General features: G+C 38.9%; 2 protein-coding genes and 1 long non-coding RNA gene across 5 annotated transcripts; 2 read left to right on the top strand and 1 right to left on the bottom strand.

Moving 5' to 3' along the window:
* Positions 1-19,576: 19,576 nt before the first annotated feature.
* Positions 19,577-59,889, bottom strand: LOC142827241 (uncharacterized). Of its 3 annotated transcripts, none has more exons than XR_012901839.1 (4): positions 59,570-59,889; positions 35,555-35,628; positions 26,207-26,455; positions 19,577-23,185 (listed from the first exon to the last, which is right to left on the bottom strand). It is a non-coding gene; the product is annotated as an uncharacterized LOC142827241 (long non-coding RNA). The 3 variants fall into 3 exon arrangements; XR_012901840.1 differs by having other exon boundaries at positions 26,259-26,455; XR_012901838.1 differs by lacking the exon at positions 19,577-23,185 and having other exon boundaries at positions 24,832-26,455.
* LOC102457522 (putative protein FAM10A4) lies at positions 37,402-38,578 on the top strand. The gene has a single exon (XM_006119380.3). The coding sequence runs from the start codon at positions 37,589-37,591 to the stop codon at positions 38,495-38,497; it is 909 nt and encodes a 302-aa protein (XP_006119442.1). The 5' UTR covers positions 37,402-37,588; the 3' UTR covers positions 38,498-38,578.
* LOC102457782 (putative protein FAM10A4) lies at positions 42,652-43,583 on the top strand. Its single transcript, XM_014571661.2, is given in 2 exon segments — positions 42,652-43,333; positions 43,336-43,583. Coding segments are annotated over 2 exon segments (930 nt in total).
* Positions 59,890-72,089: the final 12,200 nt, after the last annotated feature.

Raw genomic sequence — 72,089 nt, 5'->3', positions numbered from 1 at the left:
CAGCACAAGTCCTACTTGTGTTACAATCCAAATGACTAAGAAAAAATGGTTAAACAAGAGAAGAGGGAAAATAGTCATGATTCAAAGGTAAATAATGCTCACAACTACCATTTCATATTTTATCATGATTGCTAAGCTGCATTTATGCCTGAGTGGCTATTGACGTCAATATTATAAATTGATAAGTGGGTTTTTTTCCATAAAAGACATAGGGATATGCCCTGAAGAATGTGTTGCTAAACATAAAATGACTTACTCTGAAAAGTCTCAGCAGAGAAGCCATTAATGTGTGAATATGAGGCTCAGTTTGCAATTATTTTCTGCCTTGCTTGATGAAGGTGACTTTCATGAGTCTCTTCTATCTTCTCACCATGCCTCAATTCAGCCATTATAATATGTTTCCATGTAGAAAATGAAATGAGTTTTCAACTGAAGGCATATGTAATCACTATGATTTAAGAGCATCTTAGTACAATGTTATATCAATGGACTCCCAAAAAACAGAACAGCTACCAATGGACAAAGCATGCTTCACATTTAATTATTTATGAATCTGCACTATGTTTGGAGAAAAAGGCTCATATATTTGTGTGCTCAAACCTTAATATGTAACATGTCTGGAAACATAATTTTTTTGGTGTGGGGGAGTGGAAGGAAGAGACCAACAAATGTAACTTAAAATATCTTACATTTTTCTATTGAAATACATGCACATATGTGTGTGTGAATTTCATACTTAACTGCAGGCTTAATGAGCAATTTACATGGCGGAGTCAGGATACAGATTACCCATCAATCTGATTGCATGGTGTAAATGGTTTAAATGGTTTTAGAGGTGAGAATCATAGTTTCAGTCCTGGAAGTTGAAATTATTCTTGACTTCTTACCAGGAATACCATAACGGTCAGAAACTTTCAACCAATACCCTTACGATACAGGGTAGCTGATTTATAGGATGATGATAGGAGTTCAGAACCTAGTATGGCGTTATTTTAGATTGACAGACATATAGATAGATAGGAAAGTTTTAAAAAACTAGGAAAAGGAGCAAAATTATTTTCAGACAGTGAATGACATCTTGGGATCCCATATTTTTTTACAAACTCACCATTCAGAGTGGCATGTTCAAAGCTCACTTGAGATGGCTCAATATGGTTAGGATCTGGTGTACGTTAAAAAATTTAAGGCGCTAAAATGCACATTCAATTAATTGTGTGGTTTTTTAGGTAAAACAAACTACTTACAGGGCACACTAAGGCTACGGCTACACTGTAGCCTTCTTCCAGAAAAAATATGCAAATTAAGTGTGGAATATCACAGTGCTTCATTTGCATAATTAATTAGCAGCCACTTTTGCACAAGAGGCTTTTGCACAAAAACGAGCTGTGTAGATGGTTCCTTTTTGCGCAAAAAACCCCTTTTGCGCAAGAGCAGTCCTTTCTCATTTTTTCAGGAATAATAGCTCTTGCACAAGAGGAGGGTTTAGCGCAAAAAGAAGCCATCTACATTGCTCAGTTTTGTGCAAAGGCCTCTTGTGCAAAAACAGCTGCTCATTACTTATGCAGATGTAGCCCAGCAATATTCCATGCCGCATTTCATTTGCATATGCTTTTCCACAAGAAGGATACAGTATAAATGTAGCCTAAGAGTCCAAAGTCAAGCTTCAAGTTAGGAAATGCCAGTGTTAAGATTGCCTGTATGACTGTAATTTGCTTTCTCCTTCCACACCCACAGCCAGGCCCGCCAACAGGGATGGGAGAGGGACAATAGGAACAATTGCACCACAGCCCAGCAACACTAAAAGGCCCAGAACTCCTGGTTGCTGTAGCTGTTACCAGGGCCGGCTCTAGGCACCAGCAAAACAAGCAGGTGCTTGGGGCGGCACATTGCCAGGGGAAGCATTCTGGCCCGTAGGAGGAGCAGGGCGGTTGGGAGCCTCATGGAGGCCACCCCGAGCTGGGAGCCCCACGCCCGGCTGCTCAGAGCCTGAGCCTAGCCCTGGGGTGCTGGGAGCTCTGCGTGGGCAGCCCCGAGGAGCGGTCCCTTCTGGGAGGGCAGCTGCAGCTGGTGAGGATGAGCCCGGCAGCCTCTTCTTTGCCTTCGTGAGTGCGGGCCCCCTTGCCTGTGTGCCCCCCCGTCCAGTCACTCCTCCTCCCATGTGTCCTCTCCACAATGTCCCTGGCTCCCCTGCCTGTGTTCTCTGCCCCGCAACTCCCTGATTATGAAACCCCCTTGCTCAGCTGTCCCCCTCCTGTGTGCCCTTGCCCACTGTCCCACGACCCCCCGCTACCCTCCCCACTACCACCCCATCTCTTCGACTCCTCTGGCTCTGCCTCTGCCCAGCAACCCCGTCTCCTCTTCTCCCCCCCTCCCCCCCCATGCCTCCCACCTGGATCCCCATCTCCTGTCTGGCTCTCTAAACAATCATCCCTCCCACTATTCTCTGGGCCCTGAACCCTCCCCACCACACACACACCTGCCCAGGAACCAAGCCCCCTTGTGCTGTGTCCTGACAACCTCACCCCTCTGGGACCCAGGTGACTTTCCCTATCCCGTTGTCTGAGGAAGGGGAACTCTGGTGTTCCCAGTGCTCGTGTCCGCAAGTCCCTTCCTGTCTGGGAACAAAATTGGAACAAAAAACAGGACTATGTAGCACTTTAAAGACTAACAAGATTGTTTATTAGGTGATGAGCTTTCGTGGGCCAGACCCACTTCCTCAGATCAAATAGTGGAAGAAAATTGGCATGACCCTGTATACCAAAATTGGTCATGCCAATTTTCTTCCACTATTTGATCTGAGGAAGTGGGTCTGGCCCCTGAAAGCTCATCACCCAATAAACCATCTTGTTAGTCTTTAAAGTGCTACATAGTCCTGTTATTTGTTTCAGCGGATCAGACTAACATGGCTACATTTCTATCATTATTAAAATTGGAATTGTGATCCCATTTAAATAGGCTTTGTTTTAAATAATATACCTTTAAAATTAAATTAAAAATTGTTATGGCCTAAATTTATCATAACCTATTTAAATAACTTATAAATTAAATTTAAAAATGAAATAGAACATGTCTCCTGTTAACTTTTAAAGAAATTCTACCAATTCACTAGAGTAAGTGCCCAGAACCAGTGTTTACATCAGCAGTAGCTTCTTCTGCAGGTGAAGAGAGAATGTTTTTATCACTTTGGTTTATTTAGCTAGTTCAGTCCAATGATTAGTTCATTTATCGTTTCAAAACCGAGAGCTAACGAAGCAGAAAAACTTGTTTTCCTCTTGTCTCAGAAAAAAACTGGTTATTAGAGCGTTCTAACATCTTGAAGAACATAATGACTAGATTCGATCTGTTAAATTCACTATGGATATTTCCTTTGTTTAATAAATGAATTTTAGCTGCATAATATGTTTGGATACTTTTGTGTTATGTGTCCTTCACATTTAAGGTAGTTTTATTTCATACAAAAATTAAATGCTGGTTTTGATTATTTTAAATAGAATTTCCATCCAGACAGAAGTAGATGCAAAGCATATGTTTAAAAAAAGTAGCCACCACTTAGCAAATAATAAATGGGGTAAAACCTGTCTCTTAAGTGTTCCTATTACACACCATTTTGTAATAGAATAAAAATGTAAACATTAAGAATCTGATTATATCTAAATTACACAATTATTTGGGCATTTATTTAGTTGGTAGCTATAGTGAGTGTATTCTCCTGGTTAGTAAACAGAAGCACCAAATTTGGCATAAAGGTTATATTTAATTGTAAATCAACCTGTTTTAAAGGTAGCTGATCAATAAGACTCAACCATCCTTTAGGAAAATATTTTAAAAGTATAATTTAAATGATTAATTGCTCATTTAAACCTAGAGATTTTAATCAAAGCTATTTAAATCAATCCACCCTGCTTTAGAGGCTGTTTGGTCTGTCCCTGAAGGAGAATGCACAGGGCTGCATTCATGGAATAGTCCTAGGCTAGTGGGGTTTTGTTGTCTGGTGCCTGTCTTTTTATGGACAGTTGAGCTGGGGAGTTGAAACAAAAGTTCTCTTAATTCCTTTGAACTGTTTCATTGTATAGTGAGGCTGATTCTTGTCCATGGACACCAAGAGTTGGAAAGCTTATGTATTGGGTTTGGATTCTGAGTGATTATAAGGCTTCTAATAATAAAATCCCTTTGCAGAGTGAAGAGTGGGACTGGGACTCTAGCACTAGGTGTTGTGAACAGCTACATGTTTTGGAAGTCTTTAATTGGCTTGCTGTAGATGAAACTGCCCTCCCATTCTCCTCACGTGGGGAGTCCCTGGCACTCTCCTAGGAGATAAAAATGTCCCAGGGCTTGGGCTCCCCCTGAAGCATGCACCCCATCCCCGAGGAAGCTGCACAAGATGCATTTGTGTGTGCACCCCCAGCAAGCCGTGCAAGCTGCATTTGCACACGGACCCTCCCCAAACCAAAAAGGTGGGGGATGGCCCAAAATTTTTTTTCTTGGGACAGCAGAAAACCTAGAGCCGGCCTTGGATGTTACTTCAATAACAGTGGTGGCTAGAGCCCTGGGCCCCTTACAGTCATGCTGGAGAGCGTACATCCTATTCCCATGCTGCATATTTTGGTAGGTCCTAAGGGTTGATGGAGGGGTACCATTCCATCTGGGTGATACTGTGGACTGTCTGCCAGGGCCCCTCCCCTTCTTCCTAAGGCCCACCTCTTCCAGGAATGCAGAGTCAGCCTCCCCCCACATACTGCCAAGGGGCCCAGAAATCCTGTCACCTCCCTGGCTGCAGCATATGCATTATATTAATGTGTGTAATTAAAGACTATTTTTTCAGATGATCGAAATTTCTATTTAATGGCATTCATTGTAAATACTCTCTTATCCTATCACCCTAGCTCATAAAATGAGATGAGACCAAAAAAAAATCAAGCCCCCCAAATAAATGAGTACAAAATTATGAGAAATGAAACTGCTAGAACAGTTATTTTTAATCTCATTCATTGCATCAAATTTTCACACAATCATAAACACCTAATAAAATATTCAGAATACTACTTTACACTAGAGTACCAGCCACAAAAAATGTAGTAATATTGCAAACTGGATCTTGGCCACTTGAATACTACATTATTTTTATAATGGTCAGATGATTCATATTTTAGCTTCAGAACTAAGATACATTTCCTGCATGGTGTTTAGAACTATATGCAAAAAGCTGATTTACACACGTTATATAGTGTAAATACAAAGTAGTGAGTAATGTCACTTTCCATAATCATGCACAGAAACTCTAGTTTGAAAATGCATGCCTGTTAAAATAAGCTCCTATTCACAGAGTTAAATATTCACCGCTCTCCTGAATGGTTGTCAAATAAACAATGGTAATGACCATTCCATTGTTTTCACTGTACAAGAAAGATAATTCAACATTAGAGTAAAAGGGCATAATCCCTGTCCTATTTAAGTCACATAGGGTATGTCTACACTACCCTCCTAATTCGAACTAGGAGGGTAATGTAGGCATACCGCACTTGCAAATGAAGCCCGGGATGTGAATTTCCCGGGCTTCATTTGCATGAAGCCGGCCGGCGCCATTTTTAAATGCCGGCAGTTCGAACCCCGTGCCGCGCGGCTACACGCGGCACGGAGTAGCTAGTTCGGATTAGGCTTCCTAATCCGAACTAGCTGTACTCCTCATTCCACGAGGAGTACAGCTAGTTCGGATTAGGAAGCCTAATCCGAACTAGCTACTCCGTGCCGCGTGTAGCCGCGCGGCACGGGGTTCGAACTGCCGGCATTTAAAAATGGCGCCGGCCGGCTTCATGCAAATGAAGCCCGGGAAATTCAAATCCCGGGCTTCATTTGCAAGTGCGGTATGCCTATATTACCCTCCTAGTTCGAATTAGGAGGGTAGTATAGACATACCCTGACAGAACTAGCATTTACTTCCATAGGAATAGAGCTTCACTCAAAGAGTACTGAAGGGAAGATAAAATATAAAATACCAGAAATTAAAAAGGATGTAATAATCACGGAGAAGAAAACAAAATAACAGGGAGAATAACATTTAGCAAGAGAGCTGAGGCAAAGACCAAAGGCCTTTTCTTGAGACAAAATAAGATATTTAAACAATAAAACTCAGCAACCATTATGTTGTTCTAAAGTTCAATATTCTTGAGGCAGTTGTCAATGAGCCTCATGAGTCCATCCATCCAAGAAGTTCTGACATCTATGCACATTTATACTACTTTTATTTCTCCTTTAATTCATCAGATAAACCCTCTATTTTGATAGTGGTAACATGCTAATTAAAGGCATAGGTGAAAAGCTCATTGAAAACCACTTAAGTTCCTCTATTCTGCGTCCTTCTCAATGCTGCAGAACTGGAGAGCGTCTTCAAAAGCAAAGAGAATTACATGCAGACACAAATTCATAGAGTAGCATCCCAACATTGAGTTGCAGTATTTGCGTCATGGCATTTTACTGAAGTGCAACAGCGGCTCAAAACAGTGCCATGCAATCCAAGAGTTTGTGTTTGTCATTATTTCTTTCCTTCAGCGTCTTTCCTGCTTCTGGTGTTTGGTAAGGAATATGTGGTACTTTTCATCTACTTCGCTGTTAGCTTCTTAAGTAGGTAGGTAGGAATCTTGACAGTTTTGCTTTGTTTCCTCAAATTGTTTTTTGTGCTGACTTGTGCACCAAAAACATATGGAGAATTGTGACAGTTCCCCACTCATCATGCTTGACCTTATCTACAATAGGATATTTTTTTATAATCTCCCACCATTTTATTAAAACCATTTCAAGCTTCTCCATGAGTCTCATGGGTGAGAGCATAGGTATAAACAGGCTAACTGCATTTCAACCCTGTGCTTTCTGGACAATGAGGCGACGTCTAGACTTCATGCCTTTTTCGACAGAGGCTTTGTCAACAGATACTGTCGACAAAGCCTCTGTCGAAAAAAGAGCTTCTAGACTATGATCAGTGTTGTCAAAAAAGCAAGCTGCTTTTTCGAAAGAGTCTAGACTCTCTCTTTCGAAAAAACACAGTTTCCATGCAATAGCGTTTTTTTCGAAGGAGTACTTTCGAAAGAGTACTTTCGAAAAAAGGCATTATTCCTCATAAAATGACGTTTACTGCTGTCGACAAAACTGCCGCATTCTGTTGACTTACCGTCGACAGAATGCGGCGGTAGTGTAGACACAGGTATAGTTTTGTCGACAAAAGCTAACTTTTGTTGAAAAAAACCCTGTAGTCTTTACACAACCTGGTAGTAAGCTTAAAAGTTAGTGTCGATATAGTTCATATCTGTACATCTTTGGAGCCATAAACTGAGCCAATGGTTAATAAGAGACATCTAGCAGACCTGAATCAAGTATAAGATAAATGTAGGGAGAGAAGCACTTTTACAAAAATATTCAACCAAATCCATAACATTTACTTTGTGAATCAGTTTGCTCTGTTGCAAGACACAAGAATATTAATTCAGGGATTAGGCGAACTAGCCAAACCATGCCATTCCAATGAGAAATTTAAGTGGCTAGCATGTGTTGACCTATCAGATTTTACAATTTTTCAAAGCCTATTTACAAATATTTTCCAAGATTATTATGGAAGTTGTCATCAAATACAGACAAGAGGGGTTAGACATATGGCATTTGAAGAACACATGAATATGGAAGCCTCATTGAAACAAAATCGTTATGGATTTAGAAAATGATGCTTTTCTTTCTTATCGTTATGTTTTTATGAGAAACTTTTCAGAAAGAATGTGTTTAGCAAAAACAACATAGCTTGGCATCATTCTTAGTTATAAACATCAGTTCTTTCAAAATGTCAAGGTTAGTAAAACAATTGTGTAAACAATTTAACTGATGTAAATAGAAAATAAAATGTGTGCATCTTGATTTGTCCCATCTTTTCAAAAGGATTGCATGTAAAACAGTTAATACCTGTTTCTACAAATGAAACAAATCCTGTTTACTGTCTAAAGGTCCTTAAAACTGGGAAAAAAACCCAGGGGCTGCTGGGATTCTTTATGGTTAAAAATATCTTTGCATATATTTCCTCTGTTACTGCTTTTCTTTGCTTTAAATCATGGCAACCAATCTTTGCCTCTTTTGATACACTGTAACCTCCACGTTGGACATTATTAACATATCCCCTTTAATGAGAAAGATGAATCTCTGATGAAACATAATATATCTTACAGTGCAAGTATGAAACAAATATCTAAGAATCTGATTAAGAGAGCTATTGTTTGACTTCTGCTGAAAGCAAGGCCAAAGGAGACCAGAAAAATATTTAAGTAAATAATCACATACTATTTTAAAGCGAGGTTTAGTCATTAATGTACTGGTGAAAGAGATAGCTGGGTCTTTGGGTGTTTCATACTTTAGCAAATGAGAATGACTAGTAATGTTGTATCAGAAAACTAGATATAATGGTCTAGATCATTAGCTGTTGTGCACTTTGATGTTTTGTCCCATCTGAGAATCTACGCCCCAAATTTTAATTTCATGAAAATAAATTAAAAGAGAATGTAGATCAAGGGTTGAATCCTGGCTCTATTTAACTCACTGGCAAAACGCCTATAGACTTCAGTGTTACAGGAATTTCACCAGAGTGTTGGAAGTCCAGAACCAAGAATAAATAAGGGAAGGAGGGAGGAGATGAGGGAGAGGAAAAACACTGAAGGGAGGGGAAAGAGGACATTGGGTAGATAAGTTTCAAAGGGACAGCCAAGCCAGTCTGTAACAGAAAAAACTTAAAAAACAACAAATAGTCTATTAGTACCTCAAAGACTAAATAGTTAAAAGCAGCCTGTAATCCATCTTCATGTGGAATGTTGGTGTAAAGGGCTTCTATGTCCATAGTGGCCAGGATGGTATTTTAATCTAGATTACTGATGTTTTGTAGTTTCCTCAGGAAGTAAGTGGTGTTGTGGAGGCAGCTAGGAGTGCTGGTAGCATAGAGTCTGAGGAGGGAGTCAATATAGCCAGATAATCCTGTTGTAAGTGTGCCAATGCTTGAGATGATGGGTCGTCTGGGATTTCCAGGTTTGTGTACTTTGGGTAGCAGATAGAAAACTCCTGGTAGGAGTTTGGGAGGGGGGAGCATTAGTGTAAATTTGGTCCTGAGTAGCATCAGGGAGCTTCATGAGCAGTTGTCTCAGGTTTTGGGTTTTTTTTGGTATTCTTTAGTGGGATCACAGGAGAGAGGCTTGTAGAATCTGGTATTGGTGAGTTGTCTGGTTGCCTCCTGTTCATAATCTGTTCTGTTCATGATGACTACAGCGTCTCATTTGTCAGCCTCTTTGATTATGATATTAGAATTGCTTTTGAGTCTGTGTATAGCATTGCGTTCTGCATAACTGAGTTTATATGTTATATGTTGTTTGCTGACAATGTCAGCTCGAGCACATTTGTGGAAGTAGTCGATGTATAAATCAAGACTTTCATTATGACTGTTAGTAGGGGTCTACATAAAACCCTTTCTCTTGTGAGATTGGCGGGAAGGACCAGCAAGGTCAGTGTGCTGTACATCGGTATGTTGGAAATATTCTTTCAGGCAGAGGTGGCGAAAATAGGGTTAATGGGGGCAGAAGGTGAGTCCTCAAGATAGGATAGATTCCTCCGCTGGGCTAAGTGGTTTGATAGGTTGTCAATGTTGCTATGTGAGTTGAAAGTATCTAGAATGAGAGATCCTGGGGCATGAAGCGGACCCAACCACATCAGCCACCAAATCAGAGACTCATTTAACTGCACAGCCAGTAATGTGATCTATGCCATCAAATGCCAGCAATGCCCTACTGAGACATATATTGGACCAACTGGACAGTCACCACGGGAAAGAATTAATGGACACAAATCAGATATCTGAAAAGGCAACACACAAAAACCTATTGGGGAACCCTTTAACCTCCCTAGACACTCATTAAGGGATCTACAAGTTTCTGTTTTGTTTCAGACCAATTCCACAAGCCAAATACACAGAGGAGGTTTGGAACTTAACTTCATTCACAAGTTTAATTCTTATGCAAATGGTATGAATTGGGATATGGGACGGCTTGCACATTATCAACCAACCAAACAATGAAGGTGGTAATGGTTCTTAATGTCTGTGTAGAATCTGGTGTTGGTCATCTTCCTATCCAAGTGCAAACTAATTATTTTTATCAGCCTCTTGTAACTATTTAGTCTTTGAGGTGCTAATAGACTATGTGTTGTTTTTATGTTTTTCCAGTTACAGATTGGCTCAGCTATCCCTTTGAAAGTTATCTACCTAATGTCCTTCCACCTCCCCTCCCTCCCAACCCGTCCTTCCCTTATTTATTCTTGGTTCTTGACTACAAACCTTCTGGTCATCTGAAGAAGGTGTGCTGTGCCCACAAAAGCTCATGATACCATCTACATGTTTTGTTAATTTTTTCACTGTCATCCTTGTAACGATCATTATGTATTTGAAAAGTGTTATGTCCACCCTCAATCTTCTCTTCTCCAAACTACACAAACTTATTATTTTCAATCTTTCCTCAGAGCTTGTTTTCTAGGTCTTAAATAATTTTTGTTGTTCTCTACACTTTTTCATGGGACTTTCTTGTCCACATCTTTCCTGAAATAGTGCCCAGAACTTGACACTATATTCCAGATGATCAGAGTAGAATTAAATAATTACTTCAGTGTCCTGCATACAACACTTCTATTAGTATATGTTTCAGGGCGGCCCCGCCCCGCACCCAAGCCCAGGGAAACCACCTGGCGCAGGGTGCAGAGAGGGCCCCACCCATGCAGCCCTACTGGGCATGCGCCCAGAGGAGCCCAAGTACAAAAAGCTGCAGGCCTGCTCAGCAGGGGCAGACGACAGTCAGAGATGGAGCTAGCACCCACCCGCCCGGGGTGCCGACCGGACCACCAGAGAGGAAGTCGCCAGGCCCACTGATTGCGCTGCTGCCAGGCCCAAGCTGGGCTTGACCCCAATGGCGAAGCCGCCAGCCAACCCCCCGTGACCCAGGCGTCGGACCGACCACCGTGGACCCTGCTGACTTGGGAAGTGCCATGCCAGCCACCGCTATGAGCCAAAGGGAAGAGGGTAGGTACCCAGGGCAGAGAGCTGGAACAGCCCCTGAGGGCTCGGCGCATTGCGGGGAGAAACCGCCACCAAGCCAGTGGTGGGAGCCGCCCACCACTGATAGGGCCCTGGGTCAGGGTCCAGTGGAGAGGGTGGTCCCAAGCCCCCCTACCCCACCTGCCCTGAACCCCAGAGAGTGGGGACTCGGCTAAAGGACTAGGCTGGGAGACCGTATTTCCCCCAATACTGGGGCAGGATACTTTGGGACTAGGCTTCTGAGCCTGCGGACATTGGAGTAGGCCAGTGGGCCGTATTTCCCCTAATAGAGGGGTGTTACACAAGGGGACTAGGCCCGATAGGTCGGAATGATGTCCCTGACAGAGGCGGCAGCCCCAAACAAGAGGGGAGCCCCCCGACAGTACATAAAAGATTTTTTTTTTTTTTTGGAGCAGTGTTCACTGTTGGCTCATACTTATTGTGTGGTGCATTGTGTCCTCTGATCTCTTTCTACAGTATTCCTTCATGTGCAATCATTTCCCATTTTGTTTTTGTGCAATTGATCATTCCTTCCAGAGTGGAATGCTTTGCATTTGTCCTTATTGAATTTCATCCTCTTTATTTCATACCATTTCTCTAGTTTGCTCTTATGATTTTCAATTTTAATTCTTTCTTGCCAAAGCAATTGAAATCCTGCCAGCTTGCTATTCGCCACAAACTTTATAAATGTACTTCCTATGTCATAAGGTAAATCACAGATGAAAATATTGAGCAGAACCAGACCCAGGGCTGATCTTTGTGGGACCCCATTCACAATGCTCTTCCAGCTTGCCTCTGAGCCACTGATAACTATTCTTTCAGAGTGGTTATCCAACCAGTTGCATACCCACCTTACAGTAGTTCCATGTAGGCTTTATTTCTGTAGTGTATGATAAGGTCATGGAAAACATATCATAAACCTTATTAAATTCAAGGTAAACCAAATCTACCACTCCCCCCTTAGCCACAATGCTTTTTACACAATCAAAAAAGCTTGTAGTTAGGTTTGACATGATTTGTTCTTAAATCTATATTGACTGTTTCTTATCATTTTATTGTCTTCTTGATGTTTGCAAATAGATTGCTTGTTTATTTACTCCATTATCTTTCTGGATACTGAAGTTAAGATGATTGGTCTACAGTTCCACAAAGTTCTCTTTATTTATGATCTTAATCATAGTAAACAGAAAGACTATTAATCCTCCGCTAACTGTTGTATGGCACTTTTTGTGATTTCTCAGAAATAGCAGCAATTAGAACTAGTTGGGGAAAAAACAATAAAACAGTTTTCAGTAGGAAAATCAAAATGTATCATGGAAAGTATTTACTTTGTTGAAATTTTTAATAGGAAATTATTTCAACATTTATTCTAAGATTAAAGCATTTTATTTTGATTTTTTTCTTTTTATAATCTCAGATTTTAAAAGTTGAAATATTTGAAAGTTGTACTGTTAAAACGAGTTAATAATATTAAAACAATGTTTGCTGTATAATTTATTTTGCGAAAAAAAACAGAGTGATTCTTTCAGCTCAAGTAAAGATTAAACCGTTTTTTTTTTAAATCTTGGCATTTCCAATGGGTTGGAAATCCTGTTTTAGCCAACTATTGTATCAATAACATCGCTATTTTTCAGAGTAGGTCCCTCATTGAAAGATGTATTTTTAAGTAACATTATTTGTATAAATACATTAATAAAATAGTATAGTTAATTTTAAAAAATCAGCAGAGAAAAAATATGGAATAATTGTTGATACCCACTTTGACTCTGCATTTTCCCTCACTGTTTTGCTGATAGCCACTATATTTGTGGCCAAACCACAAGGCTGGTAAGCAGAAGATAGTAGCCAAGCATTTCAGAAAAGGCACGCCTGAATATAGGCTTCTAAGGCTAGATTTTGAAAAGAGCTCAGCAACCAGTAAAAATGCTTTACAACAATGGGATCCACTCCAGGACCTTGTGAAAAAGACATGTCCTGTCAGAAACTAGGGTATGAGTGGTCATTCCCAGTGGTTAGAGCTGTAGGTGGTTAGATCTCAGAGATGAAGCCAGAGTTGGTAGCCAAGATCCCGAGTCAAGGGTCATGCCACAGTCAGTAGTCAGTGGTCAGAACCACGTCAGTATGGATCCGGTAGCAAGCAACAAGAGATCATGGCAAGAGGCAGGAACCAGGAACAAGGCCATGGAGCATGAACGAGTAGAGAAAGCCTTACACAGACAACATCCTGGCACTCCCTCCAGTCTTAAATAGTAGGTTTGGATTAATCAGAAGTAACAGGAGGGAATAATTTCTATCATGGGCAGCACATCCCACAGTGATGGTTCTCCTAGGATATGTGCCACTGTATCAAGAGTGACTTGCACAATGGCTCACACAAAGTCTGCATTAAAGCCAGAATGTATATCTTCAACTGTAGAGACAGCAGACAGCACACTGGTGGCAAGCTCTCTCAAATATTTCCCTTTTTCTAGCAGTAAAATCTGATTTTCTAGGGAACCAGACATCATTATGCTGAGCTTGACCAAATACCAGGATAACATCAAAGTCATACTGTGTTATGAAAGACAGATGGAGTTGTGTGTCGTATGCACATTGGCAACTGAGCTCACAGAAATCTCACATTCCTTTTCATTGCTGAATATGGCAAGAGAATCTGTGAACCATGAAGTGGGAAGAGAGGGAATATTGGCTTTGGTTATGTACCTGAGGCTTTGTCAACATTACTGTTGAAGGCCTCTGTAGCAATAAACTTGGGGAATTTGTCACCACAGCTAGCTGGAAACTGAAATTCTGACATTTGAAAAGCTTTCCAATCTGGATCAAAAAGCCTAAACTTCCTGCAAAATTTTAATTTGGAACTAAACTGTCATTTTGTTTTAATAATGTCAAATAATTTCATTTTGATATTATATTAAATCAAAAAATTTTCCATAAAAAAAAAGACTAATTGTATTCAGCATTATCACAAAAAGCATCAGAGTCTCCTGAAACCTTTGGTTTTTGTGTAAGTGAATAAAAAGTAGGGTTGTCAATTGACCTGCATTAACACCTGTGATTAAGGCAGGATAGGATTAACACATTCATTTTTAATGCGATAATCACAAGTATTAATGCTACACTGCCCCTTTGAAGTGCTGCTCCCACATTTCAAAGAGGCAGTGCAATTGGAGCCGGGGATCAGCTGGAGTCCCCAGCTCATCTCAGGCTCCTAATGTGCTGCCCCTCGGAAACACTTCCGCAGTGCTTCCAAGGGGCAGTGCTGCATGGAGCCTGGGGTCAGCTGGGGACTTCAGCCGGTCCTGGGGTCCATGGAGTGCTGCCCCATTGAAATACCACCTCGGCATTTTAAAGGGGAGGTGCACGTGATTAATTGTGCTATTAATCACGATTCAAATTTTTAGTCACGTGATTAATTGCAATTAAATTTTTTAATCATTTCACAGCCCGAAAAAAAGTACATGTTGACTTTTGCTCTGGATTTACATCCTCAAATTATGGCTTAAGTGGGACATAAATTGCACATAATCATTTGCACAAAGGTTGAGTTTCACACTTAGCAATGTTAATGGTTATCAGCCTAGCAAAAATCTATGCATATTGCACACTTATTCCTACACTTCCCTTGCCATTTATCCAAACAATCCTCAAATCCCAGGGGATCAATTGTAAGAGGTGCTAGGCAACTTTTTTTTCTCCCTTGCTCTTAATTATGTCATGTACTGTTCAGCATTTCATATTTCAAATTGAAAGTATTTATCTGTAAGAATGGAACTATGGGTTTCTAATACATTCTACCTTGGTCTTACATGGATTCTTGTGCAAAATATATTCAGTTAGGCTATGTGTACACTGCACGCTTATTTTTAAATAACTTATTATTTTGAAATAACAGAGTACACATGTACACAGAAAGCCCATTATTTCCTTCGACTTCCTGCTACGTAGACAGTGCCAAAAGTTGAGTTAAGGTATGTCAACTTCAGCTTCGCAATGAACGTAGCTGCATATCGTAACTCAACTTTAGCCTGCAGTGTAGATGTACTCTTATTGACTTTGTGAGTTTCTAATATGAGTTTCTAGTTTTCCGAACATAGTTATGCTAGTTTCAGGCATGTAGTATTCCTCCTATTGGGTCTATATTCCAAACACTGTTCAAGAGCTCTCCATCAGGTTCATTGCTGTATGTTTTACTGTATAATGTAAAGTGCTCTGAGGTTCAATGTGTAACGGTCACTATATAAGCTAAATATTTTGATAGACAATATGAAATTAATGTTTGAAGAAGCAAGACAGAGTTACAAACATAGGGAAATAATAAGTAATCTGAGGTGATTGTGAATTTTTATGGGAGCGGAGACAATATAGAAAACTGAAGTGATGAAAAGTTGTAGCTTTGGTTGCTAAATATGCATTTTTGTAGGGGATATGATTGACAACATAAATATTATATTATGCTATTCAAAAATGTGTTAAGTGTTCCCAAGGGGACTCTGAAAGCACAATAATCCAGAGCATGTTGAAAATTTATACATCAGGTAAAGTGTAAAGCTTGCAAAAATATTGAAATATTCAGCAGCTAATACTCCTTTGAGGTGGAACAGAGTCCTCACAAGTTTACTCTTAGAAATAAAAAAGCAATTCCAAAAGATACAGTATTGCCCAATCTGTACCCGACAGCTGCTAAGTCAAGGCAGAAAAATGTCTCTAATTATCTTTAAAGATGGATCCTGTCAAAGGCTACTGCTGCATTACATGGATGAATCTTTCCCAGGAAATCAGTAAAAAGATAATTTAAGTGACAAGCAAAATTATCCACATCTAAGAGATTTGGGTTTTTTAGGTCAGAATTAATGCCATTTCTAAGTTAGCACTTGCATAAAATCACTGATTGACATGATAATTTTCCCACTATAAGGAGCATTCACATACCATATGATGTTCTCAAACTAAAAATGTTGGATAGTGATATAGATGCAGCCGTGTTAGTCTGGTGTAGCTGAAACAAAAGACAGAACTATGTAGCAGTTTAAAGAATAACAAGATGGTTTAGTAGGTGATGAGCTTTCGTGGGCCAGACCCACTTCCTCAGATATGATATTGATCACATATTGATCTGAGGAAGTGGGTCTGGCCCACGAAAGCTCATCACCTAATAAACCATCTTGTTAGTCTTTGAAGTGCTACATAGTTCTGTCTTTTGTTTTAAAAATGTTAGGGCAGCTTTCAATTTCCCCATAGTTGTGATAGAATTTATGGTGTCATAAAAAGGCTGTGAAAAAGGCCCAAAAAACCCACTGTGAATTCCCCCACAACAGATACAGCAGTCCTACACTGTCCTTTCTGAAAGCTCTGGCCTATGATGTACTCCAGTGATGAACCATAGGTAGCCTGGGAATAGTTGACATAAGTTAGAGAAACGGGTTCTAGGGAGGGATAAAAAGCATAAGACCAAAACACAAAAGATACTTAAATTCTTACCTGGTTGTAGTCTGAGTGAAAAACAAAATTATTTGAGAATAGATTAGATTATTTGACTATACTAGTTTCAGGAGACTTTGAAAGAAATGTCTGCATTTCTTGTAAACTCTTCTAAATAATATTGCAATTTAAAATAGAACAATGTAAAATTACTTTGAGAAATTATTAAATGGATTAAAAATGGCTAACTGCTAGGTCTCCAAATGTAACAGTGAATGGGAAATTGTCCTCAAGCAGGGGTGTTTCCATTTGGATCTAACAAGGAACAATCCTTGGCCCTAAAGTTTTTAACATATTTATTAGGGATCAAAAAGAAAACGAAATTATCACTATTACATTTGCAGATTACACCAAAATGGGAGGAAAGGGAAATGATAAATAAGGAGGAGCACAGGTTCAGAGCAATCTGGAATTCTGGTTAGCTGGGGGAAAGCAAACTGTGTGTTTTAGTACAGGTGAACGTGTGCCTACAGGAACAAAGAAGGCAAGTCATGTACTTATGAACAGGGCTCGACAAATACACTTATCTACTAGCCCGAGGCGAGTAGATTTCAGCTGGTCGCCCCATTCACCGGCAGTCCACGCATGTGCAGTGTGGGTCTTGCGCATGCACGGTGCAGGGCTGGTGAGTGATTTTTGCCGTGATCGTCAAGCCCTGCTTATGAACTTACGTAACCCTCTGCCAGATAGCTTCAGCAGCACCCCGGAGTGCCTCTGAGAGACAATGCTTCCCCACTCACAAGCATAGAGTCTGAGGTGATTGTGAATTTTTCTGAAGAAAGGAAATTGTTAATAAAAGGGGAGGGATGTAACATGGCATTAATTTGGGAAACACCACAGAGTTCATGACCAAAACCACAAATAAATGTCCCAGCTCATTTAGGTTGGGCAATGTCCTTTTCCTTCCAGAATCTCAAGTCCAGCAATGTAAATGTCCCCTTCATATGCCCAATCCTTCTGTGAACCCAACTCATAGTCAATGCCCTAGGTCAGGGTAGACCAGAGTTCAGAGGTGCACCTGCAGAATTTACCTCTCATCCTGAGTGGGGAGGTAGATAAGAGGCATTTCACTCTGCTGGTCACTCACCATCCACCTGCTCACTGCTCTCTGGCACCACACTGCTGGCCATTTCTCGTCCCTCACTGCCACCACTCTGTTGGCTTCTCCTCATGCTTCTCCAGCAGGTGCCCCTCACTGCTGTCACTCTACTGGCTGTTCCTCACACCTCTCCCTCACTGCCCTGTTGGCTGCTAATGGTGCTTCTCACATCTGCTGCTGGCTTGGGGTGGATCTGACTCTGAGCCAAACCTAGTGATCCTAGCTTATTGATTCAGCTCTTGGCCCAAAGAACAGTCCAGCCACAAGAGATTCCAACAGCCACTGGAGTACATTTACATATAAAAAAGACTCCTTATGGAGCCTTTCTTTAACTCTATCATTGAAAGAGTGTGTGTGGGGGGGGCTGAACCAGTCTTGCAACTCATGCCTAGAAAGCATGTAGCCCACTGACTCACCTCCCTCCCCATCTTCATCTATAAGGCTCTGGAAGTCGAGCCTCTGTTAATCCAATGTGCTTTACACTGACAGTTTCTCTCCTTTGAATTGAGTTAAACACAATCTGATTTTTCTACATTCCCAGTAACTGAAAGCATTGGTGAACATATCTTACAATTCCTGCATTTAGGTTTAACACAGTAACCACACAACAGCCAAACTGGTTACAATGGGCAAAATACTATTCTAACAGTTGAATATCTAGGAAGCCTATGCAAACTGAGTGAACTTTATTTACATAACCACACCCAGGATTTCTTTCCCATTACAGATGGCTGTAATGAAAGCATTGATTCAGACCTGCTTACACTTACAGTAAGGGGGACTCAACCATGAGAAGCAGTGAGTGAAAAAAGATTTGAAAGTTGTGGTGGATAATCAGGAGAACATGAGCGCCACTGTGGCTCAATGAGCTATTGCAATTCCAGGCCGCATAAACAGGAGAATCTTGGGTAGGCAGGTTATTCTACCTTTGTATTTAGCACTGATACAACCACTGCTAAAATACTGTGTTCAGTTTCAGTGTCCAACATTCATGAAAGTTGTTGATAAATTAGAGCAGAGTCATGAGAAGGTGTGTCTACACAGCAACATTATTTTGAAATAACTTAGTCTGTGTCTACAAAACAGGCAGTTATTTCAAACTAATGTTGAAATACTGTCAAGCTGGAGAATTTACTCCAACTCCTGGAACCCTCATTGTATGAGGAATAAAGAAAGTTGGAGGATGAGTGCTCTATTTCAAAATAAGTGCTGTGTAGATGCTCCCAAATTTGAAATAAGATATTTCAAAATAAGATACACAATTGATGTAGCTCAATTTGTGTAGCTTATTTCGAGTTAAGCTCTGCTGTGTAGACACACCCAGAGTGATTAAGGGATTAGAAAGCATACCTTATAGTGAAAGCCTCAAAGAGCACAATCTGTCCAATTTAACAAAGAGAAGCTAAAGGAATGACTTGATTAGTATGTATGGGTATGTCTACACTACCCCCCTAGTTCGAACTAGGGGGGTAATGTATGCATACCGAACTTGCTAATGAAGCCCGGGATTTGAATTTCCCGGGCTTCATTAGCATAAAGCCGGCTCCGCCATTTTTAAAAGCCGGCTTGTTCGAACCCCGTGCCGCGCGACTACACGCGGCACGGGCTAGATAGTTCGAACTATGTAATTATTCCGAACTATCTGTACACCTCGTAGAACGAGGTGTACAGATAGATCGGAATGGCTACATAGTTCGAACTATCTAGCCCGTGCCGCGTGTAGTCGCGCGGCACGGGGTTCGAACAAGCCGGCTTTTAAAAATGGCGGAGCCGGCTTTATGCTAATGAAGCCCGGGAAATTCAAATCCCGGGCTTCATTAGCAAGTTCGGTATGCATACATTACCCCCCTAGTTCAAACTAGGGGGGTAGTGTAGACATACCCTATATGTCTACATGGAAATAAATATTTAAAATTGGTCTCTTCAGTCTAACAGAGAAAAGTATACAGCCTCTCTCTGAGTTCCGAATGAGTTACGGGCCAAACACTTGGACGTAACTTGAGCTGTTCGTAACTCGGACCCCACTGAGTTACACGCGACCACACTGTTCATAAGTGCGGGTCGCGTTCGTATCTTGGGGACCGCTTTTACGACCGCTCCATGGGAGCTTTGGTCATAAGTGTGAACGGTCGTAACTTGACCGTTCGCAACTCGGGGAGCAGCTGTAATACAATCCACTAGCTGGAAGTTGAATCTAGACAAATTCTGACTGGAAATATAGCTTGAATTTTTAACAGTGAGGGTAATTGATCTTTGAAGGTGAATTCTTTACCACTGACAATTTTAAACTGGGATTGGATTTTTTTCTCTAAAAGATCTGCTCTAGGAATTATTTGGGGGCAAGTTCTATGGCCCAGGCTATGCAGGAGATCAGATCAGATGATCACAATGGTCCCTTCTGGCTGTGGAGTCTATAAGTAAATCACTACCCCCGTCACATTATCTGACAGAACATGAAAAAGATTTTTATTCGTACTTCTCCCTCAAACACTCCCATTGGTATAAGTTTTATCTACTCATTAAATCCCCTATTAAAATACAGCTGCTGAAGTTTTATGACAAAAAATCACTAGTTGTCTCTTGGCAATGAATTTAAAATACACTAACTGTCATTAACTGAAAGTGCTAATGTGTCAGCTAATGTAACATTCAGCACAGTGCACAATAAGTATCTTATGTTGCAATGAAACACTTGCAGCTGGTCAACGCTAGGACTCAGGCTTATGGGCCTTGGGCTATGGACTATATGGGCTATATTTTGGGGCTATCAAATTCCCTGCTCCTTTTGTGGAGTCCCATTGCCATGGCTCCAGTCCAAGCCTGAATGTGCTTTTGGGGTGTAAAATTGCAGTGTAAACAATTTAGCTGACATAAGCCAGCCATAGGTGTAATTATAACAGTGTACTCTCACTCTAAAATTTTTTTTCAGTCTAGAAGAACAGTGTTCTTTAAGGACATTTTGACTTGATTTTCCCCCTCTATTTTCTGCACCCTGTGTTCATTGACAAGTTCTGCAAGAACTATTTCGCAAGCGTTTTGTTTAAATTCCTATCCAATTGCCACTGCTATATAGGAAGTCAAACTAGATGATCACTGTGGTCCATTCTGGCCTTAGAATCTATGAATTATAATAATGTTTATATTTCTCTGGTATTCTCCAGTGTGCTTTACGAATTAATATGATGAAAGAAAGCTACTCTGATTCCTGGCTCTTGGAAGGCCTGAATAAATAACTAGAAATTACAAAAGTTGAAGGAAGAAAAATACAAAGAAATCAACAGGCGTGACAAAATAGAGAACATTTAGAGTATGTCTCCAGTGCAACGCTATTTTGAAATAACTAGCACTATTCTGAAATAACTTAGTCTGCATCTACACAGCAGGCGGTTATTTCGAAACAGTGTCAAAATACTGTCAAGCTGGAAAAATTCTTACTCCAACTCCTGTTACCCTCATTGTATGAGGAGTAAGGGAAGTCAGAAGAAGAGTGCTCTATTTCAAAATAAATGCTGTGTAGATGCTCCCTATTTTGAAATAAGCTATGCAATTCACATAGCTCAGTTTTCATAGCTTATTTCAAGTTATGCGTAGACGCACCCTTAGAGTAGGGTTTTTAAAAGTGCTAAACAAAAACATAACTTTGTTCCAATTGAAGTGAAAGGGAGAGCTGGGAAAGGAAAGGAAAAAATAATCTCTTTGTAGATATAAATACTTCAGTGCAGGAGAGTATTCAAGCATATACTTAACTTTAAAATACTTCACTTTAAGCCTGTGCTCAAGTGCTTTCCTGAATTGGGGACTTACAGAATATTATTGGAAAACACATAGCTTCATATGCATAATGTTTCAATTGCTGATGCTAGCAATGCAGTACTGGTCACGAATAATAAATTCCTTGAAAACTGAGAATACATTTTTAATAAAAAATAAAACATTGTGGACAGTTGTGCATGTTTGCTTTCAGGCAGCATATTTCAGCTTATGAAATCCAGAGCAAATTACATATAAAATGCTAATCTCTTACCTATTGAGTTACAAGAGAATACCAGCTGAACTCTGTGATCTTACTACTGCAGGAAATGAGGAGGAAGAAAACACTATGATCTTAACATAACCAGAACACTCAGAGAAACACATACACTAATACTGTCATGATTGCTTATGGTTACCTTCAGCTACATAATTTGAGTTGTGTATTTGGTTAACTACAGAGAAACCTATGTTTTGGATTCTGGAATCATATTGCAGGGAGTCCATTCAGAAAGATCATTTTGGCCAATGAATATGGCCTATATTTTTTATGACAATGCTGTACAAAAGCAAAATTGAGGTAAAATTAAAGAGTTAAGTCCAAAATGGGTGTAAATACAAAATGTTGCACACTCCCATATTAAAAATGTATATGAAAAGTGAAAATATTAATAAATATAATTGTATGCCACCTTCATCTAAACATTTCAACTAATCTTTGAATTCTTTAATAATCTTTACAACACCATCCACAGAAAGTATGGTATTATGAAAACTGGAATAATGAGTAAACTGAGACACAAAGGTTTCAGATTTTGCACATGATGGCACTCTATGTAATGGGAAAGCCAGAAGAGCAACCCTAGACTAACAGCAATTTGACATTCTAGTAGCCATTAAGCCATTTTCTTAAATGGCTACTAGAGTGTCAATACTTAAGGAGCAGACCTCCTTTTGAAAGTCAGTGGGATTTGTGCTTCTTTCTCATTCAGGATCCTACAAAAATACCATCCTAAGTCATTGTGCAATCATCTGAGGGATTGCTGCTTATGCGAATTCTCATTTGCCTGACAAACGAAAGATTTGTTGGCACTAAAGGTAAAATATTTTAAAACTTGAAATATGAAAGGCAAGCACTGCAGAGGCCATTGGTGGGACTTTTGTTTCTCAGCTTTTATAATATATTTGCACATATAAATTAACGCTACTATTTTCACTCTCTTAATAAGCATGCTTTTCTTATATACATTAAAGGGAGTTGCACATGTTTTTGGAGAGGTGAGAAAGATTTACATAAATAATCCCATGAAAACAAGGCAATTGAAAGTTATGCTGTAAATGAAATTTTATCTTTAATACATTCTATTGTGTATAGATTTAGCAGCACAGATGGTTCAGTACTTTAGATCAATTCTCTTCTGGTATCATCTAAAATACTGAATCAAATTTAAATTTGGGGGAAAAGAGACAATCTGTTTGTGATTTTAATTTTTTAATTATGTAAAGTATTTTAAGGATGAGTTTCATAGTTAATGTTTTTGATAATTAACAAAGGCAGCTGTTATGAATATACTACAACTTTGATTCAACAATATTAGTTAGAACTTGTGTTATATAGTGCATATTATGAGTTTACATCATATTTATATTGTCTTTAAAATTTGTAAAGTTTGTAGTTCATTGGATTAAAATAATACAGGAAATCTATTTGAAAGTCGTGAAGAATCTGGAACGCTGAAGATATCCGTCACTATAAACAGTACCTGAGGATAGAAAAAGACTGATTAATTTTATTTTGTGTACTTTTTATAAAATGCTGACAGAAAACTCACAAAACTCAGATTGATTTCAATGGGGCTGACATTTCACCCTGTCTACAATTCCCATTCCCTCTCATTTCAATATTTTACTCAGTGGAGGGAATGAAAAAATGTGACACACATGAATAAGGAATAGAATACCACCAAAAAAAAAAGAGTTTTTATATCTTCTTTTAGCACAATCTCAAACAATTAAGCATCGAATATCTTTTAGGAAAGAGTGATCTTTTGAGCTATATAGGTTCAGTATTTGCGAATGTTTATAGGAACCAAATTTCCAAATGTCTAGTATTTTCCCAGAGTGAAGAAGAACCCCAAAGGTCTGATCTTCTTCAGTATTTCACCAAATTTCTATTTGGTCTATAAATTGAATTTGAAATCTCACTAGTAAGAATTTCATGAGATTTCTTAATGCATTTTTTTCTTGTTAGATTTCAGTATAATGTAGCAATAACTTATAGAATAATAGAAAAGTAGGACTGAAAATACCTTGAGAATTAGCTAAGTCCATCTACATGTGCTAATGTAAGATCAAGTAAATGTGGACAATTATTTAAAATGGCCAGGGATGGGATTCCATAGCTACTTTTGGAAGCCTATTCCAGATCGTGTTTCTTCTACTCTGCTTCTTAAGAGTTGAAATCACTGAAAACTGAAATCATTTGATACTAACGGGTACAAGTCACAGCCAAGAAGTAGATGGCAGAAGACAGTGACTGAGACACAGCAGGGTAGGGGCAGAAACATGCAACAAGCAACCATAAGAGTGGCAATCGCAGGAAAATCGGCCAGCAGGGTGGCACCAGAGAGGCATAATGAGTGGCTAGTAGGATGACAGCTGAGAACAGTGAGCAGCTGGATGGCGAGTGACCATAAGAGAGACCATCATTCTTTACCTCCTCCCACTCAGAATGGACGGTGGACTCTGTGGATTCACCCCTAAACTTTTGGTCTGCCCTGACTCAGGGCAGCCACTGTGAGTGAGGTGCAGAGATGGGCTGGGCATGTGAAGGGGACTTTCAGATTGCTGTACTGAAAGAATCTGAAATAAAAAGGACATTCCCCAACTTACACAAGAATGTCCATACTGAGTCAGACCAAAGGTCCTTCTAGCCCAGTATCCTGTCTGCTGACAGTGGCCAATGCCAGGTGCCCCAAAGGGAGTGAACGGAACAGATAATCATCCAGGCTACGTCTACACTGGCCCCTTTTCCGGAAGGGGCATGTAAATTTCACCAGTCGTCGTAGGGAAATCCGCGGGGGATTTAAATATCCCCCGCGGCATTTAAATAAAAATGTCCACCGCTTTTTTCCGGCTTTTAAAAAAGCCGGAAAAGAGCGTCTAGACTGGTCCCGATCTTCCGGAAAAAGTGCCCTTTTCCGGAGGGTCGTATTCCTACTTCAAAGGAATAAGAGCCTCCGGAAAAGGACACTTTTTCCGGAGGATCGGGGCCAGTGTAGACGCTCTTTTCCGGCTTTTTTAAAAGCCGGAAAAAAGCGGCGGACATTTTTATTTAAATGCCGCGGGGATATTTAAATCCACCGCGGATTTCCCTACGACGACTGCTGAAATTTACATGCCCCTTCCAGAAAAGGGGCCAGTGTAGACGTAGCCCCAGTGTTCCTTCTCCTGTCACTCATTTCCAGCCTCTGACAAATTGGGCTAGGGACACCACCCCTGGCTAATAAGCATTGATGTACCCAACCCAGCTGGGGGAGGGAAGGAATTTTGCTCACGGTACTGTGTATGAACTCTGCTTGTGATATTTTGCCAAATTAATGCCAAGTTACATCCTTCCCATTGATTAAAAGTCTCTTTTCTATTATCAGTCTCTGTGTTTGCAGGCGGGGAAGCATTGTCTCTCAGAGGCCTCCTGGGATGGTATGTGAATTGTCTAGGTTACTGGGTGGGGGCTCAAGCTAGTCCTGTATTGGATGGATGGAGAAGGACCTCTATATATTGAAACTAGATGCTGCTTAGTCCACATGGCAGAAATGTTACATTCTTTAACCTGTACTTTTCCTTATTCCTTCCCCCTTCATTGTTAGTATTAATTGTGCAGAATATCAGGTAATTTTGAAGACTGAGCAACAAACTTTGGTCATTTCAGCTTTCTTAATATCATCAGTTAACTCTTTTTCCCCTCCCATGAAGCTGAGGACTTACACTTTTCTCCATCTTTCTCTAGTTCTAATCTATTTAATAACCTTTCTGTATTCAATATTCCTTGCTACATCTAACTTATTTTGTCTCCACCTTCCTGTGCTATTATTTTATACTCCTCCTTAACAATTTATCTGTGTTTTCACTCTTTGTAGGACTCCTTTTTGAAATTCAGTTAAAGAGCTCCTGATGGAGTCATATTGGCCTTCAAATATTTTTTGTACCTTTTTTTTTCTTCAGCAAAGTAGTTTGCTGTTGTGCCTTCAATATTATATTCTTCCAGCTTTCCTGAACTCTATTTTTCTTTAGATTTTCTTTCCCTATGACTTCCCTAAGAGGCCTCATCCACCTTTTCTTCCTGATTTGGTTGTCTATAGTAAACCTCTACCATGACATTACCCCTATTATTTAAGCCCTTTTATCTTTTACCTGGAGACTTTCAGTTGGTCCACTTCTCACCTCCTTATCGACCTCAGAACAAGTGTATATAGTCTGGATGTATAAAACAACACCTCTTCCCTTTTTCTCCTGACAGTCCTTCCTGAACCAGCTATACCACTCTATACCAATATTTCAGTCATCAGATTTATCCCAGAAAGTCTCTGTGACTCCAATTATCATAATTTAGCGTAAGTACTAATACTTCTAGTTCTTTCTGTTTATTCATGATGCTTTGTGCATTTTGTATAGAGATTTAAAATGGTGAAGAGATTCCTTTACTGTTTTCACTCTCGTTCCTAATGTAATTTTCCATGCCCATCCCATATTCAAAATCTAGCACCATGTTAAGGTTACCATACTTTTCTGCTTATCTGTGGTCACAAGTCTTTCATGTTTAACTGTGGGCTTTACTTGTCTGTCCTCTTAGAATCTAGTTTAAAGCGCTCGTTCCCCTGTGGATGATTCTGTGCACAAAAATGTTCTTCCCTTTCTTGGTCAGGAGGACCCATCTCAAGTCAGCAGTTCTTCTTCCAGAAACAGCACCGTATGTTTAGGAAGGCTCCAATATCCTTATCAAAAGTGGGTGCAATAGTCTTTCATTTCTGACCCTGGTAAAACAGTAGAAAAATGAAACTTGCTTAAATATTGATAAAGCTATAGGAGTTGGTTGTGATCTTAGAAAAACAAAAACTGAAAAATGTCAGAAATTTGAGAGTGTTTTCATTACACAGACTTTGAAATTGACTGATTTTTTTTGTTTTGCACCAAAAGCAGGATTTTTTTCAACAAAATAGTTTTACAACAATTTGAATAAAAATATGAATTTCAAATATTGAGAATCTAATTTTGTGAATTTTTTCATTTAGGTAAAAACTTCTAGTACAGCTTGTACTGTATGCTTACAAACTAGATGATCCGCAATCTTAGAAATATGATGATCTTTAGTTCTTTGGAGAGAATAATTATTTAATATACTGCATATTTGGCTTGTGAAATTTATCCTCATGTTCTTGTTAGACTTTGACACAATCATTTTAATTTTTTTTTTGCCTTTTGGCTGGGTGATTTCATCAATAAACACTTGTCCTAAATTAGCACCATTAGCTGCCTTTTACTGACAGGTAGAGATTATGCTTTAAGAACTGTGCACAAATAAGACCATAGTTTTTTGCTATGCACACAATGTAACAAAATACAGCTGAAGTGAAACAAAAAAGTTACTGGTTTATATGTCAGAATTCACTAATAAATATGTCATAAAAGTCAGTGGAACCTCAGAGGAATTTCTTGTGCATTTCAGTGAAGAAATTATAGATGTAATTCCAGCAGTGAAAAGATAATTATCCCTAGTTTAGAGACCTTCTGCAGCACTTATCTCTGAGTCAATTATTAAAGTCAATGGTTATCTCCTTGTGATAGCCTATTGTATTTTAATTGAATTCAGAATATTTTTTCTAATTATTAGGCTCTTTCAGAACTCATGTTCATACAATCAACAGTAAGCTCAATATAAGCCATAAGGAACTTATCAAAATGCTAGTGTCACAAAGAGGAAGTACAGCTCTTCATGTGTGATTGGATGTGTGAATTCCATCTAAAACAATGACAAACTAATTCCATCTACCTTTTATTTTCTGAAAATGTTAGCCTTTACTATCAGGGTTTCATGTTTAGAGGTTAGGAATTAATAATTACATTAAATAAATAAAATGGGTCTCCTCCAAAACTTCTCTCAGTTTCTGGAATGGAACTTGCATGAAACTTTGAGATGCTTTTGAATTTTTCAAATACATTTTTTTTGTTTTTATGCTGTTTCCTGAAATTTCTAGAGGTGTTGATAAAAAGAGGTGGCCTCATGATTTTCTGTTATGTGAGAAATCTTAGAAATATGATGATCTTTAGTTCTTTGGGGATTTCTAACCTATTTTTGCAGACTGTAGAACTTTAGGATTTTGGTTCTGTGACTACTCTGATCCTAGAGTCGGGAGAAACTTTGGATCTACATCTCAGTTCTTGTCTGCTTTTCCAAACCAAACTTCAAACCTTTTAAGCTTGTTCATTAATAGTAAAAATGAAGCACTATTTATAAAAAAACTATTGTATTTAATAGCATAATACATTTATAGATACGTTGAATAATATTGTTACTTCCATTTTCTGAAACATCAGATTTCTAGATTTTTTACTTTCTAAGCTGCCCTCTGAAAATTTTTTAAAATGTACCTTAATGCACCACAGGTAATGTTTCAAAACCAATGAGCAGTGGCCTAACTTGAATCCTATGGAGCCCATACTGAATACTTTAAAACACCCATCTGCAGGTGTTTGTTATTAGAGTTAATGTGTTTCTCTTCAATAGACTGTATACCCCTCCCCACATATTCTTTAAAAAAAACAAACTTGTGAACCCAACCAGGGTTCCACGATTACTTTGTTCTTTTGAATCATGCTCTGTGATTTCAAAGTTAATTCCAGTGGAGAACAAATGAGCTCCATGAAATGAGCAAGATAATACAAGGGGAAGGAGTCCTTATGATATGCTGTATTCATTCAGTCATGTAAACAATTATATGTTCCAATTGACAATTGCTCAGTATGTGTATCTTAAAGCTGCATATCCATTCTGATTTATTCAGTCTTCTGCCCTCTTTCTATCAAATGCAAAAACAATGAACTGAAAGCAAAAGAAAGCTTTCACATCTGAAAGTTGTATGTTCCTGAGCAAAATCAGAACTTTACCTCATGAAATTAACATCTCTGTGTTAGTAGACTTGTGAGAATAAATCACATTCAGCCAGTTGTTCCATTTATGAGTATATTATTTCAAAGGGAAAACATGATTTGCAAGCAAAGGGCAAACGAGATTTTTGAGATAATTGAGATAATGACACTGCCAACTACGTATAAGAGAAGGAAAAGAAGCCTTGCAAAACTTCATTTAATCTTGTCTTGCTTCCAGAACAGGTAATTTACCTTATGTTTCTCTTTCTTTTGTCAGCATGAATCAGAACTTTTATTGACATCCTGTGATCCTCATAAATACTATTATGTAATGGAAATAATTGTATCCACCAGTTTTAAATTCCTTGTGAATAATAACAAAAACTATTTGGCAAAACTATATTAAGAGTGAGAAACGGAAAGATATACAGAGTGTGCCACTGAGAGGGGACATGATAGCAGTTTTCAAGTATCTAAAAAGGTGTTACTGGGGGAGGAGGGAATTGTTCTCCTTGGGCTCTGAAAATAGGATAAGAAGAACTGGGCTTAAATTGCAGCAATGGGGGTTTAGGTTGGACATTAGAAAAAACTTCCTAACTGTCAGGGTAGTTAAACATTGGAATTAATTGCCTTGGGAGGTTGTGGAATCTCCATCACTGGAGATATTTAAGAGCAGGTTAAATAGACATCTATCAGAAATGATCTAGATGATGCTTGCTCCTGCCGTGAGGGCTGGGAACGGCACTTGATGATCTCTCAAGGTCCCTTTCAGTGTTCTATGTGCTCTATGATTCTATGACAGTAGAAAATTAAAAGACAAACTTTCCTAAATAACTGTAAATTATCCCAGCTGTATACAGCTGGCAACCTTAATCATACTACTTAATTTTTTTAAATTTGGGGTATAAAATGGAATTGTCAAGCACAGCTGTGCAAAAACCAAAACAAACGTCTCCCTCCCCACTCACCAAATTCATACCACTGAAAACATCAGAATACTAAACTCATATATATGAAGTGACATATTTTTCATGACAATTATATTGCTGCTGGAAAATTACTTTATATATGAATGCTTAGAGAGATCCAAATTCTGATCCTATTGAAACGGATGGCAAAACTCCCATTTACTTTATAGGCACCGAAATGTGGGCCAGAGCTAAATTCACAAATTTCTGTGCAATATGGACAGATTTTTCTAAATTAGGAATGAGAGCATGCATTTTCATGGAATAGTGTAAAGGTATAACTGGGAACAAAATTCTTCAAGTTGAAATCCCATGTTTCCTTAGGACAGGATTCTACAACTGAACCCACGTGGGTTGAACTTGGTGCACTCACAGGACACAACCCATGCAGAATTAGCTGTAGGAAAAGGAAGATGTCTGCTGGGGTGGGCAATAATTTTTTGCCAGGGGCCACTTCGCATACTCCTCCACCCCCAAGTCAAGCAGGGTTTGGGAGTGGAGGAGCATGTGAAGTCTCCCCCCATGGCACTTCCCTAGCAGGGTGAAGGAAACTTTGTGTGCTTCCCCAAGTGCCTAATTGGTCTGGGAGTGGGAGAGAGGCAGGGCCTCCCCAGGCTGGATCAACCTACCTGGCCTGCGGAGGCCCTTTTGCCCACCCTTGGTTTCAGCACTATGACTTTAGATTTTGTCACGTTGTTATTTTTTAAAGTTTAGGAAACATTTACTTTTTTGAAAGACAAAAAAACAAATCAGCATTTTGACCTCCTGGAACTAAATATCGTCAGGTCTTATACACTGTTCCACTTCCCCATAGTTATATCTAGGAGTACAAATTTAAACAAGATATGCACAATTCTGGGTCTCACTTGGACAGAAATACGTGAAAACTAAATTATAATCTACTTGGGTGAACCGTTAAAGGTTTGGTTCTATTTGGAGAGCCAGTTAAAAATTCTTAAATAAGCAATCCGAAATGAGAATCTTACAAAGTCATAGTTTCTGGCACTTCAGGTTCTGATCTTAACAGGAAGAAAATAGTGCAAATGCAAACATAAATAAAGGGAACTAAAAATAGAAACTGCACATACACCTACTGAAATAAATTTGGGTTCTGTCTCTGGTGTGCCATCTGCTTGTGCACTGAACTCCAGTTAAGATAAACACAAAAAGCACAGTGTCACTTGTGACCAGAGACATGATTTCAACGTATACTCCCCATTATTACATACTTGCCTCCCGTCCTGTAAATACAAAATCTGATGTATATTCATAGGACTCACACCACAGATTGAAAGAAGCTTCTGACTTTTAGACCTCAAGGATTTTGAGGAACCATCTCCAGCTAATCATTTATCTGCAAAACATTTTTAAAGTTTCTTTTTCTCTCTCTACATTTTTTTTTCTCAAGCCTTCAGTTATTTTGTTAGTTTATTCTTAGCAATTTCATTTCAAAATATGTAACATCATTTCTCATTCCACACTGTTTAAATTATTCCCATAAGAGTGAAGTATTGAATTGCAAGAAAAACATTATTTTCAGGGAAAGTAAAGACCCCTATTAACAATAAATTGGACTGCATTTCATTTTCATAAGCCTTGATTTATGGTGATTATTCAGTTATAGTGGATGTAAATGTTTTCTTCCTGGATTATTATTGGATTCCTCCCCTCCCCAGCTCATACTCAAAGAACAGTATGGCTAGTAAATTATAGATGCATTATAAACTGCTTGTTTCCAATGAATATGTTCAGTTCATATGATTACTAATAAGAATATAAGATGCCTATTAGTTTAAATAATTTAATTAATTACTTTTGGGGACAGCATTTTCTTTGAATAGATTCTTGTGCTATCCATTTGAATGCTACACACTGTAATACATGCATGAATTATAAATAAATAGCACAATTGCTAGTGTACTAAAAAGACAAAACCCCTGATTTCTTGCATGTTCTGTTTCGTGAGTACATTGCGGAGGACATATAGAATGACCTTAACATTTAAAACAAGATATTATTTCCCATCTACACAATCTCCAAATAAAGTCTTACCTATTTCCATATGTTCTTATGTTACAAAAGGAAGCTAAAATAATGTATCGAAAAGCATTCACTGAAACATTAGACATCAGAAAATATTTTAAGCACAAAAGACATGTTGCCCTTATATATGTAATTGCATTTCTCATGGGGCATTAAGGACCAGATCCTCAAAAAGTATTTAAGTGATTATCTCCTACTGAAGTCTCCCACTGAAGGCAGCCTAAATACTTTTGAGATTTTGGGCCTAAAAACCTTCAACTCTTAGCTGAGAGCTCCACAACTCCAAGAGGTAACATCTATCGAATTGGGACTGCATGTAACAGTCAGAACCAATTAACTTCCAGTGGTTCTTTTTTTTCCTCTTTATTGTTGTATTAATCAATTATTAGCCATACAAAGAAATATAATAGTGATAGAAATGTAGCCATGTTAGTCTGGTGTAGCTGAAACAAAGTCTTTAAAGTGCTACATAATCCTGTTTTTTGTTAAAGAAATATAAAGCATGAGAATACTAAATGGGCACTTTCAAAGTAACTATTTAAGCATCAAAGAGGACTTATGCTGCAGACACTCATGCATATATCCTTAGCAATGTTTGGTTCCAATGGGATCATAAGATTACTCACAGGAATGCATTTGGAAGAATGGGTCTTGAGAGGGGAGGAGGAAAAAGCAACATATGAATGTAGACCCTGGAGAACATTTTCTAATGAGTGCTTTTTCTTTTCCTGAGCATAGAAAGGAGAGTCAAAAGAGGTCAAAATATGAAGTGAATCCCTCAAGAATTCATTCCAGAGCTTTGTAAGCATCAAAGAAGTTTGAAAAGCAGAAGAGTATGGATTGAGTTGCAAATCTTTTCCCCATTCTTTTCTTTTCCTTACCTGTTTACATATGACCAGTTGGAGAAGGAATGATATATGAATTTGTGGGCTCAGAACAAACATTTATGTTGTAATTTATTTTTGCTTTAAGTGCCTCACTAGAGCAACTTACTTCAGAGCCTTATGTTGGTGTTAATAGTGGACACAACTCCCATTGAGCTCAATCAGAGACTAGGGGCAACCAGAGCATGGAGCTGAATCAAAGCTGAGAGAGGGGAATCTAAAGAGAAATAACTGTATCTGTGAGCTGCAGAAACTATGTAGCCTGACCAAAACAATATTTAGGGTGTGAAATTATTATTTTAACCTATTTCTTGAGTGTATTAAACTTAGTTTGTGTGTTTTGTTTTATTTGCTCCATACTTTGCTTTGTTCTGTTTGCTATCCCTTCTAATTACTTAAAGTTTACCTTATGTAGTTCATAGACTTATTTTGTTTATTCCAAAACCAAGTTTGTGCCGGCAAGAGTAAGTCTCAGGTCTGACACTGGGTTCTCAAAGTACAAAGACATGCTACACAGGTATCTATCAAACAGAAGCAGTTTATTTTCTGACAGCTATCAGCTGCGCCCCTTAACTAAAAGAACAACATGATAAGAAAAGTGGTGTTCTTACATCCCTTCTGCAAGCCGGGAACCCCATTTCGGCTGCAGATGAAGTGGGAGCTTCTGAGGCACTGGTACCAAAGCACATAGGTGAGGTTCAAATTGCTGTGCTCTGGCGCAGCATTAAATACAGTGTCTCTACTTTGTTTGTGGCAGTTTGGAAATTTCTGGGGTTTACTCATTGCTTCTTACAGTGTGGCTCAGCTGTACTGCTTGTCCTTTGACTTTGTTTACATGATCAGTACATTTGGGTAAACAGGATTGTTATGTGCCTGCCCTTATCTACAATTCATTCTTTCTACAATGGCGTATGTTCCTAGAGGCTTGCTTCTGGCTCATTTGTAGTAGGGAAGAGGAGAGGGAGGAAATGGGGAAGGTGAGGGAATGCAGGCCTCACCACCCTATACGTCATATGTACAGAGTTCTTCTGAATTGACCCCTACTCCTATCTGGAAGAGGGAGGCAAAATAATAAGCAAGTCTCTCTCCACCTTGAGGGAGAGGGTAATTTTTATGAGCTTGTGCTGTGCAGATCACTCTATAAGGCTCAAAACATTATTATTTTGGATTTACACCCAAAAGGAGATGTGCACATCAGTGCTAGATAAACCCCTGAACTGAACGCTCTCACAAAGCTAATTTTAGTCTATGTCTGAAGGTGGGTGTGGCCTGACCCGTATGTGTGCTAAAGAAGGCTTGAGGGTGAAGGCCATTAAGGACAGGGTAAGGAAGCCAAAGCTGGTAAAACAGGTATGCTTAGTTGGACCCCCCCATATCAGATCGCATCCTGCATGGGGGGCAAGTCTACCTGTCACAAACCTATGATAGTATTTAGACTTCTAGCATTTGTGTATAAAAATGATCACATGATCACACCCATTAGCATAAAGTAAAATTCCTTATGAGAATGAGAGAGGAAAGTTTCTGACTTGATTAAACGTTGCACCATCCAATAAACAGATTTCAAACTCATCACAGACCAGGAAAAATAACGACAATTGACACCTGTAGAAAAGACTGATATTTGTAAATACGAAAATTGTCCAATTGAAAATTGCAGAAGTTAAACAGTAACTTATAAGAACCACATGGTAGAAGGTAGCAAACGTATCAGTGTTTCTTGTTTCTGACTGAACCAGAAATACAAGTAAAATCACCAAAAATTGAGATGTGCTTGAATGTGAAAACTTAAAGGAAAGAAGGATTAAAATATTTTAGAAAAAAGTTTGCTTTGAGATCACATGTAACAATCAGCAAATATAGGGTTAATTTTTTCCCTAAAATGGTTTTGCCCTGACAGCATGTGTTAGAAGGTTTAAGAAATTACTAAATTCCATTCAATCTAATGAGCTATTGTAAACTTCCATTTGTAAATGTTCCATTGTGTACTGATGCCAATTAGTTGTTCCTTTAATAAAGCAATATTTCAGCTTAAATAATCTTGCCTTGATAGCAATTATACAGCTATGATGATTTTCTATAGGGTAAATGTATTTGATGATATATATCCTGTTTTTTCTCTCCATTGCTTTTCATTATACTATCACTTCATTGATCATTTAAAACTCTGGAGACTTTTTAGTATTTGCATTTTTCACTTACAATAGATCTGTCATTCATGATTACCACTGTTTTTACAGTCTTCCTCTAATGAAGATACCACTTGGTAATACTAATTTCTTACTCTATCATCTAGTTGATAAATATGCATTTGTTCTGTATCTAAAACCCCTGCTGATTAGAGTTACAGTTTGGGGTGAACAAAGAAGGCATTATCAAGTCCATAATTTCAAAGGTGTTTCTGAAATTGTATTCATATGGGATTATCTGTAAAATATAAATTATATGTGCAATATAGACTTTTCACATATCTTTGTCTTCATTAATCATTTTTCCTGTCACTGGGAGACCCGAAACAAAGTCCTAAGTTTTCAGTAATTACTAGTGATTTTGGATACCTCAGGTTTTGAGTGCCCAACTTGAGACCCCATAAAGGGGCATAGTTTTTTAATGGATTGATGTTGATTTAGTGATTTGAGAGCTAAAGTTTTATTTTGAGGAGTGACTTAGGTACGTAGAAGACTAAATCTAATTCCAAGTGTATTAGATTAGGAGCTTAATTACTTAGTGCTTCTATAAATCCCTTAGTCACCTATATAGATGTTATAGGCTAACCATTGACCTTGCATTTAGGCTAGCTATAAAGCCTGGTCTACAGTAGGACCATAGGTCTGCAGTAGGACTATAATCTGAAATAACTGTCGCCTCAAGTTTGAATTTGTAAGTAGTGCATCCGCACTATCAAGGCTGTTATTCTAGAATAAGGGGCCATGAAATTCAAATTCTGTTCTCCTGCTTGTCATGAGGAATAATGCTACTTCTGAACTTGTAAGTCCAAAATAACAGTGTGGATGCTCCAGTGCTGCAAATTCAAACTAATTGGCCTCCAGAGGCTTCCTGCGGCTGTCATCTCTGACCTCTCTGTTCATACCTGGGATCTCCACTTCTCTCCTCCTCCCATGGAACTGGAGACGGGCCTGTCCCATATGGCTGGCTTCGTGACATCTGTGAGAGCAAACAGCACACCACACCATGAGCATCATCAGTGTCCCCATACTCCAATGGCTGCCAACACTCCTGCTTCCATAACCTCCACAGTCCAATGACGAAGAAGAGCTCCAGCCTCTGCTTCTAGGGGGATCCTGGACCTCATCAAGGTGGGATGAATCTAACTTTCAGTAACTCCGGACCAGGAGTAGAACATAAGAAAAGCCATACTGTGTTAGACCAAAGCTCCATCTAGCCCAATATCTTGTCTGCTGACAGTGGCCAATACCAGATGCTCCAGAGAAAGGGAACAAAAGAGGTAATCATCGTGTGATCCCACTCCTGCCATCCATTTCCAGACAAATAGAGGCTAAGGACACCATTCCTACCAATCCTGGCTAATAGCTATTTATGGACCTAACCTCATTTAATCCATCTAGCTCTTTTTTGAACCCTGTTACAGTCCTAATCTTCATATTATCCTCTGGCAAGGAGTTCCACAGGTTGATGGTACACTGAGTGAAGACAAGCTTCCTTTTTTTGTTTTAAACCCACTGCCTATTAATATAATCTGATGACCCCTCGTTCTTATAATGTGGGAATAAGTAAATAACTTTTTCTTATTCACTTTTTCTAACCAGTCATGATTTTATAGACCGTTATCATATCCCCCCCTTAGTCTCTTCTTTCCTAAACTGAAAAGTTCCAGTGTTTTTAATCTCTCTTCATATGGGACCCATTCTAAACCCTAATAATTTCTGTTGCCCTTTTCTGAATCTTTTCCAATGCCAATATATCTTTTTTGAGATGAGGCGATCATATCTGTATGCAATATTCAAGATGTGGGCTTATGGTGGCACATTTTTGGTTCTCTTATGAGGAATACTGTCATCTATGACAGGATGCCACCAGCCTGGCAGAGAAAGGGAAAGGTCACAGCAGGAATTTGGAGCAAGGCAGGCTCAAAATAAAAAAGCTGTGCCAGGCTGTGATTGAAAGAGAAATAAGTTAATCTGGCACAAACATGCAGGCCCAGTGCAGGGTGTTTTTTGTTTGTTTGTTTTTTGTGGATGTTTGTATAAAAATTCCCTCTTCTTATTAACCAGATAGACCAAGTGAAGATTATAGATCATGATTCAGAGTTGCTCAATATTGACTCTGTCACTGCAGAGAAGAGCTCAGTAGCCTATAACATATTGTTTTGGGTTAAACTATAATACCTAATTATGTTCACGCCTTACACAAAATGCACTTGAAACAATAGGAATTTTAACTGAGTGAGGACTGCAGGATTAGACTAAATCTGCCTTCTATTTGAAAGTCAATGGGAGTTGGGCACTTCTCTTACCCTCTTCACCAACACCAAGTGCAAGAGAGAACCAGGAATTCCTCTTTTTTACTCTCAACCATACAGTTAGGACAATCTTATCTTCCCACTAGAGCAAGGCAGTTTGAAGGTCTATTACGTAAGAATTTTTTAATCCAGAAAAAAACCCCGCATCTTGGGAACTAGACAATAATAATGTTATTTAAATAAGAAATCTAGTTTAACTGTACAGATAATATAGTACCAGTGTTAAAACATGAAACATACTATAGGAGCTACATGTGGCATCTGTGTAGTGTTTTATTGTATTCAGTCCCAGGAATTTATATAGTTATATATAAAACATTTGAAAAAATATCAAAAATATTAAGATGATAAATACAGTTAGGCTTTTAGGATATTGTACTAGAATGGATTACATCTTCAGAACTTGCATGCATTATGACATCATTAATCCACAGAGTTGGAATCACCACTTTTTAATCACCATCAGCATCTGTAATAGTGTGGGAAAGCTCTAGTTTATTTTGTTCTATTGCAACACCATAGTGATTTATTTGTCTGAGGAGCTGGTAATTTAATTTGTCTCTCTTTGCTTACAAGCAGAACAGCAGCCTGCCAGATCTTCTATAGAGTGCAGGTCCGGATGTCATGGATTTTAGAAGAGTGTATAAACTGCAGGCCCTAGTGCATCTAGACAGGCAGGCTCTAACCCCCCAGAGGGCCAAGCAGCTAAGTTTACTGCACAACCATGTGAAGATCATAGGAGATATCATATCATTTCTTCAATGCAATGTCTTTGCAGAAAAGAAAACCAAGGAGGAAGGGTCACCAGAGGCAGCAGAGATCAAGGAGAGTGATTTGGAAATTGATGGTGATGTTGAACCAGATCTGGATGGTTCCCAAGAAATAGGAGATGAACATTTGGTAGTAACAAATGAATTGATAGACTCTGCCAACAGAAAAAGGAAAGAGGCCTTTTCCTCTCTAGAGAAAGGTGACCTTCAGAAAGCTATGGATTTGTTCACAGATGCTATCAAGCTGAATCCTCACTTCCACCTCTCATATGTTAATCGAGCCAGTGTCTTTTTGAAACTACAGAAGCCAAATGCTGCCATTAGAGACTGTGACAGAGCCTGTGAGCTTAACCCCAATTCAGCACAGTCTTACAAGTGGAGAGGGCAAGCACACATGCTCCTGGGATGCTGGGAAAAGGCAGCTCAGGACTTGACCTTGGCATGTCAACTGGATTATGATGAAAACACTTATACCAGGCTAAAAAAGGTGCTAATGGCTGAGAAGATTGCTGCACATCAGGCAGAGTATGAGCAAAAATGTGCATTAAGGGAGATACAGGAAAGGCTGGAAAGGGTGAAACTGGCCTTGGAGGAGGAAGAAAGAATCCAGAGGGGGGGAAATTACTGGCAGGACATGGTTAGAAAAACTCACAGACAGCTGAAATTTTTAATAACCTCACTAGATCCAGGAGTTCTGATCACTTTTTTGGATGTAGTCTGGAACCCAGAAAACATTTACAAATACTGTGACATACAAAAGTAAAGTTTACCTGAAAAAGAGGACTGATCATTGTCAACCAGAAATGATTTCTTATTCCAATTAAAACCACCATCTCTGATGTGATATGTGCATTTCCTTTCTTGACTGGTATTTGCTTCAGCTTTATTTGTAATGAGGCATCTCACATATTTTCTGTGAGCCACAAGAAAATCCTGCTATGGGAAAATAGCAAAGTAACCCTCATTCTCTTAAACATGCAGGCTGCATCTAGACTGGCATGATTTTCCACAACTGTTTTTAACAGAAAAGTTTTTCCGTTAAAAGCATTTGCGGAAAAGAGCGTCTAGATTGGCACAGACACTTTTGCACAAAAGCAATTTTTGCAGAAAAGCGTCCGTGCCAATCTAGATGCGGTTTTGCGCAAGAAAGCCCCGATCCCCATTTTCGCCATCGGGGCTTTTTTGCGCAAAACAATTTTTAGCTGTCTACACTGGCCCTCTTGCACAAATACATTTGCGCAAGAGGGCTTTTTCCTGAACGAGAGCAGCATAGTATTTGCGCAAGAACACTGACAATCTTACATTCGATTGTCAGTGTTCTTGCACAAATTCAAGCGGCCAATGTAGACAGCTGGCAAGTTTTTCCACAAAAGTGACTGCTTTTGCAGAAAAACTTGCCAGTCTAGGCACAGCCACACTGTTGCAAGACCACAGTATCTTCACCTTCAAATGGGTTTCTGTGTGGGAGAGCAATCATGTGAAATAGCAACTGAATGTACAAGACAATGAATTTTAATGCTCCATATTATAATAAAACTAGTGAAACTACTGGCAGGTAAATGGGAGCCAAGAATGAAATTCATGAAGATATGAGTTGAATATTTAAGATGTTTCATCTAAGTTTGAATATGTTAACACTTTATGATATTCTTTACATGAACAAACAAGGATGGCTGGAAAGGAGTTCAAACTGCCTTTTATTCATACCTTCCTGGGGAAAGGAAGTGTGCAGGTGAGGATTTAAAAGGAAATACCAAAAAAAGCAAAAAAGTTGACACAAACATTAGAGACTTGCCAGTTGACTTCCGGGGAGAATAGGCTCTCGTATGGCTTGATTTTGTAACGATTAACTTAATAGTAATATTTAATTACAGTCCTATTTACAATTATGTTTATATTATAAAAAGCCAGTGAACACAAGATTCCAGCAAACATTTCTATGTAACTCTGCCCTTGAACTTGCTCATAATAAAATGCAGTAACAGAACTGCTGTCATTGAATTGTATATTTGTGTCTTCTGGCACTCTGCTAGCACAGCATTTTAAGCACATAACTTTTCTTTAACTCCGAGAGTCTCCTCATTGGCTTCAGTTAGGGTGCTTAACACTTTACTCATGATTATGTGCTCTGATGGACTGCTGCCTTTTGGAATCATGATACTAAAGGAATCTGCATAGTGAAAGTGCAGATCTGCTTGAATTTGGGGAGTACTCTTCATAATGCTGAATGGAAACCTGAACTCACTCAATATTAATTGAGGAAACAAGAATGCAAGTTGATTTCTTTGAGAGTCTCCAGATACCTCACGTAAGCAGTCATGCCATGGACAGACCTTAAAAATGAAATAATTCTGAAATGAACAAGATATAACATTTTAAACAAGTGGGAGGAGGCCTGGTCCTCTTCTAATTTTTTTTTATCGGATATACTGGACTAGTGCTAACATGAGGCTCTAGGCAGAAAAGCTCATCTTGAAGAGATTCACTGTCTGACTAAAAATTTATCCTAAAGGGTATGACTGAACTTCATTTGAGAATGGTCTTTGTTAAAAATGATTGGGCAAAGCTCACTCAGGTGAGGGCATGGAAGTGTCCGTATACAATCCTAACTTCTAGTAATATAGTTTCTCTGCTTCAGGTTTCAGAGAGCATAGACTAATTTAGTTAAATATATTTAACTGTAGTGGATGGTACTCAAAATAAAAGAGGTTTAGGCTGAGGTGATATTTAGGTACACCATTTTCTTCAACAGTACATTCTGGGCTCCCTGTCTCTACAGGCACACATACAATCTATTTTTCATCTTCCAAAGAATGTCAGCTACCATATCTGTGGTGCTTCTGTGCATCCCAGAAAACTCCTTTACTTCATTTCCTTTCTGAAAATGAGTGCAGCCTCCATCTGCACTGCTCCCTTCTTCACCTTTGCTATCTTCAATATACCCAAAGCCTCTAGCTCATGAGCGTATCTTCGTCAGCTCCTTGCCAAACGCCCCTCCACTTTCACTCCAGGCAAGCTTGGTCTAAAAACTCAGCCATGTCCCTCCTTCCCATGTAGTTGTTTCCATTAAGCTGTTGAAGGGAAGAGAGCCATGTGTGTCAAGATGTTTTGTTAAGAAAATAAAAGAGGTAATTAAAATAGATGAGTCTTAGCCTCATTTATTTTTTATTATCACGCAATTGCTGTGGTAGCCACAAGGATGTTACAGGGAAAGGAGATGATCCATATGATTCATGTGGGAGGGCACGCTTCTCCTTTATAATTATGAGCTAGAAAGCACTGATTTTAAGGCTGATTATTACTTACTTGAATGACACACTAATGCCATTGTAACTATAGTGTAATCATTCAAAAGAACAGTTAAGGAATAAAGTATTTAACTATGTAACATTTCAATTTTTCAATTATTTGTATCAGTGGAATATTTATTGAAAAGCAAGTGTGCAGCACTAGTCATTCTTTAGAAAACATCAGGAGGTTACTGTTCTGAATCCAAAATAGGTGCCTATTTCACAGTGGAGTCTTGATTATCTAAATAGCAGTAGTGAGAAACTGTGTTTTTTCTAAAGAGGATAAAATTTCCCACTGACAATTTCCTTTATTATCCAAAATTATTCTTTCCTCTGTTACAGTTTACTTTGAATTATCCACTGTAAACTGTCTCTTTTTTAAACCTATTTAGAGGTAAGGAAAATGCATAAAGAATCTCAAGTCAGAATGATCTATTAGGGTACGTCTAAACTACATGGCTCCGTCGACGGAGCCATGTAGATTTGTTGTTTTGGCAAAGACAAATGAAGCCACGATTTAAATGATTGCGGCTTCATTTAAATTTACATGGCTGCCACGCTGAGCCGACAAACAGCTCATCAGCTGTTTGTCCGCTCAGCGCGCTAGTCTGGACGCTCCCCTGCCGACATCAAAGCCCTTTGTCGGCAGCCCCGGTAAACCTCATCCCACGAGGAATAACGGGGCTGCCGACAAAGGGCTTTGATGTTGGCAGGGGAGCGTCCAGACTACCACACTGAGCGGACAAACAGCTGATCAGCTGTTTGTCGGCTCAGCGCGGCAGCCATGTAAATTTAAATGAAGCAGCGATCATTTAAATCGTGGCTTCATTTGCCTTTGCTTATGTGTCTAATCTACATGCCTCTGATGACAGAGGCATGTAGTCTAGACACAGCCTTAGTTAAAAAAAATTACTAGAAAGATATTACTTAAAATTAAGGAAAAATCTTCATCCCTTGGTCCATTTTGATCCAGAGGTAACTAATAATAATAAATGATAGGAGACTTTAGTGGAAATGGTGATAGAGACTGACGATAGTGCCTTAAATCTGGTACTATTGTTATTACAGTAGTGATAATAAAGCGATCAGAGGTAAAAAATTCTATAGTCACAAAATGACTATCTATGAATGTTTTATTACCCTGTATATAGCAGTTCAAGATCTTATGTTCTTGAAAAAAAAATAAAGGGATCAAACTAATCTTGTTATATTTATATATATATATATATATATATATATAACAAAAGGTGACTACAATTACAGTAAGAGCAATAACACAATAACATAAAAATACAGGGGAATGATCAATTGTTTCCCATTCCTCTATCCTATAATATATGTAGTTCAGTGAATGCATGCTTGGTGAATAAATAGCTAAACATCAGAAGTTGTGACATAACCAGTGCTGTAATAGATACTTACACCTTGAAAAAAAGCCACAGCTGAGTTTGCAAACTGCAGTATAAAAACAACAGTCAGAAGGAAACATGCAAATCTAGTTAGTTCCTCAATGGTTCACGTGCATTGAGTTAGTAGAGAAAACAACCGCTAAAGGATTTATATTATATATTTTTTCCTCTGCCCCAGCAAAATCTGTGTTACCCAGCTCTATTTTGGTGAAGGCACCATGGATCCAAAAAACTTTACTGAACTTCAGGTCTTGCTGGAACTTTACCAACAGGATCCAACGCTTTTGAGGGCTAAGCAATTGAGTTTCCTGAGGGACTCTGTAGAGATCATGGGAGATACTTTATTATATTCAAAGAAACATGCCTCTCAGGAGAAGAGATTCAAGGAGCAAGGGAAACAACCAGAAGCAGCAGAAAGTGGGAAGAGTGACTCCGAATTTGGTGATGATGGTGTTATCAAACCAGACCTGGATGGTCCCCAAGAAATAGGAGATGAACATCTGGAAATAACACCTGAGATGATAGGCCAGTCCAATGAAAGGAGGGAAGAGGCCTTTGCTGCTCTCGATGAAGGTGATCTTCAGAAAGCTATTGACTTATTCACAGACTCTATCAAGTTGAATCCTCACTTCCACCTCTCATATGTCTTTTTGAAACTCCAGAAGCCAAATGCTGCCATTAGAGACTGTGACAGAGCCTGCGAGCTTAACTCAAAATCAGCACAACCTTACAAGTGTAGAGGGCAAGCATACATGCTCCTGGGTCAGTGGGAGGAAGCAGCCCAGGACTTTACCTTTGCATGTCAACTGGATTATGATGAAGATACCAATGCCATGCTAATGAATGTACAACTAAGGGCTGAGAACACTGTTAACCATCGGCAGAAGTTTGAGCATAAGTGTGATTAAAGGCAATCCATGAGACTCTGGAAAGGGTAAATTTGGCCTTGAAAGAACAAGAGAGAGCTCAGAAAGAGGAAAATACCTGGCAATGGATGATTACAAGCTGGTGGAAGTACTTTAACTTTTTTACAACTATTCTGGATCCAAGGATAATAATAGCATGGATGGATGTGACCTGGAACCCAAATAACATTTGCAAATACTGCAGCAACCACAAATTCATGAAGTTCACCAGGCAGCATGATTGAACTGTGAGGTCAACCTCAAATGGCCTCTCATTTAAATAAATTAAAGGCTTATGGCAAAGCATGATTTTTCCTTTATAATGTATCTTTAAGGCTTGGCCTAATATAATTTTAGTACCAGAAGTGTTATTTCACAGAGGGGTATGATTTTATTTTGAAACCAAAACAGTGATGGCTAGTATGTTGACAGAATTTGATTTTCTTAGAATTTCAATGGATCATTTTCATGTTCATTTTAAACTTGTTTTTAAATTTTTATCTGTTTAAATTTTGGTGGGGAGGAGGTCAGACAATAGGTAAAGACAGACATATAGATTCAAGGAAAAGTAAACTTTATTACCATTAACATAATAAGTGTCTATCACATGTAAAAAAAAGTAAATATCTGTAAATCAAACTCTAAATTCTAAAGCATATTACTTCCTTTGCATATACGTACATGTTATCACTATCAACTGAAATATGTTTTATAGATGTGTGAAAATTAAAATCAATTTTATCAACTTACTGATAAAAATCATATCCTTTGAAGCCTAAATGAAAGGCACTTTATATTCATATAGCATATTCCTTTTCCATTTTGGAACTAACTATACTGGTACAAAGCATCTTTGGAATTTTCTAAAGTGCTCAATATGGGCCAAAGTGTGCTCCCATTGAAATCAATTTAAGAATTCACATTGACTTCAGTGGAAACAGAGGTATGCCAAAACTGACTGCCTTTAAAAACTGAACAAATAAAGTCCTCTGCTATAATATATAATTCAGAATCTAGACATGGGGAGGAGGGGGAAATATAGCCTTCATGAAAAGATATCATTTAACACCTTTATATTTTAAATGCTGCAAATCCGAATTTCCCTTGGTTCTCCAGTATTGCCACTTAGAATTTTACCACACTTTCTCCACCACTTTGTAACCAAATAATTTATTTTTGGAAACTCTGTTACATTTTCATTCAAATATATTTCCTAAATGAATTTCCAGGAGTAAAATTCCATCTCAGCAAAAATTTCTAATAGTAACAGAAACGATCTTTCTTCACGGAATTTAACTTTTCTCCATCAATACCAGTGATACTTTCAAAATTGTTTATTCCATCAAAATATCAATACAAGCCATTCTTTTGCTTAAAATATATAGCAGAAGCATGAACCTCTTGTAGAAATTTCAGTATATCCAATATCACTTACAAAGTTTTTAACATTTGTCAGAAGTTCCCCTTCACTCATCACCTCTGCCTTTCTCTGGGAAGATAAGTGAAACTACGTCAAATAATGAAGACATGTATTGAATATTGCCCAACTTTCATAGAGATTAGTGATATCCTGATCTTATCAATCACACAATGAAACTCCACTTCTATAAATTTGTTCCACAGAGGATGACAAATAATCCTGGATATGAAATTTCAGCAGCAAGGTTAATTAAAACTTTCTAGCAAACTTCAAGGCTGCGTCTAGACTGGCATGATTTTGCACAAATAATTTTAATGGAAAAGATTTTCCGTTAAAAGTATTTGTGCAAGAGAGCCTCTATACTGGCAAGTGCCTTTGCGCAAAAGATTTGCTTTCCCGCAAAAGCATCCGTGCCAGTGTAGACGCTCTCTTGCGCAAGAAAGCTCCGATGGCCATTTTAAACATCGGGCTTTCTTGCGCAAGAAATTAATGTTGCTGTCTAAACTGGCCCTCTTGCGCAAGAATACTTACGCAAGAGGGATTATCCCTGAGCGGGAGCGTCAGAGTATTTGCACAAGAACCACTGATTTTGTACATTACAAAGTCAGTGTTCTTGCACAAATACTCGCAGCAAGTGTAGACAGGCGGCAAGATTTTGCGCAAAAGTGGCTGCTTTTGTGCAAAATCATGCCAGTCTAGACGCAGCCCAAAAGTAAAAGAACGGTGCATCTTCAAGACAGCATTCAAGGAGATTGAAAAGGAAATGTGGACCGCATATATTTTACAGTGTTGGTTCTAGGTTCTTCTGTCATTCAAAAGCATAACAGAGGTTTAGCTGTTCTGTCTTTTATTTTTTAACACAGATAAACAGTTTCCAAAGTTAAAAATATTCTACATTACAATAAAGATATTCCTAGAGTATCATCACATCAGCACAAAATAAGACAAGTCAGAAGAGAACGATAGCACAGCAACAGCACTAAAGGCACCAGCAGACAGATTCTGCCACTTCCTCACAGGGGCCTTGTTGATGAAGAGGTTTAAGCTGGATGGTCATAATGATTTCTTGTGGCCTTAACATCAGTGAATTGCTGAGTACTTAATTGCATATGATATGAAGGCTCGTTGAAGTCAGCGGGACTTCTCAAGAAACTAAATGCTAATCAGTGGGAGTAAAAGGCTGCTCCATCTAGCCCTAATAGATTTTAAAATGAACTGCTTTTTCCATTGATGCAGCCAGAGCACACTATGTTTTTGCATAAATAGATAAAGCAATTTTGCAGAATATTTGGGAAAAGGAAATGGAGACTGATGGACAGACTTTAGAGATTAAAAACCTAAGAACAACAATATCGGGTCACTCCAAAGGTCAATCTAGCCCAGTATCCTGTCTTCCGACAGTGGCCAATGCCAGATGCCCCAGAGGGAGTAAACAGAACAGGGAATCATCAAACAATCCCTCTCCCGTCACCCATTCCCAGACTCTGACACCATTCCTACCCATCCTGGCTAACAGTCATTGATGGATATAACATCTATGAATTTATCTAGTTCTTTCTTGAACCCTGTTAATGTCCTGGTCTTCACAACCTCATCTGGCAAAGAGTTCCACAAACCAACCATGCGCTGTGCAAAGAAAAACTTCCTTTTGTTTGTTTTAAACCTGATATCTATTAATTTTACTTGGTAACCACTAGTTCTTAGGTTATGGGAACAAGTAAACAAATTTTCCTTATTTACTTTTTCCACACCAGTCATGACTGTATAGACCTCTCTCATATCCCCCCTTAGTATCCTCTTTTCAAAGCTGAAAAGTCCCAGTCATTTTAATTGTTCTTCATATGGGACCGGTTCCAACACCCTAATCATTTTTGTTGCCCTTTTCTGAACTTTTTCTGATGCCAAAATATCTTTTTGAGATGAGGTGACCACATCTGTATGCATTTCCGGAAAATCATGCCAGTGTAGATGTAGCCAAAGAGAAAGAAAACTTGTGATAGCAAGACCAAATGCTCTAACAACAAATCACAGGCAGTAAAAGGAAACTGAGGAGGATCAGAAGGAGTGTTCCAGCAAGGTAATAGAGGGTACATGTGCAGCCCTAATGGATAACTGAGGGAAAATTTTGATGAAGAAAAATCGAATTTACTTTTGAAGTATACATTATTTACAATTCTATGGACACTAGTCGGCAAATAACGACTAGTTATTATAATAATGGCAAGTTGGTTACATCTCCTCAGTTTCCATAAACTTTTGCTAAATAGTATGCAATGTCACATTTTTAATAAGACTAAATGTAAACAGGAAGTAATTCTTCACCTAACCATTTCTGACTAAACAGTATTTTTAAATGTAGAAAAAAATGTTGACATGCACTCTGAAAGTAAGCCTATTTCCATTTTTTTGCACCAAATTGCACATTTGGGCCAGCTATTTTCTATTTAGCATGAAAGACTGGATACCATGTGTTTACTCTCATTTAGAATTGGTATTTACCTTATTTTGAACAACAACAACAAGAACTAAATGAACAGCCACCAATTTTCTGGTAATGTCCTTTTTTCTTTTAAATTAGCATTTCTGCCTCCACTGCAATAAGAAATGATTTCTTATCAGCCTCAGACTTCTGTATTTTATTCTTATTTAATAAGAAATACAAAGTACTAATTTAGAGTCTATTATATTGCATTCTAAACCTGCTGTTATACTTTTTGGAATTCAGTGATTGTGTGATAACACAGTTTGTCAAAAGAGACAATAAATAATGACATAAAAATGGAGTCACTATAATGTTGTTTTGCTTTGTTTTATTTTAACTGCAAATCAGGTGTTGTACACAGAATCTACATGGAAAGACTTGTAAAGCTCAGATCTAATCCAAATCCTATTATACAGTAGCACCAAGAATACCAAATCATAGCGTTTGGAAAAGGAATATGTGTACGGCCCTCTCCTTACAGATTTTCTAAAGCAAATTCCATCTTGCTTTTGTCACCAGGCAGTTAGAGTGAGAAGCAGCAGACAGTTAATCAATCCCAAAATGTCCTTCAGGAATTATAACTGCTGTGGCCAGCACCAGTAAACTCATCCAGAAAAAAAGTAAACTGGCAACTGTACTGTACTTCCATGTTGTTATTTCCTTGCCATGTTACTATGAAATTGCCAGTCTGCAAGCATTTCTTAAACTTTGAACTGTTCAGGATTAACTCAGCTAATTACTGTTATACTATAATTGTATAGTACTACAATATACCATCTACATATAACAACAAAAAAAACCTATTTATTAGTGGTGGTCTATTTGAAAATAATTACATTGAAATATCCCAGATTAAATACAGTGTACATTCTTTGAATTGCTGATAATGTCCTGGCAGACAATAAACCTAGCAAATATTTTCTTGTCTCAAACCGCTTGCTCAGCAATGCCTCCCAAATATTTATTTAACCTTTGTAGTTTTCTCTTTCTTTTTCTCTGTTAGCTGACTATTTCCAATCCTTTATAATGCGTGCTTGTATGGCACTTTTCTCCTGTTTTGCGTAATTGAATGTAAACTCAAAAATATCATATGAATGAAGTGATTAGGAGGCAAAAAGAAACTAATTCTTCATACAGAATGCTTTTGTCGTTGGCTTGGATAAACCTTCACTACATAATCCACTGATGCAAATAAATGAATTTATACTCTCTTGTAAAATTTGCAGTATTCCCTGGTTTGGCCTTATGTTTTTCTATACACTAAAACCAAACAGATATCTTTGGTCTCAATGGTCCCTTTTTAGAGTAAAGGAAATGCAAAACCCAAAAGAAAATAAAGGATAATAAAGAAAATAAAGAATAATGCTTGTAGAATCTGCAAAATGGCATAGCTACTCTGTCTCAAAATAATGCCTTTCTTTGCAAACAGTGGGCCTGATGGCATAAGGCCTACCCCGGCACTCATTGACTTCACTCTTTGGAGCCGGTTGATAGTACATAGAAAAGAAAGTGATAACTGTTACATGCAGAAAAAACTTAGAGGTGTAGCTGTGTTAGTTTGTAACTTTAAAAACAAGTGGTCCTGTGGCACCTTAGCCCCAGTCTTTCATTTCAGATGTACAATCTCCATTCCCAAGGTGTTCATAACTCAAAGGCCCTAAGGTAATGGAATGTTGGAATGTTATATTCCCGCTCCCCACCCCCAAAAGAAATTCAAGACATTTAATTTTTATTTTATTTTCCAGGTTTTCTTTGCTTATTTCATGTTTATAGTAATAGTCAAAGTTTTATATTTCATTTTAATATATTTTTGACCATATCAAAATACTTGGTTTTGATTTTTTTAAATGCAATGTAATTGAAATCAACATGATCCAGCTCAGTCAGAACATTCTGATGGGAACATTCTAGCAGAAATTTGTCAACCAGCTTTTTTAGCTAAATAGGCCTGGGTTAGAAATACCTTGAGAAATGCCATGGTATAATGATACATACAAAATCAGGCAGTTCTGTAGCACATAACCATTTTAAAACCAGAAATCTTACCCACATTTTCTAAATTCAAAAATTATATAATAGTAGTCAGTAATATTTACAAATACCTGCACACTAAAACTATGTAGCTGTCTATGGCTACATTTAAATTATGAGCTAGAAGTATGACTCCCCTGCCTGTGTATACATACTCACACCAGCTCTTCTTGAGCTAGTATGATTAGAAATGGAGCAGTGTATGGACAGCAACAGTAGAAATCCACCTAAAACCAGTGTGTAAATACTCATCATGGCTCAGCTATACTTCTGCAGTTGTTACCATTCTACTCCAGTTACACTGCTATTGATATGCAAGCTAATATTATGATGGTGTGAGTATGTATACTTGAAGAGGCAAATCATATGCCTAACTCTTGTGTAGCTGTAACCTAGATTTCTTCATGGTGCTATATAAAAATAGACTAATTCTTCTAATATTCAAAAAGTTTCAGCTCAGTTCTACTGTGAGGGAGGGGGGCAATTTATTTAACACAAACTAGTTTCCCAAACCCTCATCTGAAATATTACAATTAAAACATTTTTAAAGAAAGAATGGAATTTTTTATGCCAGTTTTTATTTTATTTTACACAGACAGAGAATAGATCTATTAGTCCATTTTGCCTATCTCTCTACAAATACAGGACTGTTTCCTACCATACCTTTTCTCTTGTTTACACCAATCTAACTATTAATGTCACATCTGATGATGCTTCCATCATTTCCCTTGGAAGACGGCTCTGCAGCCTAATGCAACTCACTGTCAGGAAATTTTCTATGACGGTAAGCCAAAATTTTCCCTTTCTTGGCTTCATCCCATTATTCCTTATTGTACCTCAGAAAGCAACACTATTTAATTTCCCTCTCGCAGTGGCATTTACGTCCTTTAGATATCTGTAAACTTATGTTCTCCATTAGTCAGCACTTATGCAAGGTATATAAATATATCACTCCTTTAATCTTTCCTCTTAAGTCAGTTTTTCCAGCTCCTTGATCATTTTATGTTACATAAGTAATGTCATCTTTGTTGTTCTAAGGCTCTTCTATTTCAAGTGCATGGTATTTTTTTACACAACTTTACAAATTGTATATCAGGGAATATTTTCAAATAAGGGTACATATGCTCTTTTGATCATATACAATAAATTATCAGAGTACAATATGAACGGTCTGCTTTGTTCCTTGTTGCATAAGCTTATTCTTTATTCTGGTGATAATCAGGAATATTTTAGCATCCTGGAACAAGAGCAATACAACATAACTCTTTGGGCTGGATCCAATGGAAAGACCAATACATTGGTGGTAATTTTTCTGATACAAAAGTACATGATGGGGCACTAATGAATGTCCTGAAATAAAAAGGCCTACTTTTTGGATTTTTCTTACATGCAAGGAGGACAAAATCCCTGTATGAGTTCTGACCCAGAATATACTGTAACATTTATTAGTTGAACTGCAGCTAGAGAGACATGTAACACAGGGGATGCTGTCAATTGAAAAAAAATGACCAAGTGTGAGTTTACACAGTACCCTAACACTCAAAATAAGATACGCAATCTGTGTATCTTATCTCGAATCTATGTCAAATTAGCTTATTTTGAAACTTGGTGCATATACACAATGCGAAATTTTGAAATAATGCGCTATTTTGAGCCATCCCTTATCCCTTGTGCAATGAGGTTTACTGGGATGGTAAAATAGCACACCTGTTATTTTAAAAAAAAAGGGCAGCTTGTGTAAACACAGGGTTGCTATTTTGGGATTCCTCTGGTATCCCAAAATAGCTGTGCAGTGTAAACGTACCCCAAGAGAAATATGACAGGTATATCTATTTAAGAAGTTACTATTTTATTTGCGCTTTGAACCAAACAAACATTGATATAAGGAAAAACCAACAACAGACAGGTTTTCAACTGATGTAATTAGGAATTAGCTTTAAATTGGGTACCGGTGAACTACTTTACTGCATTTGGTTTCCTCTTCCTCCTTTGTGAATAGAATGGATCTCATCTTCCAGAGTAATAGATCAAGGAATGTTAATAGTCATTCCTGGTTCCTGAGGAGGCTTCCTTTACTGAAGGGGCAGATATTGAGCTCATATAAACTGATGTAGCTCTACTGATTTGCAACCAGTGTGATTTCAAAGTTGCATTCAGGAAAAGATGCAGTTCTTTCCTATAGAGGTGTTTTGATGGCAGACAGGATTCTGTGCTGGAATAAAGTGAGCTTTCATGTATTAAACATCTCAAGATATAGTGACCTCCTGTTACATGTAGGAAAAATAAATCTTTTACTTTATCAATCCCTTGGCAATAAAAGTGCATTGAAAGATTGATGCCATATAAAGTGATGGCTTTGTGTAAGTTGTTAAAACTGGAGCTGAGCAAAATCATCTGTCTTTTGCCTGAGAGAAACTTTGCAATGTATGTGGACCTAACTACAAAATGTCATGGATTGTATCACTGTACAATCCAAAGTGATAGGCTATCCCACTTCAGGCACATTTTTTAACTGAGAACATGGTTGTGTCTACATTGGCACCCCTTTCCGGAAAAGGGATGCTAATGTAGACTTTGGAATAGACAAATCCGCGGGGGATTTAAATATCCCCCGCATCATATGCATTAACATGGCTGCCGCTTTTTTCCAGCTTGGGGAAAAGCCGGAGAAAAGCGCCATTCTAGACGTTATTCTCCGGAAAATAAAGCCTTTTCCGGAGGATTTCTTATTCAAGTAGGAATTCTTGATGGGATTTTTTTGGGGGGGTGGGGAGGGAGAAAAGACATAAAACTGCTGGAAAGGGGAATAGCATGGTAGCTGACTCATCATCCAGGAATGAGGGTTTTTTAAAGCCTCAGAGGGGTAGCTGAGTTAGTCTTTAAACGGAAAAAACTTAAAAAATGATTAATAGTCTAGTAGCACCTTAAAGACTAACAAAACATGTAGATGGTATCGTGAGCTTTTGTAGGCATAACCCACTTCTTCAGCTGAATGGAGCATTAAAAGTCCCAATCCAAGAATAAATAAGGGAAGCGGGAGGGGCGAAGAAGGAGGACAGGAGAAGGGGAAAATAGTGAAATAGAATGTTCAGGTAAAAGAATAATTTGCACCTTTTCTAAGTACCCATTGTTTAGTTGGTTAAGTCATTAGGATGTGGAAGGTAATGTACTAGCCAACCAATGTCTTTATTCATATCTTTGTGATAGGAATCACACTTCTAAATGAAGTTAGTTCCAACCCTTCCCTCTGTACCTGGGTTGTGAAATTGGCCTGAAACATGGTGACTTGGAGATTCATTAATGAGTGCCTAGGCAGATTAAAGTGTTCTCCAACAGGTTTTTGTATGTTACATTTTCAGATATCCAATTTGTATCCATTAATTATTTTCCATAGAGACTGTTCAGTTTGCCCAATATACATGGCAGAAGGGCATTGCAGGCACAGATACCATTAGTGGATGTGCAGTTAAATGAGCCCCTGATGTAGTGGCTGATGTAGTTGGGTCCAGTGATAAAATCGCTTGTGTAGATGTGTGGACAGAGTTGACACTGGAGTTGTTAGCAGGGGTGGATTCCTGGATGATTATGATGTGTTGTGTGATTACTGGAAAGGTTTTGTTTGAGGTTAGGGGGTTGTCTGTAGGCAAGAACTGGCCTTTTTTCCCCCAAGGCCTGTGAGAGTGAAGGGTCATTTTTCAGGATAGGTTGTAGACTGTTGATAATGGGTTGGAAGGGTTTAAGTTGTGGGCTATTGGTGATTACAAGTGCAATTCTGCTTTCTCTTGTTCTGTCTTGAAGTAGTTCATGTCTGGGTACTTTTCTGGTTCTGTCAATCTGTTTTTTTCACTTCTCCGGGCGGGTATTTTAGTTTTAAGAATGCTCTAAATAGATCCTGTAGGGCTATGTCTACATTGCCCAGTCTTGTGCAAGAACATATGCAAATGAGGTGCAGTGATGAATATTGCTGCACCTCATTTGCATGCTTAACAAGCTGCCATTTTTGTGCAAGGGGCTTTTACGCAAGAAGGAACATTCTACACTATGCTTATTTTCAGGCAGAATGGCTCTTGTACAAGAGTGTAGACTGCTCCTTCTTGTGCAAAAGCCCCTTGTGCAAAATGATGGCTCATTAAGTATGCAAATGAGGCACAGTGATATTCATCTCTGCACCTCATTTGTATATGTTCTTATGCAAGACTGGGCAATGTAGACGTAGCTTAGGTATTTGCTTCTTCTGTGGGATTGGAGAAAATCTGGTTGTATCTTCGGGTTTGGCTATAAACAGTAGCTTGAGAAATGTGCCTTGGATGGAAGCTAGAGGTATGAAGGTAAGTGTAGCAGTCGATAGGTTTCCGGTATAAGATGGTGAAAATGTGTCTGTCATGTAATTCTACTGTAGTGTCAAGGAAGTGGATCTCTTATGTGGACTGATCTAAGCTGAAGTTGATGGTGGAGTGGAAGTTGTTGAAATCCCTGTGAAATTCTTCAAGAGTCTCTTTCTATATGAAGATGATGTCATCAATATAGCATAAGGAGAGTAAGGGTGCGAGAGGACAAGAGCTGAGGAAACATTGCTCAAGGTCAACCATAAAGATGTTGGTATATAATTGGGTCATTTGGGTGCCCATCTGTGCTGCTGTCTTGAAGATACAAATTGTCTCTGACTCAGAAGTAGTTGTGGATGAGGACAAAGTCACAGAGTTCTGTAACTATGGGTACGTCTACACTACAGCGCTAGTTCGAACTAACTTAGTTCGAATTAGTTAATTCGAACTAAGCTAGTTCGAACTAACGCGTCTAGAACTAAAAACTAGTTCGAACTAGCGTTTTGCTAGTTCGAACTAGTAAGTCCACATTGAGTGGACTCTGAACAGGGCTTAATGATGGCCGGAAGCAGTGCCGGCAGGGCATAAAAGGAGGACTTAGAGCATGGAGATACTGTCTCAGGCTAGCCGAGGGCTGCGCTTAAAGGGTCCCGACCCCCACCCCGGACACACAGTTCTAAGGGGTGCCCCGCTTGCAAAGAAGTTCTGGCTTGGAGTGCCCTGAGTGCCCACACTGGGCACATCACACCACTCGGCCATCAGCCCGGCTGCACTTGCCGCAGGCTGCCATCTGGGGAGAGGGAGTAATTGGGGGGCTGCAGGAGAGCTTCCACCCCCAGAAGCCCGCAGAGCCAGCCCAGTCCTCCCCATCGGGGGCTCGTACCCCATTCCTCCCTCACCTCCTTCCACTTACCCTTCCCTAGCCCCCCTTCTTATTGATGTACAAAATAAAGATAACGTTTCTTCCAACATTGACTCTGTCTTTATTGAACAAAACTGGGGGAGACTGGGAAAAGGAGGTGGGAGAGGGGAAGAGAAAGGCTGGGAGAGGGGAGGGCAACTAACATGATCAGGGGTTGGGAACAGGTCCCAGATGAAGAGAGGCTACAGAGACTGGGACTGTTCAGCTTAGAAAAGAGGAGACGGAGGGGGGACAGGATAGAGGTCTCTAAAAGCAGGGGTTGGGTGGAGAGGGTGCATTCAGAAAAGTTCTTCCTGAGTTCCCATAAAGAAGGACTAGAGGACACCAAAGGAAAGGAATGGGTAGCAGGCTTCAAACTAGTAAGAGAAAGTTGTTCTTGACAAAGCAAATAGTTAACCTGTGGAACTCCTTGCTGCAGGAGGCTGTGAAGGCTAGAACTAGAACAGAGTTTAAAGGGAAGTGAGATAAAGTCATGGAGGTTGGGTCCATGGAGTCCTATTAGCCAGAGGGTAGGAGTGGTGTCCCTGCCCAAAGTTTGTGGAAGGCTGGAGAGGGATGGCACGAGACAAATGGCTTGGTCATTGTCTTCGGTCCATCCCCTCCAGGGTCCCTAGGGTTGGCCGCTGTTGGCAGACAGGCTACTGGGCTAGATGGACCTTTGGTCTGACCCAGTACGGCCATTGTAAGCTCAGGGCTCAGGGTCGGGGGTCTCAGTGGACCCCCTTGATTTTCATGCACACCTGCTCCTGGGTGGCCAGGCTGGCAGCTCTCCTGCCCTAGACGGCCACTTTCCTGTGCCTAGTGCGGAGATCGTGGATGAGGTCCACGATGTCCGCACTAGCCCAGGAAGGTGCCCGCCTCTTGCGGTCCAGGGCAAGCTCCCGGGAGCCGCCAGCCTGGTCCCGGCAAGAGGGGGTGGGCTGGGGGGCATCGGGTGGGTGGCTCTGTGCCGTGCCAGGTGCAGGGTCTGCTAGCTGGGTGCTGGCAGGCTTGCACCTGGCACGGGCACCGTAGCCAGCCCGTGCCCCTTTAAGGAGTCCGGGGCCGGGAGGGGGGCATAGAGTTTCCCTGGTGTTGGCCAGAGTGGCCACCAGGGAAACCTGGGGAGGGCTAGCCTCCCACTAGTTCGAACTAAAGGGCTACACAGCCCTTAGTTCGAACTAGCTAGTTCGAACTAGGCGTTAGTCCTCGTAAAATGAGGTTTACCTAGTTCGAACTAAGCGCTCCACTAGTTCGATTCAAATTTGAACTAGCGGAGCGCTAGTGTAGCGCATAGGAAAGTTAGTTCGAACTAACGTCCGTTAGTTCGAACTAACTTTCTAGTGTAGACATACCCCTGGTGTGTAGTGGTGTCATCAGGAATGGTGTTCCTGATTTTTAAAGGTCAGACTGTGCTGGGGCACTTCTCTCTTATTCAGAGAGCATGATTGGCAGCACCCACCCACCTTCTCTGTTCTGGCAGTAAATATACCAGGTTATCAGTTGTATCTGCTCTGGGCATTATTCTAGCCACCCCGTTGAGTGGGGCTGGGAAAGAATTTTTACTTTCCACTGCAGGTTATGTCTACACTTTGGGATAAGGTCAAATTAAAATACACAACTTCAGTTACGTTAAGATACTTCAACTTCAGCTACGCAATTAGTTCAACTTTTGGCTCTGTCCACAGTGCAGGCAGTTGAAGGTAGAACATTCTTCCTTAAACTTCCCCTACTCCTCATGGAACCTGGGTTACCAGCATTAAGCAGAGTGCCCTTGTCACTTTGAATTAGCTGTCTTAATTAGATCTGCTAATTTGAACTCTGGAAGATCAGCAGTGACAGCTTCAAACTTCTGTGTAGTGTAGACATACTGATATTGGCCCAGGTGCAGTTGAGGTTTTCTTATCTTTCTCATGACAGTTTCAGGTGGGCTCTGTTCATGCAGAATATGATGGGCAGTAGGCCATATGTTGCCACTCATCATTTAAGTGTATAGCAGATGGTCAGTAGAGATACTCCATAAAAGAAAACATACAGTAACAGAGTAATGTCTCGGGGAAAGGACTTAAAGGAGAAGTGCTCGATAATTGAGTGAGCTGGGGGTAATTGGAGAGTTCTATAATTGGCATGGCAAGGAACTAACCCCCCATCATTATAGTCTCCCTGACCACTCCTATGATGGGGGTTGTTGTTAAGGTCATGGAAAGGAGGACAAGAAGAGTTGGTTGAATGTTTTCCATCCGGGGACTTTAAGGTCCTGGAAATGGGTCTGCTGGAGGGATCTCAGTGGAATGGGGCGTGGGGACTAGTTAAGACATGGCTCCTCTGGTTGATTATGGGAGGAAACAAGGGTGGGTTACCTGTTCTGTACATGTTACCTAACGGGTAGTCCCAGACATCTAATAATAAAGTTGAAGCCTGATTAAACCCATATTGAATGTCTCTTTATTCCTTTGGCATAGCTAGACAACCAAAGTGATAGCTTTTTTTAACAAGGTAAGAAGCCTTGTGAATAGGGGGAAGTTGTAAATGTGGTATATCTAGACTTTACTAAGGGTTTTGTAGTGATTTGGAGACCCAGAGCAGATGGGGTAGAAAAGACTACTTTATTGCCTATACACGTTTACCTTGGGATATTCAACACAATGTCTTAGTGACAACAACTTGGCAGTAGTTAAAATCTTTTGTCTACTTTAGTATGTTAATTCACATGTCTATCACTACTTTTCCTAAAGCCTTAGGGTATGTCTACACTACCCCGCTAGTTCGAACTAGCGGGGTAATGTATGCATACCGCACTTGCTAATGAAGCCCGGGATTTGAATTTCCCGGGCTTCATTAGCATAAGCGGGGAGCCGCCATTTTTAAATCCCCGCTGCTTCGAACCCCGTGTAGCGCGGCTACACGGGGCTCGAACTAGGTAGTTCGGACTAGGGTCCTATTCCGAACTACCGTTACTCCTCGTGAAACGAGGAGTACCGGTAGTTCGGAATAGGTACCCTAGTCCGAACTACCTAGTTCGAGCCCCGTGTAGCCGCGCTACACGGGGTTCGAAGCAGCGGGGATTTAAAAATGGCGGCTCCCCGCTTATGCTAATGAAGCCCGGGAAATTCAAATCCCGGGCTTCATTAGCAAGTGCGGTATGCATACATTACCCCGCTAGTTCGAACTAGCGGGGTAGTGTAGACATACCCTTATTTAGTAATGTTAACTCCCAAAAATGAATGTTAATAAGCAAATAATGAATACAATTATACCCACCCCTTATTACTATTTATATAATTTCTAATTAAATAAGCAATTCCTTATACTACAAACTAACAAATTAGAGAGATTACAAGGAATTTGACCCTGGAAATATTATGCAGAGCAAATAAGGATAAGCAAGAGACACAACAAGGCAGAGCAGCTCCATATCTATCTGGTTTCCTAGGCTACAAAACAGAGGGTCAGAGATCAAGGACATATGTATATCAAAACATAATACTGGTCTCAACTGGACCCTATCATCCCAAACTACAAAACAAAGGAAAAGGACATGTCCAAGGATAATGCCTGCTGTAGCTGAATCTTTAACCACCAATGCAAAAAGGCCATTCCAGACCCCTATTAATTTTGTGCCACCCAACAATTTGCATGACCATTTCAAACAAAGGAGGGAAATACAACCTACATAGAGCTACTAAAATATGGGTGCATAACTAGTTGGAAAACCATTCACAAAGGGTCACAGTCAAGCTCAAAGGACTTATCTCTTGGGGACCTCCAGAGATCAGTTCTGAAACCAGTTCTGTTAAATATTTTCATCAGTGATTAAAGTAAAAGTGAAATGACTATCAAGCTGGGATGGGTTGCAAGTGCCTGGGTGGACAGGATTAAAATTCAGAATTATTAGGACAACCTGAGGAAATGATTGGAAGTGAATTGGCTGAAATTCAATAAGGACAAATGTGAAGTCCTTAGGAAGCAACACTCAGTTGCACGCATACAAAATGGGAAATGACTACCTAGGGTGGAGAACTTCAGAAAGAAACCTGGGGTTAGTGCAACACAAGCTAAATATGAGTCAATAGTATAACATTGGCCAAAATCAAAACAAAGAAACAGAAATCATTCTGGGATGTAGTAGCAGGAGTATTGTACTGCATGCTGATTTGACCTTGCCTGCAGTATTGTGTCCATTTCTGAACCCCAAACGGAAGAAATTTCAGAGAAGAGCAACAAAATTGCCCTGTGAGGGAAGATTGAAAAAAAAATAATTTATTTAGTCTGGAGAAGAAAAGTTTGAGAGTGAACATAATTTTCAAGTACAAAAAGGGTTCACACAAGAATCAGGGAGGTAAATTAATCTCATTAATCTATGAGGATAGGGTAAGAAGCAATAGGCTTAAAACTGCAGGACGGGTGGTGTAGGCTGGACATTAGGGGAAAAATAAACCATCAGAGTAGCGAAGCAGTGGAATACATTGCCTAGGAAGGTAGGGGTATCTCCATCACTGGCAATTTTTAAGAGGAGTTTAGACAAACCTCTGTCAGGGACAATGTAGATAATCCTTAGTTCTGCCTTGACTACCATGAGATGATCTCACAAGATCCCTTTTAATCCTACAATTCTAGGATTCTATTATAATAGCCCTAATAATCTGCTCAATACATCAAAATATGCACATATGGAATCCAAAGAGGGGGCATTTGAGGGGCTCTACCTGCTTAAAATACTATAATTATCAGAATAAGAGTCCACGGGACCACACTGCTTAAAATTGAAAACATGACATGGCAAGTACTTTTGAGATTTTGATATGGACTGTTAGGCATTAAAGTTTGAGACCTGCTGACAAAAGGGAGCAGGAAAGCTTACAAATGTGAGCTCCTTCTAAAAACATACATATTTGTCTTTAAAAATCAAACAGATTGGTTCCAGAGATGTAGGTGTTATCCAAATACCACAGTACAATGAACTTAAATAAAACAAATCTCTTTGTTTTTCTTTTTCTGGTCTCTACTTCTTTGTCTTAGTACATGACAAAAAATATTTTATATTAACAACTCTTTAGAAAAACAACACTTACCTGGAAACTTGAGATGGAGTCAGTCCAAAATCTAAATACAAATATCTTTCTATTGAAACAATTTCACTCATAGAACTTGATTAAATCCTATGCCTACAATGCCTTCTTCTACCTTTGACTCATTCCTCACACCTTGCCATTACTTCTGCTTACACTTGGCTGCTCACCAGGTTATTGTGGAGGGGTACAGCTGCTGGCTCCCATGCGTTTTAAGCCTCTTTGTTTGAACAGAGTAGGCATTGTATCTGTCTAAGCACACTCAGCTCTGACTCTTGGATCTGACAGTCCCTTCCGAGAGCTGAAACCTTATCATTTAAGCTGCCTTGTCCCAATTAACGGTGCTGATGACTCAGCCTAACTTTATTTGGTAGTTTAAACAGAACTTCTGCCATCTCTCCAGTCATGTGGTTGTTCTGGCTACAAGTTTAACTCTCACAGGGGCATCTGGCGGTGGAGCACATTAAACAGAGCATAATAATTATGTCACTCAGGCATCTGAGTAAATCTACATCCCTGAACATCACAGGTACTTTTCCCAGGAACTGAAATTAGAAGGGGTGTTTGAAGTTATGACTAAAGTGGCAACACCGTATGTAACTAGTCTTCAGTGAAGTGCTACGGTGGCGCTGCTGCACGGAGTAGAGCTTTAAGAGTAGGCTTGCCCACAGAATTCTGACATATTATTGCTATTTCCTTAATACCATGAGTAATACACCGATCTATGCAACAACTCCTCCTCCTACATTCATTTCACTGTCTCAGTTTCTTCACTACTCCAGAGCATTATGTGGGCTGTAGACAAGGTAATCTGAAGCTTCTATTGCAGTGCATGGCTTGTAGTCTGACACTTGGAGTCTTTCCCCACACAGTCTCTTTTTGAGAGAAGTTGGAGAGAAAAGGTTTTCACAAAAAGTCAGGTATTCTTTTTTCTCTCCAACTATGGTCCTGTTCAGGTACTAATCATCCTTAAAGATCAGCTGTTGTGCCTGCTCTGGGAAGTGCATGCTTGAAGGATTGTCAGCAATGAAGGAAAGACAGGGCAAAGTAATGCTCATTGCAAAACATATTCCCAAATTTACATCTAAAATGGTGAGGGCTAAATTAGCTATTGCTGTGGAAGAAAGATTGTGGATAGTTCTCAGACTATATCCGGGCTACTCAACTTTGGAAGACCCGAGGGCCACAATGATACTCATAGCACATGCTGAGGGCTGCAACTTAAATGTGGTTGCATATACATGCATATTTATATGCAAATAGCTTCTTTCACACTGATGGGCATGAATACAAAGATTAAGCCTCACACCATGGTGCCGGACCCAAACGTGGCCAGAGTGAGCCAGTCAGCACCTCTCAGACTCTGCCCACAAGGCTAAGCAGCCAGCACTTCCCACAATGCCCCCGCACTCCTGGCACTGTCTCCCTGGGGTTTGAAATACCAACACCCTATACCCATCTGTTCCAGCCACCCCATCCGCTTGTGTCTTTCAATGCTCACCCCATCTGGGAGACTGGGAGATGCCTCGCCATTGTAGAGTGTGTTCCCAGTGGAAGCCATGTTCAAAGGATCTCCCCTGCAGGCTTTGTGTTGTGCTCCACATAAACCCAAACTGCACTGCAGGCCACAAATAAAGGCACCATGGGCCGCATGTGGCCCACAGGCTGCTTGTTGAATAGCCCTGGACTGTATCACTCTCACAAATAACAATGATAAAACCATATTAATAGAAATAACTTCATAATATTAACCACAATTCATAAGTCGTGTACAGGTTTCCCAAATCACCACCACAAGCTCTTACCAATTTCTCCTAAGAGAAATATTACAAAATATGTGATCTTCCCCCTTCATTCAACTTGCCTTCCCTTCTCCCTGACAACTCTCTTCACCTTCTCTGATACAGAAGTTTCTTGGATCATCTCCCTCTTCGCTTGCTCTACTGACGTATTTCTTAATCTCCCTCATGACTGTTCTCATCTTCTCCCTTATTCTTCTCCTCAGTCTCTTTCTCTCTCCACTGGTTCTTTTCCTCCCAGTACAAACAGGCTTTAGTCTTTCCCATTTTAAAAAGCCCTTGAATCTGTCCAGCTCCCATCTCATTTCTCTTTTTCTTTCTGTAATTGACCGTGCTGTCTTCAGTTACCATCTGGAGGCCTCCCTTGCAGTTCTATTCTAGGCGCTCTCCTAGCTTCTGCCCCTGGTAATCAATTGAGACTACTAATACCAACATCTCCAAGGATATTGTCCTAACCAAAGCTCTTCTTGAAATCATGCCCTAAACTGGTTCCTGTAACTCTCTCCTCTCCTGGTTGTTCTTTAGAAGAAGCCATCAATAAAATGTAAACATTTATGACCCTAAAGCATACATTATTTTCTATGTTCTAAATCCTAAGTATATTGAATACAGCAGTAAAGCCAAAACTGAGCCTCTGTGCATTCTTCTAGTTAATAAAAAAATACAATTTGGTGAGAAGTGAGAAATTAGTCAGAACACTGGCTGATGTAGATTAAAAGAAAAATCTGGTCCTCAAAGGTGCTAATGGAAAGAAATAATAGTAATGACCTCAAACTTTTTCTTTCTCTATTTAAAACCTCTTCTGAGACCTCTCCCTGTTAAATAAATGCATACACCTAGCTTACTGCTTGAAAGGATAGTTCTGCTCAGAAAGGAGACTCTCCACATGGCATGACATAGTTCCATATTTATTATCTCTCACTTACTTCCACATCAGATTTGCTCAATTTACAGCTAGCTGGATATAGCTGCAAATTTCACATTGAAAACTTAGCCTGTGATCTGAAAGACAAGTTCTTTTCCTCCTGCTGTGTGCATAAAAACGAATCAGCTGCTGTGGTGCAGTCCCTATTCTTGTGATGAAGTTGCGTTCTTTTAAAGTTGAGTAATATGTGCCTAGATAGCATAGTGATAAAGATTTGTAATAAAGTAATAATGTTCAAAACAGCTACCCACTGTACCAGGACTATTCATCAGTTCACAATGGAAGCTCAGGAGTGCAAGAAAGAAAATTAAATTGTTATATATGCAAGATAATGGATGCATGACACTGTCACAATCCACTGAGTGATTTATCTAGCACACCCTGCTTTCACTGCTCACAAAACCTCTGATATCATATTTTCACAGCAATAAATGGCAGTTCTACCAGCCAGAACAGATCCATCAGCGGAGGGAGCAGTTTCAACAGTGGAGTTTAAGGTAAAGGGTTCGGAGTACTCAGCAGGGCAAAGTAATGCACATTGCAAAGCATATTACCAAATACATATATAACATGATGAGATCTAACTTAGCTATTACTGTGGAAGGAAGATTGTAGATAGTTCTCTGAAAACATCTGTTCAATATGTAGCAACACCACAAAAGCTAACAGAAGGTTAGTAACCATTAGTAACTGTTTATCGACTAATCGACAGAAAATCCATCAACTAGTCAATTAGTTAATTCAACTAATTTAACATCCCTAGTCCACTGTACACAAGACAGTCAACGTAAGTTACATAATTTCAGCTATGAGAATAGCGTAGCTGGAATCAACCTTAAGTCAAATTTCTGCAGCATCTTCACTGAGGGAGGTCAATGGAAGGAACTCCTCTGTCAATTTCCCTTCCTTGTGACCCTGTGGAGTACTTTGGTTTATAGGGGCACCATCAGTGGTCAATTTAGTGGGTCTTTACTAGACCTTCTATACTGAACCTCTGAAGATTGTTCTCTAGATCATTGATCTCGGGGTAAGAGTATAGTTGGCTTTAGACACCAACAGAAAATTAGAATCTAGGTGAAACTAATATTCCATGACTTTTTTCACCATCCAGTGAATCTAGTCATTCATGGAAGGGACAGTATGCAGCATAGTCCTCATGTGTGGAACAGTGGATTCACTGACGATCTGCCATGGAACCCAAACTAAGAATTCTTGCTGCGTCACCCAGGATTCCACATGGAGTCTTTGGCAGCACTGTACTTCCACACTTTACTCTATCATTTCTGATGGTGATGAGGGAAAATGTGAGGCCCAGATCTGTATTCATGTTTTCTAGATTTTGATAAAGCATACTGCTCAGTATGTGAAATCTGTGTTCCCTATGCTCTTCTGTGCCCAATCCACAGAGGGTATGAGTATGCTACAATTTCCAGCTAAAGGAATTAATCCTTGGCTCAAGCTATTTGTGCTCTTAAGTATGAAAGTTCCAGGTGAAGCTGAGGAAATAACTATTTTCCGCTGTCAATTAAAAACAATTGTTTGTGTTGATCCAAAACAGTTTTGTTTCCTTCAAATTTAATTTTTAGTACCTCAGAAATAAAAAAAACTAAAGTGTTTGTAATGAAAGAAAAATATTAATGTATGTGAATGTAAATGTTTAGTTTAAATTTTAAGTTTTTTGGGGGGAGAGATTTGTTTTACTTATTTAATTTTTAAATTATTTTTAATACAATTGAAGGAGTTTTAAAAATTAAATGTTATTTTGAATTGGGGGGTGGGAGAGAAACCCAAACATTTCTCCTTGAAAATATCAAAATGAAATTAAGGGAAACAAAAAAATAAAATTTCTGACAAAAGATTTTGCCCAGCTCTTCTCCTCAGTTCAGTTACAGTAATGGCCATGACAACAGTCATCTAGACATCTAGGGCAAGATACTAGAGCAGCTACTATCCAATGTCTTCAAGCCTCGAGGAAGAAAACACCAACCAGAAGATGATAATGCTCTATAAATAATAGTAAGTGTTTTAGTGGGTTTGTTCCAGTTTTTAAAGTTTTCTCTGGAATAGAGGTAGAGATACTTCAGATGATGCAAACTGTAACATCTGACAGGCTCCTAAACATGATATTGAGTTAATTTTAGAAATGAGGAAGATTAAACAAAGTTCTTAAACAGATTAGTTGAATGCCCGTGGTCATACAGATGCAACACACATTAGCTAGTCAGTTTCTTCTTTCACTGCAGTGACTATTTTAGGGCTTGATCCTATTGCCTCTGAAGTCAACAGCAAAATTCCCATTTACTTCAAAGGTGATGTATCGTGGATTCCTAAGTAGGAGTCTGGACTCTTAGGCAAACTGTTCTATGTTAACAGACCCATTTAAAGAGCAAAGTCCCACTGAATACCATGGGGATCCATGTGGGCACAGGGCATCACTGATGCAGAAAAGCAGGTGGAACATGACATTCAGTTCTATTCTTGGCTTGCTAATATCCCATTCTATAAGCTTAGAGAAGTCACTTAGGATAACTTTTTGAAATACATCTATATAAACACAAGTCTAACAGGTAAAACAATTGAAGACAGTTAGCAGTTTTTCAAGAGACATTATTAACAGAACAAGAGCAAACTATTCCACGCTTAGGGAAGACAGGAAGTATGGCAAGGGAACACCCTGACTCATTCAAGAGATCATCATCTAAAAATATATATACAAATATTCTTACCAAAATGGAAACTAAGTTAAATTACAAAAGATTAATCTAAACAAATAAAGTAAGTATGTAGGGGCAACATTAGAAAGGCCAAAGCACAAAATGAGATCAATCAAGCTAGAGACATAAAGGGTAACAAGAAAACACTCTACATTAGAAGCAAGATGAACACCAACGACAAGGTAGATCCATTATTCAATAAAGAGGGGGAAACAATAACAAAAAAGATGGCAATGGGAGAGGTGCTTAGTGATTTTATTATTTCTGATTTCACCAAAAAGATTGGTGGCAATTGGACGTGTAATATAGTGAAAGCCAGTGACAATGGGGCAGACTCAGAAGCTATAATTGTGAAAGAACAAACTAAAGATTAATTACGCAAGTTAGATGTCTTCATATCACCAGGGCCTGATGCAATGAATCCTAAAGTATGCAAAGAGCTAACTGGAGATATCTGAGTTATCATCTGTTATCTTTGAAAAGTCATGGAATACAAGAGATTCCAGAACACTGGAAAAAGGCAAATATAGTGCCCATCCACTAACAATAAATAAATAAATAAATAAATAAATAAATAAATAAACATAGACAATCTAGGGTTTTACAGACCAGTCATTAACTTCTTTATCAGGAAACATGATAAAACAAATAATTAAGAAATCAATTTGCAAACATCTAAAAGCTAATAAAGTGATAAATTTTAGTCAACATGGATTTGTCAAAAATTTTGTCAAACCAAACTGAGGGCTACTCTTGACAGGGTAACAAGCCTTGTGGATGGGGAGAAGCAGTAGATATGGTATATATCCACTTTAGTAAAGCTTTTGATATAGTCTTACATGAATTTGTCATTAATAAACAAGGGAAATACAACCTAGATGTAGCTACTCTATGGTGGGTGCATAACTGGTTATATAACCATTCCTAGACAGTAGTTATCAATGGTTCACAGTCATGCTGAAAGGATGAAATGAGCGGAGTTCTTCAAGGATAAGGAAAGTTCAATATCTTCATCAATGATTTTGAGACTGACATAGAGGGTAGAATTATAAAGTTTGCAGATTGTCCCAAGTTTGGAGTGATTTCAAGTGCTTTGTCAGATAGGATTATAATTCAAAATTATCTGGACAAACTGGAGAAATGGTCTGAGGTAAATAAGATGGGACTTGTTCCTGTCATGAGTGCAGGGGACTGGGCTTGATGACCTCTCAAAGTTCCTTATAGTTCTAAGATCCTATATGACTTATGCTACTAAATCCAATTGGCTACTAAATCCCATAGGGCTTGTCTTTCAGGGACATTCATGAAAGTTGATCTGAATTAACTATTAAACTGGTTTAAAGTGTATGCTGTAAATGCTACAGCAGCGCAGCTCTCTGCGGTAGCATTTCAGCACAGAAATTGCATGGGCTGAGCTCTCGGAGGTAGCATTTCATCACAGAAATTACCTGGGCTGAACAAGGTGTTAGCGAGGCCTACAGACGAATTTTTCCTTTAAGTTAGTGGTGTTCACACTTGTGGCTTGGTCCGCCTAGCTATGCTGCTCAGGAATGTGGATTTTTCCCACCTATGACCAAAATAGCTAAATTGACCTCTTTTCTAGTTTAAATCATGGCCAAATGTTCATCAAGGCAAGCGCCAAATTAAGTTAACAGAATGAAAGTCGCTTAAATTCTAAAAATGTGTCTCCCTTGAGAAGTTTCATGCAGTTTAGCTAATCCACTTTGATTTCACACCTTTAATTAATTCAGATTAGTTTTCCTGATTGCTCCTGCGTAGACAGGCTGAAACACTTATTAACTTTGGAAAATTTCCCCTTAGTTCCAGATTTTTTAAAAGTGCCTACTAATTTTGGCTCCTTCTGTTATCATGCCACGCACTAGAGATACCTAGATGTCTTTAGATGAGGTTCCAAAAATTGAAACTTCCAATATTAGTGTGTACCTTTGAAATATGTTGATCATAACCTCACTTTGTCTAAGTTTCTCTACATATAACGTAACTCATGACAATCTCTAGCTCACAAGGGTATTGTGAGGCTTAATCAGCTCCTGTTAGTAAAGTGCTTGTAGACATTCAGATTGAAAAGCACTATAGAACTGCAAATGTTATTATAGACCACGATGAAAACAAATTAATGGAAATAACTATATCTATATCCATATCTATATCTATCTTGTGATGCTTTCTAGCTAAATAAACCTGAATGCACAGATATCAGGGTTTGTTTTATATATATATATAAGTATATATAATTATATTTTTTTTTACAAGGAGCCCTCATTACAGCATGTGTTCCTACTTAATAGGATATGAATTTTGCTGGCATACTATTTGGAATATTCAGACAATTCGCTGGCAAAACATATTGTACATTTTTTAATATATGAAAGGGTGTCATTGCTAATTAGGTTTGAAGCCCCTAAGGCTAAGTCTGTCACAATTAATTTTATTTCCTCTCAATGAAACAGGCCTAACAAGTCCTGCAAGCCTTAGGGTCTTGGCATGAGAGGTGGCCTTAGCAGGCTTTTCTCCTAACTCACTGAACTCAAGGCACATAGGAAGCAATGAATGTTTATTCTCAAGGATTAAATGATCCATAAGGGTCTATGCTGCAAACTTGAAGGCTATGTCTACACTCGCGGCTTCTTGAGCGAGAAATATGCAAATGAGACTAAGCGTGGAATATCGCCGAGCCTCATTTTTATACCTAAAAAGCCGCCATTTTTGCAGAAGAGGCTCTTGCACCAGAAGGAGCTGTCTACACTGTTCCTTCTTGCACAAGAAAAACACACTTGTGCAATGCGGTTATTTCTGAAAATAATTGGCGTAGCGGCATTGTACAAGAGGGTTTTTCTTGGGCAAGAAGGGGCAGTGTAGACAGCTCCTTCTGGCACAAGAGCCTCTTCTGCAAAAATGGCAGCTCATTAGGTATGCAAATGAGGCTCGGAGATATTCCACATTTAGTCTCATTTGCATATTTCTCATGCAAGAAGCCGTGAGTGTAGACATAGGTGAAGAGAATGGGTGAGATTCTCCACTGCCTTCCAACTATGCAAAGGAAATGTAATATGCTACCAATTACCTTGCACAGTGCCTACAAAAGGTGCAGCAATGCCTACAAAAGTGCCTACAAAAGGGGCAATCTTAGTATCTGGTATCTGCCAACTCTCCAGTTGTTTGATTGCCTGCCTATAAATAGATTTTTCCAAAGTAAGAATCCTTTTTGATCAATTTCAATGCTTTAACACACCCCTGGAAAAGTACTACTTCCAAAGTGGGTTCCAGAATCTGGTCACCTGGCCACATGTCTTGGCAGGACCAATCATAGTCCAGGCTTACAGCAAAAACAAGGCTATTCACAGATCATTATCTCATGTAGCAGGTCATTAAGTTCTTTGAGTACTGCTAATGGACTTCATTAGCACACCTAAATGTATGAACAGGTTTATATTTATACTGCATTTTCCTAATTTCAAATACAGGGATAATATATGCATACCACTAGAGTATACCAACATGGCAACAACAATACTACCTACAATATTCCACAATGGCAGTCTAGCCAAACCTTTTCCACACCTCTGGAAAAGGTCAAGATACAACCTAACACTAAACACAACAGAATTTTAGGTCATTCTTTTTCTTTTTTTAAACACCTTATTAAGTTTGTTGGCTTACCAATCATTGTGATTTGGTCCAATCTGTAATTAGTATATAAAACAAAGTGATAGAACCTCAACTTGTGTAAACTGTCATCACTCAACACCAGCTGCAGACTTAGTTTTGTATAATAACTAAGTAGTAAGTAATATCTGATAAACCAATGAAACACAACTGTGTTTTTTGTAACAGTGTGTCCTTATACATTATTCAATTTAAAAAGTAATTGCAAAAGAAACATCACTGATACTAATTAGAGTAAGGCATGTGTTGGAGGAAAAAAACCCTGTTGATTAATTTAGTGAATTAAATTAGTAGAATTCACCAAATACATTGTTTACTATGAATAGCTTGAGTAGCTTTAGTACTTTCTAGATAGAAGTCGCAGAAGCTAGAGCAAAATTTATATGAACAAGGAGACAGGGTTGTTCTCCAAACTTGAAGCTTGTCATCCCAGGGGAAATTGTAGGCCTACTACAAAGGCTGAGTGGAAAGTGGAAAGGATTTAGACTGCCATTGTTTTCACTGTATCTGTTCTATGAAGAGGGGATTTCTGTTCCAAAATGCTTCCAGTATCTCACTTTACTTTATTACGATACTCATTTAACACACGACTTCCTCTCTTTAGAGAAAATCATATGGATTTAATAGAAAATGTTAATTTGCCTATGTTTTTGTGACCTGTCCTGTAGATTTTATCAGCCAAAGATATCTCCTCTACAGAATTCTATGAGATGGTTATAAAAACATTAAAGGATATCATTCACTGTTAAACTCAGGATTTAATAGATATTACTCAAAATTCAACTATTATATTTCATCCATATTATATTTCACTGGACTTTTCCAGGAATTTTTAAGGTTAGTATTTCTAGAAATGCTAAAGTCTTCATTCTGCAGTCACCATTAAAGATTTGTCCTTTTGTGTTAAATAACAGATGCACTTATTTCAGTATTCTTTATATTTACTACTACAAATTTGGAATGAATATTCTTTAGCTATGTAGCAACTGCAAGTTTTCAAAGATGACTATTTTGCCCTTTGGTTACTATCTGAAATCCCAATCCTGCAAAAACTTACCATGTCAGAAGTGAATGGTACTACCCACAAAGTGTGAACTATAGTGTATTCATAAGTCATTGCAGGCTCTGTGGCCTGCATATGTATATATTGCTTCTGTGAGTTTTTTCTTCTTAAAAAGAACCAGCAGCACATGACAATTTATTTGGATGCATCAAGCAGTTTTTAGACTATTTCCCAGCTTCAATAAAAACAGTGTCTGGCCTCTACAGTATCAATATAATTCCATATAAAACCTACTTACAATAATATTTTACTTGTATGAAATATCATTCCATTTTATGAAGTTCTCTTTATAGATATTCATTTGGTGGACAATTAAAACAGTTTTTTTCTTTCATCAGTGTATTCAACTTATGTAGGACTTTACTCTTAAATATTCAAAGTCATATTCAGGGTTTTATGTGCAAAATGTTCATTATGGTTAACAGGATTCAGGCTTCAGTTTTATAAAAATAGGCATAACTGTCTAATTGCAATTTGTAATGCTTTTGTAATTACAAGGCCATATTCAGACCCATTATAATATAAAGCACAAATTCAATTTTGATGACTATGCACACATTCTAGTTATCATTATTAAATCATATGTAAAAATAATTAATGTGTATACTAAGTAACTATTCTTCAATTCCAAATATATAAATAATTTAAAAACATTTTCACATTATCAGAAGGACTAGCTTGGAACAAAATTGTTTTTGTAACTACAGTTCCAAACAAGATCTGAATAAGCTGATTATAGGGGGAAAACATACGCTATTTTGTAAATGTTAGCCTATCTTCATAAAGAATCATAGGCATAAATTGGTGCTCCTTTCAGCACAAAGATACATAGACTTTATACATAAACTGGAGCATCTCAGCAAGTCAAATCTTGCTGGTTACATGTCACCACAAGTTCTTCTAAGATCATCAGCCTTGGAATGACTACTTTCTTATGATATAAAGGCCAATATAGCATATTGGATGCAATGACAAAAGGAAACCTGCAATTGCTATAACTGAGCATTAAATGGAGTTCCCTTGTTATTATCAGGACAATTAATTCAAACGAACTGCAACTCACACAATTAACCATAAAGATGTTACCTGTGTTCAAGGCCATTTTGTCTGAAGTTTCCATTTTTGGCACTATTTTAGTGACAAACCTGAGAATCAGAGTAGAGGAAGACGCTCTTCAATGATAGGGAGAGTGGTTCCTTTTGAAAGGACACTATGTAACACATTTTTACAGTAAGTGTTTTGGTTAGCAAATGCTGTCTCCTTTTGGCTCATTCTAAGAATGTAGTAGTTTCCCTAGAGAAACTATGTGGGTGAGAGAATATATTTTATTGGACCAACTTCTCTTGAAGATATTAAGAAAAACACTTTCAAGCTTATACAGCCCTCTTCAGGGCTATGAAAATAGCTCAAAAGCTTGTCTGTCTAATATCCTGAGACCAACATGGCTGCAAAAGCACAAGATTTCTACCTAGCTAAATGGTTTAATATGGCAGAGGTAAAGGATTTCAATAGTTTTCTCTATGCAGAACAGATGTGCATGCATTCTCTTCTTTGTTAATGGCTTTTTTCACCAGTAACTGTCCATTTCTTTGCAGTCTCTACTTCTCCACATCTTTCCAGCGACCAGAAACTTTCCATCTATTTCCATATCCTCATGCGAGTTTAGTCCATATCTTCAGGAATGATAGTTATTATCATTTGATAATTACCTTATAATTCTTGTAAATTATGTAGGTGGTCTTACTTTAGTGTATGTATTAGAAATCATTTGCCTGACTCTAGTTATATAGAGAAAAAAAAGCTTTCCTGCCCCATAAAACATTTCAATGTTTTGTGTGCATCAGGATGAAACAGAAACCTATTCTGTTTTGACAGGTTTTGTTTGCTTACTTTTGGCAGTGAAATGAGAGAGAGAATTTCCAAACTACAGAAGAAAAAAACCCCTCCCATTCTCCCTCTGCAGCAATGAGGCTTGGATCCAGCCCCATTTTTATTGTTCTAAGAGTAGATAAAATAGAAGAATTTTTTTTTAGGACTAGTAACTGTAGGAGAGGCAGGGAGGTGACTGCTCAGGGACAAGTGGTATAAGAGCCCTAAGAGGCAATAAAAGATTTAATATGTCTGAGTTGCAGAGTGTATTAATAATTTTATTCACTTTTGTCAAGTCTAGTAATGCCAGTCATGGGGGAAGTCTGGACATCAGGGTAAATGTAGCAGACCAGCATGTTCCCTTTGGCTGTGTCTACACTGGCAGGATTTTGTGCAAATACTTTTAACAGAAAAGTTTTTCCGTTAAAAGTATTTGTGCAAGAGAGCGTCTATACTGGCATGTACC

This window comes from Pelodiscus sinensis, chromosome 2, assembly GCF_049634645.1.
Source record: "Pelodiscus sinensis isolate JC-2024 chromosome 2, ASM4963464v1, whole genome shotgun sequence".
Taxonomy (NCBI): domain Eukaryota; kingdom Metazoa; phylum Chordata; order Testudines; family Trionychidae; genus Pelodiscus; species Pelodiscus sinensis.
This window is presented reverse-complemented; position numbering and strand designations above follow the sequence as displayed.

Coding starts and splice junctions, on each gene's coding strand:
- LOC102457522 (XM_006119380.3), top strand. CDS start 37,589: ATGGATTTTAGAAGAGTGTATAAACTGCAGGCCCTAGTGCATCTAGAC.